Source organism: Orcinus orca, chromosome 2, assembly GCF_937001465.1.
Source record: "Orcinus orca chromosome 2, mOrcOrc1.1, whole genome shotgun sequence".
Taxonomy (NCBI): domain Eukaryota; kingdom Metazoa; phylum Chordata; class Mammalia; order Artiodactyla; family Delphinidae; genus Orcinus; species Orcinus orca.
In genome coordinates, this window is record NC_064560.1 from 137,327,836 (window position 1) to 137,399,924 (window position 72,089).

Here is a 72,089-nt window from a genome sequence, read left to right on the forward strand (position 1 = left end):
TGTACACCAGCTAGCTTTCCAGAGTCCCTGGGTATTGATCCTGATATTGCACAATTTTCCAATAAAGACCTGAGTCACACAGACACAAATTAGCAGAAGTACTGAAAATCTTCCTGAAGATTCACTGGGTAAGAGATGCAGGTGGCTTCTTGGACTCAAAAAGCCTACAGGCAATTGCGTGCCATGTTGGGAAGGGGAAGAGATTTCCACTGGGAGAGCTTATCATTCCTTAAATGTTTATGTTTGTTTTCTCAGTTATAAAATTACCACCAAATATGTCTATTGTCTGAAGGGACTGATTTTTTTCCTTTTACTACAGCCTTCAAGATAGCACACACATGACTTTTTAGAACATACTTTGATAAGTCAGGGGACTCTATTTTGTTGCAGGAGAGATGTGTGGTCTCACCAATTTCTTTAACATTTCTCTTTTTCCTACCTGCACAGAAACACCACCCTGCACGTTCTCAACACTATTCCAGGAAGCACAGCTTATGACAAGAGAGAACCTAATATAGGACACACCTTGCACCTGACATTTATAACCCTTTTCCTTCCTGCAGCAAAATCTTAAAATTTCAGAGTCAGATGAATTTATCTGAAGTGACCTTTACAATTTAATTAGCTTCACTTTTGCTATCAGCAAAATGGGGAGAAACATATCTGCTGCTACTACACAATGAAGAAAGAATGGATAGCTTGACTTTCCTGGGGAAAGTGGCATTCTATAGAGCACAGGGTAAGTGCTGGTGGAGATGGGAGACAATCTTCCCAAGTAACTTATGATCCAGGAGCCCAAGACAGGCCAAAGTCTGTAACAGAAGCCCAGAGACAACTCCATTCACTTATACTCCAGGATAAGACCTTCACCTTCCTTTCTTAATTTCCCAAGATGCTTAGCACATTTTTATGTCCAATAAATGTGGCAAAATAACGAAATGAAAGATGACTAGTCAGGCTAATTAGGGTCTTATCTTTGGTTAACAGCTATACAATATTTATTCCTTCAAAAACTGAAATGGAGGAGATTGGTTCAAGATGGCGGAGAAGAAGGATGTGCTCTCACTCCCTCTTGCAAGAGCACCAGAATCACAACTAACTGCTGAAGAGTCATCGACAGGAAGACAGTGGAACTCACCAAAAAAGATACCCCACATCAAACACAAAGGAGAAGCCACAGTGAGATGGTAGGAGGGGCACAATCACAATACAATCAAATCCCATAACCGCTGGGTGGGCGACTCACAAGCTGGAGAACACTTCTACCACAGAAGGCCACCCACTGGAGTGAAGGTTCTGAGCCCCACGTCAGGCTTCCCAACCTGGGGGTCTGGCAACGGGAGAAGGAATTCCTAGAGAATCAGACTTTGAAGTCTAGCAGGATTTGATTACAGGAATTCGACAGGACTGAGGGAAACAGAGACTCGATTCTTGGAGGGAATACACAAAGTAGTGTATACATCGGGACCCAGGGGAAGGAGCAGTGACCCCATAGGAGACTGAACCAGACCTACCTGCTAGTGTTGGAGGGTCTCCTCCAGAGGCGGGCGGTGGCTGTGGCTCACCATGAGGACAAGGACACTGGAAGCAGAAGTTCTGGGAAGTACTCCATGGCATGAGCCCTCCCAGAGTCCGCCATTAGCCCCACCAAAGAGCCTGGGTAGGTTCCAGTGTTGGGTCGCCTCAGGCCAAACAACCAACAGGGAGGGAACCCAGCGCCCCCCAACAGCAAACAAGGGGATTAAAGTTTTACTGAGCTCTGCCCACCAGAGCAACACCCAGCTCTACCCACCACCAGTCCCTCCCATCAGGAAACTTGCACAACCCTCTTAGCCTCATCCACCAGAGGACAGACAGCAGAAGCAAGAAGAACTACAATCCTGTAGCCTGTGCAACAAAAACCACATTCACAGAAAGATAGACAAGATGAAAAGGCAGAGGACTACGTACCAGATGAGGAGCAAGATAAAACCCCAGAAAAACAACTAAATGAAGTGGAGATAGGTAACCTTCCAGAAAAAGAATTCAGAATAATGATAGTGAAGATGATCCAGGACCTCGGAAAAAGAATGGAGGCAAAGATCGAGAAGAGGCAAGAAATGTTTAACGAAGACCTAGAAGAATTAAATAACAAACAAACAGAGATGAACAATACAATAACTGAAATGAAAAATACACTAGAAGGAATCAATAGCAGAATAACTGAGGCAGAAGAACAGATAAGTGACCTGGAAGGCAGAATAGTGGAATTCACTGTTGTGGAACAGAATAAAGAAAAAAGAATGAAAAGAAATGAAGACATCCAAGGAGACCTCTGGGACAACATTAAACGCACCAACATTCGCATTATAGGGGTCCCAGAAGGAGAAGAGAGAGAGAAAGGACCTGAGAAGATATTTGAAGAGATCACAGTCGAAAACTTCCCTAACATGGGAAAGGAAATAGCCACCCAAGTCCAGGAAGTGCAGAGAGTCCCATACAGGGACAAAGAAAAATTATTGAAAGCAGCAAGGGAAAAATGACAAATAACATACAAGGGAACTCCCATAAGGTTAACAGCTGATTTCTCAGCAGAAACTCTACAAGCCAGAAGGTAGTGGCATGACATATTTAAAGTGATGAAAGGGAAGAACCTACAACCAAGATTACTCTACCCAGCAAGGATCTCATTCAGATTCGATGGAGAAATCAAAAGCTTTACAGACAAGCAAAAGCTAAGAAAATTCAGCACCACCAAACCATCTCTACCACAAATGCTAAAGGAACTTCTCTAACAAGAGAAGAAAAGGACCTATAAAAAGAAACCAAAACAATTAAGGAAATAGTAAAAGGAACATACATATCAATAATTATCTTAAATGTGAATGGATTAAATGGTCCAACCAAAAGACACAGGGTCACTGAATGGATACAAAAACAAGACCTGTATATATACTGTCTACAAGAGACCCACTTCTGATCTAGGGACACAAACAGACTGAAAGTGAGGGGATGGAGAAAGATATTCCATGCAAATGGAAATGAAAAGAAAGCTAGAGTAGCAATTCTCATATCAGACAAAATAGACTTTAAAATAAAGAATGTTACAAGAGACAAGGAAGGACACTACATAATGATCAAGGGATCAATCCAAGAAGAAGATATAACAACTATAAATATATATGCACCCAACATAGGAGCACCGCAATACATAAGGCAACTGCTAACAGCTATAAAAGAGGAAATCGACAGTAACACAATAATAGTGGGGGACTTTAACACCTCACTTACACCAATGGACAGATCATCTAAACAGCAAATTAATAAGGAAACACAGCTTTAAATGACACAATAGACCAGAGAGATTTAATTGATATTTATAGGACATTCCATCCAAAAACAGCAGATTACACTTTCTTCTCAAGTGCGCACAGAACATTCTCCAGGAGAGATCACAACTTGGGTCACAAATCAAGCCTCATTAAATTTAAGAAAATTGAAATCATATCAAGCATCTTTTCTGACCACATTGCTATGAGGTTAGAAATCAATTACAGGGAAAAAAAAGTAAAAAACACATAACATGGAGGTTAAACAATATGTTACAAAATAACCAAGAGATCACTGAAGAAATCAAAGAGGAAATCAAACAATACCTAGAGACAAATGACAATGAAACAACAACGACCCAAAACCTGTGGGATGCAGCAAAAGCAGTTCTAAGAGGGAAGTTTATAGCAATACAATCCTACCTCAAGAAACAAGAAAAATCTCAAATAAACAATATAACCTTACACCTAAAGGAACTTGAGAAAGAAGAACAAACAAAATCCAAAGTTAGCAGAAGGAAAGAAATCAATAAGATCAGAGCAGAAATTAATGAAATAGAAACAAAGGAAACAATAGCAAAGATCAATAAAACTAAAAGCTGGTTCTTCAAGAAGACAAACAAAATTGATAAACCATTAGCCAGACTCATCAAGTAAAAGAGGGAGAGGACTCAAATCAATAAAATTAGAAATGAAAAAAGAGACGTTACAACAGACACTGGAGAAATACAAACCATCCTAAGATACTACTATAAGCAACTCTATGAATAATAAAATGGACAACCTGGAAGAAATGGACAAATTCTTAGAAAGGTGTAACCTTCCAAGACTGAACCAGGAAGAAACAGAAAATATGATCAGCCCAATCACAGGTAATGAAGTTGAAACTGTGATTAAAAATCTTCCAACAAACAAAAGTCCAGGACCAGATGGCTTCACAGGTGAATTCTACCAAACATTTAGAGAAGAGCTAACACCTATATTTCTCAAACTCTTCCAAAAATTTGCAGAGGAAGGAACACTCCCAAACTCATTCTATGAGGCCACCATCACCCTGATACCAAAACCAAAGATACTACAAGAAAAGAAAATTACAGACCAATATCACTGATGAATATAGATGCAAAAATCCTCAACAAAATACTAGCAAACAGAACCCAACAACACATTAAAAGGATCATACACCATGATCAAGTGAGATTTATCCCAGGGATGCAAGGATTCTTCAATATACACAAATCAATCAATGTGATACACCATATTAACAAATTGAAGAATAAAAACCATATGATCATCTCAATAGATGCAGAAAAAGCTTTTGACAAAGTTCACCACCCATTTATGATAAAAACTCTCCAGAAAGTGGGCATAGAGGGAACCTACCTCAACATAATAAAGGTCATATATGACAAAACCACAGCAAGCATCATTCTCAATGGTGAAAAACTGAAAGCATTTCCTCCAAGATCAAGAACAAGACAAAGATGTCCACTCTTGCCACTATTATTCAACATAGTTTTGGAAGTTCTAGGCTTGGTAATCAGAGAAGAAAAAGCAATAGAAGGAATCCAAATTAGAAAAGAAGTAAATCTGTCACTGTTTGCAGATGACATGATACTATACATAGAGAATCCTAAAGATGCCACCAGAAAACTACTAGAGCTAATCAAAAAAAAAAAAAAAAAAAAAACTACTAGAGCTATTTTGGTAAAGTTGCAGGACACAAAATTAATGCACAGAAATCCCTTGCATTCCTATATACTAATGATGGAAAATCTGAAAGAGAAATTAAGGAAGCACTCCCATTTACCACTGCAACAAAAAGAATAAAATACCTAGGAATAAACCTATCTAGGGAGACAAAAACCTGTATGCAGAAAACTGTTGAAAGAAGTTAAAGATGATACAAACAGATGGAGAGATATACCATGTTCTTGGATTGGAAGAATTAATATTGTGAAAATGACGATACTACCCAAAGCAAGATACAGATTCAATGCAATCCCTATCAAATTACCAATGGCATTTTTTACAGAACAAGAATAAAAAATCTTAAAATTTGTATGGAGACAAAAAAGACCCCGAATAGACAAAGCAGTCTTCAGGGGAAAAAAAAGTAGCTGGAGGAATCAGACTCCCTAAGTTCAGATGATACTACAAAGCTACAGTAATCAAGACAATATGGTACTGGCACAAAAACAGAAATACAGATCAATGGAACAGGATAGAAAGCCCAGAGATAAACCCACGCACCTATGGTCAACTAATCTATGACAAAGGAGGCAAGGTTATACAATGGAGAAAAGACAGTCTCTTCACTAAGTAGTGCTGGGAAAACTGGACAGCCTCATGTTAAAGAATGAAATTAGAACACTCCCTAACACCATACACAAAAATAAACTCATAATGGATTAGAGACCTAAATGTAAGAGCGGACATTATAAAACTCTTAGAGGAAAACATAGGAAGAACACTCTTTGACATAAATCACAGCAAGATTTTTTTGGATCCACCTCCTAGAGTAATGGAAATAAAAACAAAAATAAACAAATGGGCCCTAATAAAACTTCAAAGCATTTGCACAGCAAAGGAAACCATAAACAAGATGAAAAGACAACCCTCAGAATGGGAGAAAATATTTGCAAATGAATCAACGGACAAAGGATTAATCTCCAAGATATATAAACAGCTCATGCAGCTCAATATTAAAAAAACAAACAACCCAATCCAAAAATGGGCAGAAGACCTAAATAGACATTTCTCCAAAGAAGACATACAGACAGCCAAGAAGCACATGAAAAGCTGCTCAACATCACTAATTATTAGAGAAATGCAAATCAAAACTATAATGAGGTATCATCTCACACCAGTCATAATGGTCATCATCAGAAAATCTACAAACAACAAATGCTGGAGAGGGTGTGGAGAAACGGTAACCCTCTTGCACTGCTGGTGGGAATGTAAATCTATACAGCCACTATGAAGAACAGTATGGAGGTTCCTTAAAAAACTAAAAATAGGGCTTCCCTGGGGGTGCAGTGTTGAGAGTCCACCTGCTGATGCAGGGGACATGGGTTCGTGCCCCAGTCCGGGTAGATCCTACATGACGCGGAGCGGCTGGGCCTGTGAGACATGGCTGCTGAGCCTGCGCGTCCAGAGCCTGTGCTCCGCAATGGGAGAGGCCACAGCAGTGAGGGCCCTGCGTACCGCAAAAAAAACCCTAAAAATAGAATTACCATATGACCCAGCAATCCCACTATTGGGCATATACCCAGAGATAACCGTAATTCAAAAAGACACATGCACCCCAATGTTCACTGCAGCACTATTTACAATAGCCAGGTCATAGAAGCAACCTAAATTCCGATCAACAGACAAATGGATAAAAAAGATATGGTATATATATACAATGGAATATTACTCAGCCATAAAAAGGAATGAAATTGGGTCATCTGTAGAGATGTGGATGCATGTGGAGACTGTCATACAGAGTGAAGTAAGTCAGAAAGAGAAAAACAAATATCGTATATTAACGCGTATATGTGGAAACTAGAAAAATGGTACAGATGAACCAGTGTGCAAGGCAGAAATTGAGACACAGATGTACAGAACAAACATATGGACACTAAGGCGGAAAGTGGCGGTGGGGGGTGGGGGGTGGGGGGTGGGATGAATTGGGAGATTGGGATTGACATGTATACACTGATGTGTATAAAATGGATGACTAATAAGAACCTGCTGCATAAAAAACTAAATAAAATAAAATTCAAAAAAATAAATTAATTAAATAAATCTGAGCCCAAAAGAGACAAATAAACAAAACAAAAAAAACTGAAATGGAAAGACTGATAACTCTTTTTTTTTTAAGTTTTTTGTCAGCACCACACGGCATGTGGGATCTTAGTTCCCCAACCAGGGATCAAACCCACGCCCCCTGCAGTAGAAGTGTGGAGACTTAACCACTGGACCGCCAGGGAAGCCCCAAGACTGGTAACTCCTGCTCTGAATTATAAAACGTCCAAATATCCAAATGAAAAGTGTCTTTTTGTTACTATTAGTGTCACTTTGTTATCATATCTCAATTTTATCCTATTTCGCAAATTCCTAGGATACAAAGTAAAATGATACAGTCTTACAGACATCTCCTGAAAAAACCAAGAGACTATCTCATCCCATCTTTCACTTTTCGGAATTCCTTTGGTATTCTTCTGTTTGACACCAGTCAAAACATCATCAGGGGCTTCCCTGATGGCGCAGTGGTTGAGAATCTGCCTGCCAATGCAGGGGACACGGGTTCGAGCCCTGGTCTGGGAAGATCCCACATACCGCGGAGCAACTAGGCCTGTGAGCCACAACTACTGAGCCCGCGCGTCTGGAGCCTGTGCTCTGCAACAAGAGAGGCCGCGACAGTGAGAGGCCCGCGTACCGCGATGAAGAGTGGTCCCCGCTCACCACAACTAGAGAAAGCCCTCGCACAGAAATGAAGACCCAACACAGCCAAAAATAAATAAATAAATATATATTTTTAAAAAGTCTTAAAAAAAAAACAAAACATCATCAGTATGTTTTAATGTGACTTGTTAATTTGCAGAGAGGAAGGTATGAATTCTAGACTGAATTCAATGGTCAGAGAATGTCTCAGCTGGATAAAGAGCAATTGGAGTGATTTTTAGTGTGTGCTATAGCATATCTCTACCTGATTTCTCTGAAATGTTATCTGGGCAGTTAACTGTTGAAAGTGAGCTTCCAGTGTAAATTATATCATTCTTCTTGTAAAGTTTTCTTTTTACCAACTTAATGGACTGCCATATTCAGAGGAAAACCATCACAGCTGATTAGCTTATTTTACAAGTGAGTCCTTAATAAGTATCTCCCAGGGACAACCAAGACAGTAGTGGCAAGGATAAGCTTTTAATGGAAGCTGAAAGCCTTTGAGCATCACGGTGTCGGACCTCCTATACTGCTACTTTCCTGCTGAGAATTACTCTTTGACCACCGTAATAATGCTTAAAGTATAAAATGTCCCCAATCCTTGAACGGCGATCGTCAAAAAGAACACAAATAACAAAATGTGGTGAAGATGTGGAGAAAAGGGAACCCCTGTGCACTGTTAGTGGGAATGTAAACTGGTGCAGCCACTGTGGAAAATAGTATGGAGGTGTCTCAAAAATCTAAAAATAGAACTACCATATGACCCAGTAATTCCACTGCCAGGTATCTATCAAAAAACCCCACAGAAACACTAATTCGAAAAGATACATGCACCCCAATGTTTACAGCAGCATTATATACAATCACCAAGATATGGAAACAACCTAAGCGTCCATCAACAGATGAGTGGATAAAGAAGACGTGGTGTATGTATACAATGGAAACTACTCAGCCAGAAAAAAATCATGAAATTTTATCATTTGCAGCAACATGGCTGGACTTGGAGGGCATTATGCTAAGTGAAGTAAGTCAGACAGAGAAAGACGAATCCTGTATGGTATCACTTACATGTGGAATCTAAACAATACAAAAGCTATTGAAAAATAACAAAAAAGAAGCAGACTCACAGATATAGAGAACAGACTAGTGGTTACCAGTAGGGAGAGAGAAGTGGGGAGGAGCCGTATAGGGGTGGGGAGACAGAGGACAGTGAACATTATAAGCTACTGCATGGTGCTACCACCAAGCCACCAATGGTTGGTTTACTTTCAGCACCATTAGCTTCTTCGTTTGTACAACATTAATTTGAATAGTTTATTGCATTATAATCTTATTTTTTAAGAAGAAGAAAACAAAAAACAAAGTGCAGGTGCCAGTGATGCAAAGAACATATTTTATAAACATAGTCTAATTGAGTTCAAGATAGAAATCATTAATAGTGCCAAGTAACTCATTTAACATTGGCCTAAAGTAGACTCCCGAGCGCTTGAGAAAACACTATTTCTAATCCCCTGCATTCTAGACAGAGGAACAGCCAATCAAGTTCAGGCTAATCAAATTCTCCACCTCAACAACATTCACAGTCTTTCCGAAGCCTGTGGGCCCCTCCAGAAGGACCCCAACCCCAGAAATTGGAGGTAAGGCAAAGGGACTCTAAGAAGGACAGACTGTGTAAACAGCCAAACAACTCCAGGACTTTCTTCGAGCCAAAATTTTCTGGGTTGTCCTCTTTCAAAACCCAAATTAACTGCAGGAATTGCCACACCTTCCCTAGGCAGACATAGGCTTTTTGAACTCTTTGGAAGCAGAGCACCTGATAAATTAATCATAGCGCAATAAATTAAATTTGGATCACTGCATCTATCTCCTAGTATGAAAGAACTTCCTGGTCTTATTCTTTCAAGGTTTATATTTCAAGGCAAAACTTCATCATAATTTAGAAAGTTTCCTTTTCTATTGAGTCAGTTTTCTGTCTTTGAAATATTGTACAAATAACTCACATATACTGCGTTGCGTGGGTGAATCATCTATCTTTTGATGAAAAGCATAAGTTCTCTTTAGAAGGAATCATTTATTTCTTAACATCCCCAAGGTGAAAACCTCCCAAGATAAAGCTAGGACTCTTACCCTCTCTGGCTTGACACCATATTTATAAAATAAATTCTCTAAATCAAATGATCTTCAACATATGACTTTGGAGGTATGTGCTCTTTAACCTCCTAAAAAGAATGCTATTCAAAAATGTTCGCTTGGACTTCCCTGGTGGCGCAGTGGTTGAGAGTCCGCCTGCCGATGCAGGGGACACGGGTTCGTGCCCCAGTCCGGGAAGATCCCACATGCCGCGGAGCGGCTGGGCCTGTGAGCCATGGCCACTGAGCCTGCGCGTTTGGAGCCTGTGCTCCGCAACGGGAGAGGCCACAGCAGTGAGAGGCCCGCGTACCGCAAAAAAAAAAAAAAATGTTCGCTTATTCATTCAATCCTTCATTCACTAGACATTCATTGAGCACACAGGGTTTGCAGGGCACTGCACCAGGTGTTAGCACTAAGGATGAAGATGGATAAAATTATAGATGACTAAGAAAGGATCCCTGTGCATTTGGAGTTCAAAAGTTTACAATGCATGAGCTAGGCACAAAATACAAGGACCAATTAGGAGGAACCAATACGCTTCCTAAATCTGGTTGCACACCAAGATCACTTGAGAAACCAATTAAAAATATTCTTGGCACCCATCTACTGAACCCAGATCTACTGAATCAGAGGGGCCTGGAAGAACCTGAGAATTCGTGTTTTAAAAACAGCCCAGTTAATTCTGAGATTTCAGCCAGATTTGGGAATCACTAGCCTTAAAAAATATTCTAGTGGCTAGAAAATCCCACACAGCCCCTGCTACAACCATCAGAAGCATTTTGCTCCATGCCCATGTTCAAGATCAGGGTCACTGCGAGCCTCATTTACAAAGCCAGAAAGCTAGACTACAAAGAAATGGCCTCACTTGCCCAAAGAGAATCTCCAGGGAGAGATGCATATTTGACTAGGAAGACAAAGCTTTCTAGATGTCATGATGTTATTAGGAATTCAAATACCCATTTCAGCAGCATGCAAGATGATTCACACAGAATCACAGCTCATCAGAGCTGGGCAGAACCTCAGAGATCGGAGTTCACAAACTCAAATGGTGACAGAGCTCAGGCGGTGACATAAATGGCTGAAGTAGGCTGGAGGGGACAGAGGTTAAAGGGGGCACCTGCTACTCCACTCTAGCTGGAACTTGCCATGAAGAGTATGGGCCCAAATGTGCCAGGTCCTCCAAATTTTCAAGAGAAGCCAGAAATCTGGATTTGAAAAACTAGCCATGCAAATAAAACAGACTTTTCAGTCAGATTTGACACGTGGTCCACCAGCTTGTAATTCCTGGTCTAGTCCAAAGTCTTCATTTGACGTACGAGAAAATAGACTTGTCTTATTTCTCGTATCATTTCAGTTTGGCCTGCCACAGCGAGGGGGGAGAGTTGTTGTTGAATTTAGTTTTGCTTTTTTTTTTTTTCCTGGGTTTGAATTTTTCAATGTTATCTATTGGGTCCAGATGTTCAAAGGCAAGTTCGCTAACAGCCTCATGCAGCATTCACTATGCGGCGCCGCCCAGACCCCTATTACCACGGTGGGCCAGCCTCAGCTCCAAGCCCCCTCCTGGAGTTGCCTTCAGCTGCCTCACTCAAGGGTGTGTTCCCTCCCTATGCATCCGGCATCCAGTGACTACAGGATGGTCATGTATAAAGTCCTGGCCTCCGGGACCAACTCAGGACAACTCTGCAGGGCCATGCCAGCTTCAGAGCTCCGTACGGAATTGGCTCAAGGCTTCCTGTGGCTGCATCACCGCTCAGCCCCTCTCTGTGCCCAGTCCTACCTCCCCTACAGGTGTGGATCCCAGAGTGGTTCCCAGTATACTTCCAGCACCGTAGCTCTGCCTCTGAGTCTGCTTCCCAAGAACCTGGTCTGCAACACCAAGCACATCACGGCCTCAGTGAAAATAACCTCATCCGTCAAAGTCCAGACTTGCGAACTCAAATCAGAGAACAATTTTTTGCTTTGTGAAAATGTCTTCTGTTGTTTATCTTTTGTTATGGTTTTATTAGTGTTTGAAAATCATACCATAGCAGATGCCTCCCACTTCATGCCCCCCACCTCTGATCTTAGCTCAGCTGTGGTGGGCAGTTCTGGAAGCTCAGACCCCCTGGTGCTCACAGGGCCCCACCTCAAGTGTGGGCCACGCCTCTTTCTGCCTTCAGGCTTGGGGCCTTTTCTGATCTGCAGAGGTTCACTGGGCCCTTGAAAGTAGAGTCTGGAAAGGTGGGGAAGTTCCTGTCAACAAGGACTACGAAGCAGGAGATTACTGCTCCCATCTCCCGGCCTTCAAGGAAGTCCCCACCGCGAGAACCTCCCCGCAGCCCTTAAACACCCCAACGTGGGCTTTCCCCCTCCCCCTCTCCATCTCCTTGCTCCCTCGCCCCTCTGCCTGGGATCATGTTCCATATCAACTACACCAAGTCCTTCTTCATGAGTGGGACCCAGACTAAGACCAATGCATCCTCAGTTTCTAAAACTTAACAATACAGAAGAGTACAAGAAGAAAGTGAAAGTCCATTTTTGAAACATCCCACCAGTCTTATTTCTATGCATTAATGCCTACTTATAGTGGGTTTAGAAACTTTTAACAAACCTGATCAACCTAGATCCTCTGTTCAGTAACTCTGCGGGTCACTTCAAACACTGGTCTTATCAAGTACATTTACTTCAGTAAATTGACTTCTACAATTGTTTCATTCATTCACCTATTCATTTAACAAATGTTCATTTCAGGTCTTATCTGTGCAAGGCACAGTGCTAAATACTGCAGATGTTACAAAGACATGTCCCATGCCCTTAGGATGCTTATACATACTTTTTCTATTCAATTTTTCAGGACCATATTGATTGAACAAATTAAGGCATGCTTGTTTTCAAAAACCATATTAGGATTCCTTGAAATCTACTGCCATAAGCTTTAATTAAACAGAGTTTTCACCCAGATGGTATGTACAGGATGAATGGATTCCTGGGTTCAAATCTTGACTCTGCTACTAAGCAGAAGTGTGACTTGAAGCTCATTTTTCTTGTTTGTAAAATGGGGGATAAAAATAATAACTCATAGGCAGTTGTGAAAATAAAACGAGAGAATCAATATAAATAACTTGGCATAGTGCTTGACGCAAAGTACTCAATGCATATTCCCTATAATAACAATTATTATTTTCCTCTAACATTAACCTCAGGTCCATATGCATGTAGCATGGATCCAGGCGCCACGGGAATTGAGCAGAACCGACTGGAAATGAAAATACAGACACTGTCCAATGCTGTCCCGCTTGGCACAGTTTCACCAGTTTGGGAACCTAAGGCACCAGGAAAGTACAGTGCCCACCTGGTCAGTCCGCATAACCACAGAGAGGGCGGGCTCACCTGTCGAGGTGATGCCAGTGCACAGATGCAGGTGGGGATTTGGCCACAACTGGAGTTTGCTCCAGTCCCTCAGAGTCCTGCACATAGTGTTTACCAGTCCTGCAGGGTAAACACAAACCAGAAGAATGCAAAAGAGATGTAAACACCAGATTTGCTCAGCTGTCTGGGCAAATACCTTGCTGACATGGAGATTCACATTGTGTCTCAGGCCCCCAAGAAGTATCAGGTCAGGCAGTCGCTGCCTAAGACGTGCGGTCCCCTCAGTAGGAGGGGCACGTTCTCACGGAGCTGCTGTCTTCTATCGTGTGTAGTCCTCCCAGCACCCACCACAGTCTCTTCCTCCGAGATGCTCAGTAAATATTTGTTTGACTAATGGATCGAGTGCTTGTAGAGCTCCTTGAATATTGTCCTTCCATGGAGAATGTCTTAGGCAGTACATCACTTTTGAAAACCTGACTTTCCAAAGACTTCCAGCTTTTGCTTTGTAAATTGCTTTTAAAAAGAGAGAGAGACAGACAGTGACAGAGCAGATGAAATCTCATCATTCTCCTGATGCAATCGTGTGTGTCGGGTGGGAGTAGAACAAGGGTGGACATAAGTACAGAACATTTGCCACTCTATGCACAAAAGATTGCAAAACCAAAGGAATGAAAAACATACATTGGAAAACATATCTGAGGTGGTGACAAGAACAGGTGACAAATGAGATTGCTGAGGACAGCAAGTCGCTGCCTGAAGACAGAGTTTGTTTAAATTGTTCTTTTGTAAGACAACCCAAAAAACTGTATCCGAGTTAAATTAGAAATGCTGGAAACATCAGATCCAAATTCTACAAGGTAACGATCGGCTTCAGCAGATCCACATTCAGCAGCTCATTCACCATCCAGTTCACCACAGTCTCTACCGCCCTCCCCTTTCCACCTGCCGTAAAGCTACGTGTAAGTTGCCATTTATCACCATGCTTCTACTGCTCTTTTTCTTACAGATAAAATTAGGAGGAAAATTACATATTTTTTCATGCTTCTCTCTATCAAAATGGGAAAAATGAAAGCTAGGCCGAAAGGACCAGATATTTCATTAAAATGTTTTTGCATTTTTACATACAGCCCACTTTACTCATTTGTGGTACATTCTGGACCTTATAAGCATTGTAATTTGCACCCTGTATACATTTCTTAATGTTACTTTAACAAGTTACTACAAATTTAGCGGCTTTAAAACAACACAAATTTATTATCTTATAGTTCTGTAGGTCAGAAATCCAAATGGGTTTTACTGGGTGAAACGCAAGGGGTCAGCAGGGCTTGCATTGCTTCTGGAGGCTCTAGGGAAGAACCCGTTTCCTGGCCTTTTCCAGCTCTAGAGGCCACCCACATCCCTCGGCTCATGGCCCCAGCCAGCAATAGCATCACTCCAACCTCTGCTTCAGTCATCACATGTCCCTGACTTCCACTTACCTGCCTCCCTCCTTCCCTTCTAAGAACCTTGAGATACATCAGGCCCATCCAGATAATCCAGGACACTCTCCCATCTCAAGATACTTAAGTTGATCACATCTACAAAGTCCCTTTGGCCGTGTAAGGTAATTCCCAGATTCCAACAATTAGGATGTGGACATCTTTGAGAGGCCACTATTCTACCTACCACACACCCTGTTTATAGAGAGGCCAGGAATTAATATGTCACTGCTTTGAAAGGAATTTCTAAAGAGAACCAAGGGCCAAAGGGAGAACCAAATATTTCAGAACTTTTGAAAATAATCCAGTTAAAATTCAACTTGCTCAAAAAAATAAAAATGAAAATAAACTCAAATAAATTCAACTTGCTCAAATGTTTGCACATAAAATGAGGGCAATAAGGAAGTAGAATGGTGAGGTGCTGTTGTGTCAGCACTGAATTCCCTTTCCAAGTCTGGAGAATTGCCACTTTGTGAGCTTTGGGTGGGAATGAGGACAGCTTCCCATCACAGGGTACAGATGTGCTGGATGCTGGCTTCCCAACCTCCCCTTGCTTCTGGAGCTTGGGAACTGGATACACGATCAGAAAGAGCCACATGGGCTTCGAATAGAGAGCTGGTGGGTGCAAGGGACAGGCAGCTTTCTCTCTTTGGCCAGGGTAAAGGCATCATCTCACCAAAACCATTAGTTCAGAGGGGAACTAGAGCATCCCGCCTCTTTACTTTGAGCCTCGTGTTCCATCCTCACAATCATTCTGTGAACTACCCAATGCTTTAATAAACTTTTTCCTGCTCAATTCCATCGCAGCCAGCTTCTGTTGCTTACAGTTAAGAGCGATGCAGAGAGTATCGGCTACAAGCAGCGTACAAGTTAAGAGCTCTGGAGTCAACCAGCTCTGAGTTTGAGTCCTAGATCTGCCACTTTCTAGCAGTATAACCTTGGCAAGGTTACTTAACCTTGGCCAGGTTACTTAACCTCATGAAATTTCAATGTAATAGTAATAGCACTGACCCTAACTCATCAGCACGTGGGCGTGAAACAGGATAACACACAGGAAGGACTTAGCCCAGTGCTTAGTAATGGTGATAGCTCAGTAGATAGCAGCAATTATGATTAATTTTTAAAACTTTGAGTTAAAAATGTCAGCAGGGAATGACATTTTTCATCTCCTGAAGTTGGCTGAAGCACCAGGCAGACACCAGGCTGGAAACATTGGCCTGGAGTTGACGGTTAGGAACGCAATCTCATGCAAATAGCTAGAGTGTGGATGAGAATATCAAGGCTATGAGGGAGGTTAGGGGTGGAAGGGGGGGGCGAGGAGAAGAGGGCCAGAGGGTAGATTTGGGGGTGGAGGGTGTACATCTGCCTTTAGAAGAGTAAGAGAAAGAGCAAGCAGAACAGAAAACAGGAAATTAAGGAAGGTAAGGGGAGATTTCCTTAAAATAAGAATGTATTACTTTTTAAATTTAAAATAATGACGTGAAGATTTAAGTGAGGAAGAACAGTTTCAAGCACATGAGGCAACTCAGCAGTAGGTAGGTGATTACGGATGAGGTCACTGGTAAATTCTGAGAGGAGCTGGGCAGTGAGAGTGGACACAAGATTACACGGGATCGAGGAACAGGTGAGTGGTGAGAGAGTGAAGCAGCGAGCATGTCCCCCATATTAGTTAGGATGGACCAAACCATGCCGCCATCCCAGACTAAACCCTCGCATCCCAGGGGTCAACACAATAAAGGCTTGATGTCTCAGTTACATAAAGCCCAGTGCAAGTCACACCCCCGTCTTGTAGCTGTGCCCTCCCTCGACACAAGGCAGAGGAAATAGAGGATGATGGAAGGGAGACCTTAGCTCTTTTTTTCCTCCAGTTTTATTAAGTTATAGTTGACAGATAAAATTGTATGTGAAATGATTACCACAATCAGGTTAATTAATACATCTATCGTCTTAAGTAATTACCTTTTGTGTAACTATAGATATAGATATAGACCACATCGTTATCCATTCGTCTGTTGATGAACACTTAAGTTGTTTCCATGTCTTGGTTATTGTGAGTAATGCTGCAATGAACATGGGAGGGCAGGAATCGCTTTGAGATACTGATTTCGTTTCCTTCAGATATATACCCAGCAGTGGGATTGCTGGATCATATGGTAGTTCTATTTTTCATTTCTTAAAGAGTTTCCATAGTGCTTTCCAGAGTAACTACACCAATTTATATTCCTACCATCAGATCCTGGCTCTTTATTACCTCAGTGTGGAAGCCACCTGTGTCACTTGTGCTCACAGGGCATTGGCCTCAACCTAACGAGACAAGACATAGGACATATAGTGAGCACTGACTGTCTGCCACAGTGCCTTGTTCAAGAGGAAGAGAAGAAGAGCAGGAAAGGTAGCAGAGAGGAGCGCCTGTGCTCATACGGAATTCAGAGCCTGGAGCAAGCTTGAGGGGGAAGAGGACAAAAGCAAGAAGGATTTCAGTTATCAAGGCCCAGAGGAAGCTTGAGCCTACCCCTAATGTAGTAGTTGGTCCTCACAGCCTTACATCTTCTGCCCCTCGAAAAGCCTGCTTCCTATGCCCACCTCCAAACCTTGGATAGCACATAAATCAACACCCGAAAACTGTTAATCCAGAAAAGGCTATTTAAATGGATTCAAGACCTTCCTGCAAAGTAAGACAACCATGCCTCAGGCTTGCACTTCGCAGAAGGCTTTAAACTGCATGATTTCAGTTGATTTTTATTATAACATTGTGAGACAGGTGTGGCCTATAGAACTAGCATTCTCACCAAAATCCTTACCTTACAGATAAGGGAACTAAATGCAGAGAAAGAAAATGACCTACCCGAGGCCATCTGCTAAGGCTTAAACCTGGGTCTCCAGGCTCCTGGTCAGTCTCTCTCTTCCACGAGACTCCATCTGCTGCTTTTTGTACATGTGGCTGATCCTCCCTGCAGACAGAGCGGACAATGAGCTTGTCATGTCTTTTGAATAGTTTGTTAAATTTATTTTATTTACAACACTTGGCAGAAACACTAAAGAAATTGTTTCAGCAACTTCCACTCCAACTGTGGACTCTAACAGTCCCAGTTCTGTCTGGGAGTAGATTTAAATTGGCCTAAGAAAGGAACGGCACCACAACCCAGCTCCCTCTGCCATGCACCTTGCTGCAGGGACACTCTGCTAGGGACCCAAGGTCAAACTGGTGGGGCACAATGTGCTGCTGGTGTGTGCTGTGCCTGAGCCAGTCCTTCCTCTGCACCTCCACAGTGTTTGCTTTTCATCAGGAGTCTCAAAAACACTGTGTGATACTCAATGAAGCAAGCACCATTCACTGGGTGCTAAGAGCTTCCTGGGGTTTTTTGGTTTTTTTGTTTTTCTTTTTTTACATCTTTATTGGAGTATAATTGCTTTACAATAGTGTGTTAGTTTCTGCTTTGTAACAAAGTGCATCAGTTATACATATGTTCTTCCCTCTTACGCTTCCTCCCACCCTCCCTATCCCACCCCTCTAGGTGGTCACAAAGCACCGAGCTGATCTCCCTGTGCTATGCGGCTGCTTCCCACTAGCTATCTACCTTACGTTTGGTAGTGTATATATGTCCATGCCACTGACTCACTTTGTCACAGCTTACCCTTCTGCCTTCCCATATCCTAGTAGGATTCCCATTCTCTAGTAGGTCTGTGTCTTTATTCCTGTTTTACCCCTAGGTTCTTCAAGACATTTTTTTCTTTTTCTTAAATTCCATATATATGTGTTAGCATACGGTATTTGTCTTTCTCTTTCTGACTTACTTCACTCTGTATGACAGACTCTAGGTCCATCCACCTCATTACAAATAGCTCAATTTCGTTTCTTTTTATGGCTGAGTAATATTCCATTGTATATATGTGCCACATGTTCTTCATCCATTCATCCGATGATGGACACTTAGGTTGTTTCCATCTCCTGGCTATTGTAAATAGAGCTGCAATGAACATTTTGGTACATGACTCTTTTTGAATTATGGTTTTCTCAGGGTATATGCCCAATAGTGGGATTCCTGGGTCATATGGTAGTTCTAGTTGGAGTTTTTAAGGAACCTCCATACTGTTCTCCATAGTGGCTGTACCAATTCACATTCCCACCAGCAGTGCAAGAGTGTTCCCTTTTCTCCACACCCTCTCCAGCATTTATTGTTTCTAGATTTTTTTGATGATGGCCATTCTGACTGGTGTGAGATGATATCTCATTGTAGTTTTGATTTGCATTTCTCTAATGATTAATGATGTTCAGCATTCTTTCATGTGTTTGTTGGCAGTCTGTATATCTTCTTTGGAGAAATGTCTATTTAGGTCTTCTGCACAATTTTGAATTGGGTTGTCTGTTTTTTTGTTACTGAGCTGCATGAGCTGCTTGTAAATTTTGGAGATTAATCCTTTATCATTTGCTTCATTTGCAAATATTTTCTCCCATTCTGAGGGTTGTCTTTTGGTCTTGTTTATGGTTTCCTTTGCTGTGCAAAAGCTTTGAAGTTTCATTAGGTCCCATTTGTTTATCTTTGTTTTTATTTCCATTTCTCTAGGAGGTGGGTCAAAAAGGATCTTGCTGTGATTTATGTCATAGAGTGTTCTGCCTATGTTTTCCTCTAAGAGTTTGATAGGTTCTGGCCTTACATTTAGGTCTTTAATCCATTTTGAGTTTATTTTTGTGTATGGTGTTAGGGAGTGATCTAATCTCATACTTTTACATGTACCTGTCCAGTTTTCCCAGCAGCACTTATTGAAGAGGCTGTCCTTTCTGCACTGTACATTCCTGCCTCCTTTATCAAAGATAAGGTGACCATATGTGCATGGGTTTCTCTCTGGGCTTTCTACCCTGTTCCATTGATCTATATTTCTGTTTTTGTGCCAGTACCATACTGTCTTGATTACTGTAGCTTTGTAGTATAGTCTGAAGTCAGGGAGCCTGATTCCTCCAGCTCCATTTTTCATTCTCAAGATTGCTTTGGCTATTCGGGGTCTTTTGTGTTTCCATACAAATTGTGAAATTTTTTGTTCTAGTTCTATGAAAAATGCCAGTGGTAGTTTGATAGGGATTGCATTGAATCTGTAGAGTCATTTTCACAATGTTGATTCTTCCAATCCAAGAACATGGTATATCTCTCCATCTATTTGTATCATCACTGGGGTTTTGAATAGTCTGTCCTACTGAACCCCCATAGAAAACCTGCAAAGTAGGTATTATTCTCAGTTTCTAGAGACCAGAAAATTATTGAAGGCAAATTATCTATGGTTCTACAGTTGCAAATAGCATGGCTGGGATTCAAAGAATGCTAAGCCCATCTCTCTCCAAGGTCTGAGCACTTTCTACTGGTCCACTAAGCCTCCTGGCTGAGAGACATGATGGGGACAAATGAAAGGAGATCAACAATAATCTTCTTAGAGCATTGCACAGTGACCTTTCTAGTAGAGGATATTTTCTCAAGGAAAGAAAATAGGAAGGGAGAAAGAGAGAGAGGAGAAAGAGGCTATAGATACTGTTTGGAACGCTCTATACATAGTTTAGATATCTGAAGATATGTCGTCCTCTGTTTTAACAGCCACTGGTTAATGCCCAGGCTGAGCAGAGAACGGGGCCCTGGGAAACAGCAGCCAAGAAGTGAGAGGAAAACTGGGAGTGAGGGGCCATGGGCAGAGAGTAGAGCCCACACCTTTCCATGTCAACATCACCAGCCTAGTTAACAGAATGCTTTCAGGTTTTTCTTTTCCTGTAATGATTGAAACAGTTGAAAGATTAGCATTTGGAGCTAAAGGGAGGACACTAAGGGTTTTGCTGAAAACAAAAATAATACACGCTTTTTCTTCTTCCTCCTAAAGCTAGTCCCAGGCTGCAAGCACAGAGACGCTTGATCACTGAGGCTCAGGTGGCTCCTTTCACCCGCTGTTTGCAGGAAGGAAGTGACAGCCCCACATCAGAGCTCACTTCCAGGTCTACCTCACAGTCACTTGCAGACTCAGCCCTGATGCCCGGAACTGCCTCTGAGCCCACATTTGCACATCAGGGTGTGTGTACGTGAGTCCCTTCTCGTGCTGCGATTAAAACTCGAAGCAGCTACTATTTTCAGCCTGAGCAGCTGCCCAGTCTTCACAGACAGGTTGGGGGAAGCAGCTCTATATGCCTAAGCTGCCCAGTGTGAAACATGAAGAAAGCATCTGAGGAGGTCAAAACCTTCAAGCTTTCTGGAAATATGAGTTTCAGACACTCATTTCAGCGATATCCCTACACAAATAGACATTTTCCTTATTGTCAAAGCCCCCTGGAAGGAGCCACAATGGCAGGTCATGTCTTGCACGGGTTTCCTGAAGTACCAGCATGATGGAGGGGCAGGGGTTAGGGTGTTCCCATCGCAGGCTCCCAAAGTATACAGGATGCTAAGGGATACGTCAGCACGCAGGATACGGTGGGCTCGAGCCCAGGGCCTCCCCTAGGCAACAACCACAGCTCCCAGAGCAGGACTGGAGAGAGGGGACAGCTCTGATTTTAAGACATGGCTCAAATATTAAAGGACCAGGCCTTATTTTCCCTTTGCCCTAAAATGGCCACAAAGGAAAGAGTGAAGGTCATCAAGTTCAAAGAGGCTCCTCAGAAACAAGCATGAGCTCAACTACAAGGCACAGGCCAGTGGGTCCCCTGGTTGGCCTGTGAATAGGGTCAATTGCCTCAAATGCTTCGCCTGGCCTGATCCAGTCCACACCTGGGGTGGATGGAAGGTTGTGTGCGTCCCATCAAAGGGTGTGAAGTACAGCACTTTAGGGAAGGGATGGTCTAAGCCAAGCCATGATGTACCTGCAGAAGCAACTCAAGTTCCACCCCAAAACCAAAGATGAGTTCATGCCACTCCCAGGGGTGTCCTCCTCCCAGCAGACACCTGGGAGTCAGTTTGACAAAACAGAAACACAGTCTGGCTGTGCATAAAAGGGAAGGCAAGCCATGGGTATGGATAGGAGGCAGGAGAGGGGAAGGAGGGTTCACTTGGGACTCCCACGGAAGAGAAAGCTGGCCTCTTTGTGTCTTGGTCACACCCTCCATGCTGCCCCCAGCACATTCCGTTGTCTCAGCCTGGCCCCTGCAGTTGGCCAGTGTCCTTTCTTGGGCTACAGGCCTTGGTCTGGCTCAACTGAGGGAAATCACGAGAGGTTCAGAAACTCACAAAAGCAACCTGACAGCGCTGGCTCAGAGCCCGGGTTTGCCTGACTTCTAACCCAGTGGTCTCTCCCACCAGAACAGGGATGACTCACCTTGTCTCTTCAGCCACAAAGAGCAGTCTTAACAAAACTATCACCAGGGGCTTCCCCGGTGGCGCAGTGGTTGGGAGTCCGCCTGCCGATGCAGGGGACGTGGGGTCGTGCCCCAGTCCGGGAGGATCCCGTGTGCCACGGAGCGGCTGGGCCCGTGAGCCGTGGCCACTGGGCCTGCGCGTCCGGAGCCTGTGCTCCGCAGCGGGAGAGGCCGTAGCAGTGAGGGGCCTGCGTACCGCCAAAAAAAAAAAGAACTATCACCAGGACCTCTGTAATTGCATTCAGTCATGTGATCATTCTTTGAGTAGCTTGAGATCCAACTCCCAGGACACCTGGGGAGGAGCAGCCATCTGACTCCTTTCCCCTTTCTAAGTGAAATCCAGGGGAAAGAGCAGCTTCCCACTTTGGTAAAGAAGGCTGAAGCAAGAGGTGTGAAGTGACTGGGCCAAGGTCACACAAGTAGTTGATGCTGGTGGTGAAAGCAGACAGACGACGACTGCACCACCCAGATCACAGCAAGGCTCACCTCTCACCCAGAACCCTGCAGACAGTGGACCTGCACCTGCAGGCTGCTCTTCCCTGACACTCTGAGCCCCCGGCCAAATGGCCTGTCCACTCCCACTCACCCAATGTACAAAAATACCATCCTACCCCGGCAAGGAGACTAGATGGCTGATGCATTAAGTTGATTCTAAGGGTGGGAATCAGATTTTTATCTTCTTGTCTCAGATAATGTTATGTAACCCCGATTTTTTTGATTGATTGATTGATTTTTGGCTGCGTTGAGCCTTCGTTGCTGTGCACGGGCTTTCTCTAGTTGCAGCGAGTGGGGTGTACTCTTCATTGCGGCGCACGGGCTTCTCATTGTGGTGGCTTCTATTGTCGCAGAGCATGGGGTCTAGGTGTGAGGGCTTCTGTAGTTGAGGCGCACAGACTCAGTAGTTGTGGTGCACGGACTTGGTTGCTCCACGGCATGTGGGACCTTCCCAAACCAGGGATCGAACACCTGTCGCCTCCATTGGCAGGCGGATTCTCAACCACGGCACCACCAGGGAAGTCCCTAACCTCAAAGTTTTAACCCAAATAAATGTCTCCAGGGCTGAGGAATTTCAGGGTAGGTAGGATAGGAGGGCTTAGCCCCAGGGACTCACAGCTGCCCAGGGGACTTTGTCCACAGCCCCAGGTCTCACCTGGGTGTTTCTGAGCAGCACTGGAAGGTCACCAGAAGCCTCTTGAAATGCAGAGTGAAATCTGCCGCCCCATACGTTCCCCCTGGCTGTGTGGCTGCTTTGCATATGCCTATGGGGCAAGCAGGCTATTTTGGGCGGATTTCATAACTCTCTTTGTAGCTGCTGCGGCTGCTGATTGCACATGTGTTTCCAGCTCCGTTCTTGGGGTGAGAATGTTTACAGAGATGGCACGTCGTCAAGAGAATGTAAAGAAAGCAAGATTAGGAGATTAGGAGGACAATTTCCATGTCTAGACAGGGTTCGCACAGCCGGCGGTGCTCCACTCGGGATCCCTGGAGTTCGGCGCCTGGTGCTATCACCCTCTGAACCCCTCATCCCATCCCCATTCCCCTGTGGAATCTCCCAGGGGGCGGCAAGGAACAGAAGAGAGCTCTCTGGCGTCCTTTCTGAGAATAAATCCAGGGTGGATTTCTGAATGTTGTGGGAGGGAAACAAAGTGTCAGAAAAATCCGTGGACGTCTGCATGCATTTTCTTTTGGTAATCTCAAAGCTCCAGCCTGATTCCAGCCTCAGCGCGGGCTGCCTCTCGGTTTTCGGCCGGTGGGGTCGTCTTCATCACTGTGTTGCTTGCTTATTTATGTATCCCAGTCTGTTTACCTCCTGTCAGCCTGATAACCAGTCTGCTCACCTATTTTGTTTTTAATGTATCCCTTTCCTCCTATTTCCCACCTTTGCCGACTGCGTTCAGGCTCTGTAGGAGAGCATGGCTGCTCAGTTGTATTCAGCTTTCATTTCTGAGCCCCACCGTGTTTGAACAACTGGCTCCATCGAACCCCCCTCTTGAAGCTTTGCTTCCATTTGTTACATGCCCCTTTCGCCCTGTTCCTTCCTCCTGGCTCCTGTCACGTCCTGTGTCATGACTGCCCATCATAAGCTACCTCAGGGAAGGATCTGTGTCAATTTACCCTTATTTCCACCATCACAGGCTTCTGGGATGGTATTTACAAGAAAAATAATACTAGCCCACATTGAGACCACATAGCAGACACTGGACCAGTGCTCTACATGTGTTCTTTTCTTTTCACTTAATCCTCATAACAATCTTCCAAGAAGGTTGCTGTTATTTTCCCAACTTTACACATAAAGAACCTGGGGCTCAGAGAGGTAAAGCCATTTGCCCAAGTACAGGCAGCTAACTAGTGGCAGAACAGGTTTCAAATGTAGGTCTAACTTAACTCTGGAGCCTGAGCGCTTAAGGTCTCTTGAAAGGATTTAGGGATGAACAAATAAATATTCAAGATCCCCGGACTTCTGGTCATTTTGCTCCTCATGTTTGATTCTGGTTCTTTTCTGACTTTCAAGATGGTAGAACAGTCTGCAAAGAGTTCTATGATCTAAATCCAGAATGCAACCCGCATTCTCCCAACAACTGCTGGGGACCTAATGCACCTTTCCTTATGCAGCCTGGCAGAGCAAGGACCGTGGCCTCACTCGCCGTGAGGTGCCGGGATCGACACCGCTGCCCTCTGCAGGGGTTTCCCCAGCCAAGCGTTCAGCAGGGTGTGCCAGGCTCCGCTCCATAGAGCATGCGCGCCAGCCACAGCTGAAACTGGATGAACTGCAGCAAGACCACGATTTACCTAAAAATCAGAAGGGAGGCCACGGAAACCACCAAAGAGAGAAACAAACAAGGTCCTGACAGAGCCAAAAGAATAAGCCAATTTTCTGGCAAAGTGACAGCAGAAATCTAAGTTTCTCTGAAACTCTTTCATACATCTGACTTCCCTGAGCTAAAAGGGCCAAAGGAAGCAGCTTGTCATGGTCAAGCTACTAGCCTGAGAGGACAAGAGCTTAAGTCCTAATCTTACCCTGACCCCTGCCTCCTGCCAGTTTATAATCCTGGGACCGGTTACCCGAGATGACAGAGTTTCCATGCTTTGCCAGGGGAATGTCATGCCGGTCCTTCTTTGGAGGCCATCACTGGGGAGGGGAGGGGGATAGTGTGAAAAGGTGTCAAGGACAGCTCAGGGACAATCACTGCCGCGTCCTTCTGCCCCTCCTGCCAGCCTGAGCAGGGACCTGTGTGTGAAACATGCCTTCCTGACCCTGACTCTGCCTTGTGTCTGGGTGGATTCCATTCAGCAGGCGTTCCCCCAGCTTCTCCCAGGTGCCCCGTGCCAGTCACTTCAGGGGACTGAGAGGCAAGATGCTGGAAGGGCTCTAAAGATCAAGCACTCAGGGCTCCCCTGCGATTTAAGGAGAATCCTGAATTCCTACAGGTTTTCCCTTCCTCCCTCCTCTTAAAGAGGAAGCATTCTTACTTTCTAGAAGAGGGGCTAAGTGATCCACATAATAAAAGGAAGGAGAGTGGGGAGGGAAGAGAAAGGAGATAGATGTGGGGTTGGTGTAAGAGATGGTCCAGAGCACCCTCCAGAGGCTGGAAGACTGGAAAGAGGTGATAATTAAGTTACATCCATGTGGCTTATGAACTGGATCTCGTTTATGCTCTTAGAGAGACCCTGGCAAATAATGAATTCTTTAAAGAAATGTATTTTCAGTGGCATATCTGCAGAACTGTGTTGCTTTAGATGTGGTTCCATGCAAAAACTAAGTAATGTGTCTCTACTTTCAAAAACTATGAAAGGAAGATTTTGAATTCCTTGATAGCTTTAAAGAGGCTATCAGTTTGAAGTCTTGGTGCACAAGGTTGCTGTCTTGATTCTTAGATTCCTGGCTTTTTCCCTTTCCTCCTCCCCATATAGACCAAAAGTGGAGGAGGATGTGGCTCCTTGAGGACAGGGAAGATATCTGATCCACAGCAGAGAGCCCAAAATAGGTGCACAATTAATGCTTATTAAATTAAATTAAGAATTCAAGCACCAACAATTTCATGTCATGAAAGGATGCCCATAAGATTGTGTCATGTGAGCAAAGAATTTATGCCATATAATCTCAATGTATACCATATATCATATTTATGTAATATCAATTTATATCTCATATCATATTTATATCATATAATTTCAATTTTCAAAAAATATATACACCCACACATACATATAAAAAATAAAATCACCAAAATATTAACAGTAGAGCTCTGAGTGGGGTTTTTTTTTGGTGTGTGTGTGGGTTTATGTATTATCCAAATTTTCTTCAATAAACACATAGTTTCCCTCCAGAAAATAGTTTTCTAAAAGGCAAGAAAATTAAGGTCTGGTGCATTCGGATGATAGGATAGGTCTTTTGAGGAGAGGGGCATAGTCTAAACATAGACCTAACATCCTGAGAAGGTCTCAGCCAGGGAGAAAATATTGAAGAAACCACTCCCCAGTTCACCATGGCAACCTTCCTGGCAACAATAGACCATTTTGTGCCGGTAGGTAGGTTGGCTTACAAGAGAGAAGAGATGAGCTCTTCCTTCAGTTAGGAAAACCTATTTGTTGTCAATCCCATGGACTTATAAAGTTCTCCAAACCTGTAGAAATATTCCCCTTCAGAACAACCATACCATTTTTTGGTACCTTTCTTGACATTTATCACTCTGCACTTTGCCCTGCATCAACTCATGGGAAAGACAAGAGGATGGAAATTGAAATCAAAAGATACAAATTCAGGACCTGACTGTACCACTTACTATCTCAGGGACATTAAGCAAGTCATTTATCCTTTTCAAATGTCTCTTTACTTGCCGTTCAAGGAATGTTGTACGGTAAGAATAATAAAATGGAAAGGAAGGACACAAAAGTCATAACCAAAACAAGGCAAGAAGAACAAATAAGCTCCCTATAGGGATTGACGGCGCTTCTGTTTTGGAGCAGCATTTTGGTCTGTGTTTCCTGACATCCATTTTTGTGGCTATCCAGCATGCAACCATCCTTTCTATTAGCTAACCTTCCTTTTCGAGACTTCATTCATCTTTTGTTTTAATTGAAGTATAGCTGATTTACAATATCATGTTAGTTTCAAGTGTACAGCACAATGATTCAAATATATATATATATATTCTTTTTCAGATTCTTTTCCCTTATAGGTTATTACAAAATATTACGTATAGTTCTCTGTGCTATACAATAGGTTCTTGTTGATTATCTATTTTATGTATATTGGTTTGGCCAAAAAGTTCGTTCGGGGTTTTCTGTAACATCTTACAGAAAACCCCGAACGAACTTTTTGGCCAACCCAATAGTAGTATGTATATGTTAATCCCAACCTCCTAATTTATCCCTCCCCCCAACCTTTCCCCTTTGGTAGCCATAAGTTTGATTTTCTATGTCTGTGAGTCTGTTTCTGTTTTGTAAAGAAGTTCATTTGTATCGTTTTGTTTATTTATTTATTTTTGGCTGCCTTGGGTCTTTGTTGCTGTGCACGGGCTTTCTCTAGTTGTGGCGAGCAGGGGCTACTCTTCATTGTGGCGTGCAGGTTACTCTTCGTTGTGGTGCACGGGCTTCTCATTGCAGTGGCTTCTCTTGTTGAGGAGCACAGGCTCTAGGCGCGTGGGCTTCAGTAGTTGTGGCACGCGGGCTCAGTAGTTGTGGTGCACGGGCTTAGTTGCTCCGCAGCACGTGGGATATTCCCAGACCAGGGATCGAACCCATGTCCGCTGCATTGGCAGGCAGATTCTTAACCACTGTGCCACCAGGGAAGTCCCTGTACCTTATTTTTTTTTAGATTCCACATATAAGTGATATCATATGATAGTTGTCTTTCTCAGTCTGGCTTACTTCACTTAATATGATAATGTCTAGGTCCATCCATGTTGCTGCAAATGGCATTATTTCATTCTTTTTAATGGTTGAGGAATATTCCATTGATAGATATAGGTATCTATATATCTACATATAGATATAGATATCTATATCTATATATATCACGTCTTCTTTATCCATTCATCTGTCAGTGGACATCTAGGTTGCTTCCATGTCCTGGCTATTGTAAATAGTGCTGCAATGAACATTGGGGTGCATGTATCTTTTAGAATTAGAGTTTTCTCCAGATATATGTCCAGGAGTGGGATTGTTGGATCATATGGTAGCTATATTTTTAGCTTTCTAAGGAAACTCCATACTGTTCTCCACAGTGGCTATACCAATTTACATTCCCATCAACAGTGTAGGAGGGTTCCTTTTTCTCTACACCCTCTCCAGCATTTATTATTTGTAGCCTTCTTGATGATAGCCATTCTGACCAGAGTGAGGTGATACCTCATAGTTTTGATTTGCATTTCTCTTATATTTAGCAATGTTGAACATCTTTTTATGTGCCTGTTGGCCGTCTGTACGTCTTCTCTGGGAATTGCCTCATTAATTTTGAGAGTGGCTGTCCCTCCCACTGTAGACACCAAAGGGTCTAGCTCCCCAAACTAAAGCTGGGCCAGTCAGAAGGTTCTCTCAGGACTTGATCTTGAGTGAGTGACCTACCGTCACAGAGGCAGCTGGACATCTTACTCACCTTGGCCCAGCAGCATGAGAACCAGTTTCTGTGGCCTCACTTTCCAGAGCACCTTTGGTTCTTATCTGTTTTCCAAACTTGGTCTTTGAGCATCCCATCTATTTTGGGAGTTCCACTGTGATTGTACAATATTCCTTGAATGGCAAATCAACTGATATTTGAAAAGAATAAATGACTTGTCTGGTGCCCCTGAGCAAGTCAGTGGGATAGCAAGGTCCTGAATGTATATGTTTTGATTTAAATATACTTTCAACAAATTCCTCTTTTCTGCCTAAGACAGCTAGAAATAATTTCTGTGGTTTGCAACCTAGAACCCCAGCTTATTCACAGAACAGAAATAGAAACATGGTAAGTTATGAAATTCTCATATCTAAAAGGAAGATGTAGACCATTTCCTCATTTAGTTCTAGGGACTAAATTCAAAAAGTGATTTCTCAAGGGGGAATACATATTGGGGGGTGGCATTAAGTAACATTTAAAAAAAATTATGTCCCTTTGAGACCAGATGCTCTTTGAGCGCCAAGAACTTGATGTTTTATATCCTGTTCACCTACAGCACCTTGTTCATAATAATACCCAGTATATTTCTGCTGAATGAAAGAATAAATGAATGAGGTCACTTTCTAGAAACTTTTCTTAGCTGCTCTCTTCAATTATCATTTTCCACCTTTGTCTAGGAGAGACACAGGCCATTCACAAAAATGCCTCAGACCCTCTTGTTCTTCAAACTCCACATGTACCCACAAGCATTAGCAGGCCCGACATGATTGTCTACACGATGGGTACTTTCCATATCTCCTGACTCCTCACTCTCCCTCTCTACCAGCAAGAATACAACCTGTCAAAATTTAATCTTTGTGCTTCTGTCCTTTCTATTCACCTATTCCAAAGCTAAAGGCCAAAGGTGACCTAGGATAGCAGAAGATCATGGACCTGATGACTGCACACAGCAAAAGAGCCAGAGCGCTGGGTCCTCTGCCCCCTCAGCCCAGGAGCCCTTCCCCTACATCCTGGGCTGGTTTAATAACAAGAGAGAACAAACAGGATTTTGAATGCCACCCATACAACTTTACACGGTTAGAATGACGAGCCAGACTTCAGGTACAGAAGACTGGAGACTACTGCTCAGCGGAGCCTGTCAGCTCCATCTGCAGGAGACACATGCCCAGGTTACCATTCCGCTAAGACCTTGCCTTTTCCAACCCCATTGGTTAAGGACATTTTCTGCTTGAGTCATGTTGATAATAAGATACCCATTTCCTTACATTTCTCGTTTAAACTGTAGACACTGTGAATCTTAAAATGTGGACCAATAATCCAATAATATTTTCCAGAAGAGTATTTTCCTCAGGAAGGTTGGGAATGACCATGAATAGCAGCTTCCGTTCACCCTACACAAGCCATTGCCTGGAGTCCCCCTGACATAAGCTGCATTTCCTCCGATAACAGGAAACACCAGAATGTGGAAATAGCACTCTGGAAGGCAGAAGTATTTCCACCCTCTCTCCCTCTTGCCCTGAGCTTCCTGGGCAAGATGTGTGCAAACTGGAAGAATAACTTCCTCAAATACGAAACCAGAGCAAGGAACGTGGTGTCCTAACAGGGCTGCAACCTGCCACAATACAGCACCTGCTTTGCACTGAAAAAAGCAACTCTTACTTTGGCCTGAGGCCGATCCCCATGATAGAGTCAAACTGTTTCCATCACCCCTGATGTAAAGCATCATGGTCCCTGCAGAGTGTCCAGAGAAGCAGTTCAGCTTCGTAGGATCTGCATTTCACCATCTCCCCAGTAGCGAGTAATGTAAAATTCTGTTCCAACAGCATCAGGAAAGCAAAGTACTACAGAAGATCTGAATTAAAAGCCCAGGGCCATCTCAACTCATTAGCATTTCCATGGATGGCTGGACAGCTTCCTTCCCCCTTCCCACAGCAAGAGTCTCACTGCCAGTGCTTGAGCCTTGCTCACCAAGTCAAGGAAAATAGGTCAGATGATGCAAAAAGGGAGGCGGCAACCCAGAGCTGAGGCCAGCAGTGGCATTCAGTGGAGCCTCTAGGGCTTACCCCTTTGCTTTTCCTATTAAGCACTTATTTAAACTGAAATTTACATGTTTGGCTTCAGTCCAGGGACTAGCATTTTGTGAAAGAACTAGAGCCCAGCCCATCTTAAGCATATAATAATGAAAACCAGAGCTGTTTTTTGCCTAGCATCTCTCAATTCCCCAGGAAGGGAGAAAACACACTCTTGCTCTGTGGCCTGAGGATGCAAACTTACCTACTAGGCCCCCTAGGCTATTACTTTCACAGATTTCCAGGCATCCCTCTCGGTAACATCTTTCAGAAAGCAAAGCTTTGAATAAGTAAGGAAAAAAACTTGAGTGAACATGTGGCAATTTTAGAAATGTTGAGTTCTCTGAGCTCTCCGGTGTCTGGGAAGTTGGGTAAACATGGATCAGTGGTCAACAGTCATGTCGCTGTGGTTTTTCTGTTTGAGCCAGAAGATGACAGATGTCTCTGGGCAGCATTTGTGGTCACTCGGTTGCTTCTCACAAAGCCATCAATGAAACGGCAAAATGGCATTTTAAGTGCGATGTTGGGCAGGGTGGAGGGAGATAGAGTGTGAGTGAGAGGGTGGGAAAGAGGAAGGAACAGAATTATAACCTAAACACAGAGTCAGGAAGCACTTGTCACTGAGGTCACCTTTCCTCGTGCCCACATGTATCACTATAATAACCACTCAGTGAATCAAGACAAAAGACAAAGCCAAAAAGTGGTGTCCAAAGGGACTTTTGGCCTGAAATACTTCACATATGAATCTACTTCTTTAGAAGCTTTATCAGACTGCTGCCGCCTTCAAAGAACGTTGGCATTATTGTCACAATGATAAAATCAATTCACATCAGGCACTTGAAGCTCTCCCAGGGATGAGAAGTGTGTGGTTTGCTTGTCCGTCCCTATTGACCAAGTCTTGACTTTCTAAAATACTCCCCTACCTTGAAGGTAGATTTCAAACAGTGCTCCAGCTACAATTCTTTTCAGTTCTGATCCTCTCCCTGATATATATATTTATAACTTCCTGTTCAAATGGTAAAATGAGAGTGTGACTGGGATGGCCAACAGGATTATGGCCTGGAAGTTATGGGACAGGGAGCGGGGAGCCTCTCTTTGGGGACCTCTTTGCTATCCCCTACCCTGTGTCCATGATATCCTGAAAGTCACATGAGACTCACTGCAGCTTTTTTTCCCAAACTGACACTTTTAAGACAAAGATTCAAAAATCATTTTGAGGAATATCCTATAGAACCAATGATCTGTATCTTTGCATCTCAGATTGAGTACTTCCAAAAATAATCGTTAATGATACAGGTGGTAAATGTCCACTGACAGATGAATGGATTAAGATGTGGTGCATATACAATGGAATAGTCCTCAGCCATAAAAAAGAACAAAATGATGCCATGCGCAGCAACCAGATGGACCTAGAGAGTATCATACTAAGTGAAGTAAGTCAGAGAGAGACAAATATCATATGCTATGACTTATATGTGGAATCTAAAAAAAATGATACAAATGAACTTATTTATAAAGCAGAAATAGACCCACAGACATATAAAACAAACTTATGGTTACCAAAGGGGAAAGGGGTGGGGGAGAGATAAATTAGGAGGTTGGGATCAACATATACACAGTACTATATACAAAATTCATAACCAAGAAAGACCTACTATATAGCACAGGGAACTATACTCAATATATTGCAATATGCTATATGGGAAAAGAATCTGAAAAAGAAAATATATATATTCAGGTATACATATATATATGTATATATACACACACACACACACACACACACACCTGAATCACTTTGCTGTACACCTGAAACTAACATAACATTATAAATCACCTATACTTCAATAAAGTATATATATATATATTAAAAAAACAGAGCTGTCATGAAGGGAGTTATAAGTATGGAAAGGGGAGCCTAGACTAAACCCCAGAATGCCGGATTAGAACCAGAGGTATTACTGTGAACTCATGGCATATATATGTGTACACATACATTTACATATATACACACACGAAATATGTACACACATGTGAAATATATCATATACACATACATCACACACATATATTTCTTTCATATCTCTGTCTGCTGGCAAAGCAATAATACCCCAGTAGCAACAACCACATCTGCTGCCCAGAGCTTGGTTTCTAAATACTACTCTCTATTAAAAGAACCAGGATTCCTCGAAGAAATGACAGCTTCTAGGGCTGAGGCAAGAAAATTCAAGGTGAACCTGAAATATTTTGTTGTGTCCAAGAAATCTCAAATAATGATGCAGAATGTCGAAACAACAACATTGGACCCAATTTGGAGGAGTTCCTATTGGTTAAATCTGGGACATTTTGACCAACAAAATAAATAATGATAGTAATAAATTTTAACCCACTGAATGACCCATTGAATAAATCCATGAATCCATATAGGAATAAATAAATGCATATATACATGATGGAAAGTTCTTCCTTATGGTAAAATGCCAACTAATAAATGTTGAAAGAATGACAGAATTAGAAAACCACCATTTTGTACCTATCTTAGTAATAATTGACTCAGGCAAGAACCATTAACAAGTGCTAAAACTAGTGGGTAAACATTTGATGAAAAGAGGATAGATACATAGCTTCAAAATATCTCTCTACAAATAACTTATTAGTTTCAAAGGGAAAAATAGTAATTTACAACAGAGAAATCTGAAGGATACCAACTTAAACCATACGCCTTCTGCCATGAGACACTGTGAAGAATACAATATCGCTTCTGTAACATTCCTACTGAAATACATAATCTGAATCTAACCATGAGGTAACATTAACTAAACTCAAATTAAAGGACTTTCTGCAAAATAACTGGCTTTATTCTCCCAAATATGCCAAGGCCAGTGAAGATAAGGAAAGGCTAAGGAACGCTTCCATATTAAAAGACGTTTGAGAGATATGATAGTTCTTCCTGCCAAAGAAGGAGACATCACACGTCCTGTTTCCTATTTTCTGAGTCGGTCTTTGCCCTCCCTGGCTTCTCTAGGGCTTCATGGGATAATGATCACTGGATGACAGGATTTACCGGAGGAGAGGAATGAAAAAGACAACAGTTTATCCTTGCAAAATTACGTCTATGTTTAAAATCTGCACACCGTGTGGCTGACAGGGTCCTGTGCTCCGCGCAGGTGTCAGGCCGGTGCTTCTGAGGTGGGAGAGCCGAGTTCAGGACATTGGGCCACCAGAGACCTCCCGGCTCCATGTAATATCAAATGGTGAAAGCTCTCCCAGAGATCTCCATCTCAACACTAAGACCCAGCTCCACACAACAACCAGCAAACTACAGTGCTGGACACCCTATGCCAAACAACTAGCAAGACAGGAACACACTGCACCCATTAGCAGAGGCTGCCTAAAATCATAATAAGGTCACAGATACCCCAAAACACACCACCTGACGAGGTCCTGCTCACCAGAAAGATAAGATCCAGCCTCATCCACCAGAACACAGGCACCAGTCCCCTCCACCAGGAAACTTACACAACCCACTGAACCAAACTTAGCCACTGGGGGCACACACCAAAAACAACGGGAATGACGAACCTGCAGCCTGCAAAAAGGAGACCTCAAACACAGTAAGTTAAGCAAAATGAGAAGACAGAGAAACACACAGCAGATGAACGAGCAAGGCAAAAACCCACCAGACCAAACAAATGAAGAGGAAATAGGCAGTCTATCTGAAAAAGAATTCAGAGTAATGATAGTAAAGATGATACAAAATCCTGGAAATAGAATGGAGAAAATACAAGAAATGTTTAACAAGGAACTAGAAGAACTAAAGAGCAAACAAACAATGATGAACAACAAATAAAAGAAATTAAAAATTCTCTAGAAGGAATCAATAGCACAATAACTGAGGCAGAAGAACGGATAAGTGACCAGAAAGATAAAATAGTGTAAATAACTACTGCAGAGCAGAATAAAGAAAAAATAATGAGAAGAAATGAGGACAGTCTTAGAGACCTCTGAGACAACATTAATCACACAAACATTAGAATTACAGGGGTCCCAGAAGAAGAAGAGAAAAAGAAAGGGACTGAGAAAATATTTGAAAACATTATAGTTGAAAACTTCCCTAATATGGGCAAGGAAATAGTCAATCAAGTGCAGGAAGCACAGGGAGTCCCACACAGGATAGATCCAGGGAGAAACACACAGAGACACATGTTAATCAAACGACCAAAAATTAAACACAAGGACAAAAATTAAGAGGAACAAGGGAAAAACAACAAATAACATCCAAGGGAATCCCCATAAGGTTAACAGCTGATCTTTCAGCAGAAACTCTGCAAGCCAGAAGGAAGTGGCAAGACATATTTGAAGTGATGAAAGAGAGAAACCTACAACCAATATTACTCTACCCAGCAAGGATCTCATTCAGATCTGATGGAGAAATTAAAACCTTTACAGACAAGCAAAAGCTAAGAGAATTCAGCACCACCAAACCAGCTCTACAACAAATGCTGAAGGAACTTCTCTAGGCAGCAAACACAAGAGAAGGAAAAGACCTACAATAACAAACCTAAAACAATTAAGAAAATGGTAATAGGTACATACATATCAATAATTACCTTAAAAGTTAATGGATTAAATGCTCCCACCAAAAGACACAGGCTCCCTGAATGGATACAAAAACAAGACCCATATATCTGCTGCCTACAACAAACCCACTTCAGACCTAGGGACACATACAGACTGAAAGTGAGGGGATGGAAAAAGATATTCCATGCAAATGGAAATCAAAAGAAAGCTGGAGGAGCAATTCTCATATCAGACAAAATAGACTTTAAAATAAAGACTGTTACAAGAGACAAAGAAAGACATTACATAATGATCGAGGGATCAATCCAAGAAGAAGATATAAAAATTGTAAATATTTATGCACCCAACATAGGAGCACCTCAATACATAAGACAAATGCTAACAGCCATAAAAAGGGAAATCAACAGTAACACAATCATAGTAGGACACCCCACTTTCACCAATGAACAGTTCATCCAAAATGAAAATAAACAAGGAAACACAAGCTTTAAATGATACATTAAACAAGATGGACTTAATTGATATTACAGGACATTCCAAAAAAACAACAGAATACACTTTCTTCTCAAGTGCTCATGAACACTCTTCAGGATAGATTATATCTTGGGTCACAAATCATGCTTCAGTAAAGTTAAGAAAATTGAAATCATATCAAGCATCTTTTCTGATCACAATGCTATGAGATTAGATATCAATTACAGGGAAAAAACATAAACACATGGTGGCTAAACAACAGATTACTAAAAAAACCAAGAGATAACTGAAGAATCCAAAGAGGAAATCAAACAATACCTAGAGACAAATTACAATGAAAACACTATCATCTAAAACCTATGGAATGCAGCAAAGGCAGTTTTAAAAGGGAAGTTTATAGCAATACAAGCCTACCTCAAGGAACAAGCAAAATCTCAAATAAACAATCTAACCTTACACCTAAAGGAATTAGAGAAAGAAGAACAAACAAAACTCAAAGTTAGTAGAAGGAAAGAAATCATAAATATCAGAGCAGAAATAAATGAAATAGAAACAAAGAAAACAACAGCAAAGATCAATAAAACTAAAAGCTGGTTCTTTGAGAAGATAAACAAAATTGATAAACCACTAGCCAGACTCCTCAAGAAAAAGAGGGAGAGGACTCAAGTCAATAAAATTAAAAATGAAAAAGGGGAAGTTACAACAGACACCGCAGAAATACAAAACATCCTGAGACTACCAGAAGAAACTCTATGCCAATAAAATGGACAACCTGGAAGAAACCTACAAATTCTTAGAAAGGTATAACCTTCCAAGACTGAACCAGGAAGAAACAGAAAATATGAACAGACCAATCACAAGTAATGAAATTGAAACTGTGATTAAAAATCTTCCAACAAACAAAAGTCCAGGACCAAATGGCTGCACAGGCAAATTCTATCAAACATTTAGAGAAGAGCTAACACCCTTGCTTCTCAAACCCTTCCAAAATATAGCAGAGGGAGGAACACTCCCAAACTCATTCTACGAGGCCACCGTCACCCTGATACCAAAACCAGACAAAGATGTCACAAAGAAAGAAAACTGCAGGCCAATATCACTGATGAACATAGATGCAAAAATCCTCAACAAAATACTAGCAAACAGAATCCAACAGCACATTAAAAGGATCATACACCATGATCAAGTGGGATTTATCCCAGGGATGCAAGGATTCTTCAATATACGCAAATCAATCAATGTGATACATCATATTAACAAACTGAAGGAGAAAAACCATATGACCATCTCAATAGATGCAGAAAAAGCTTCTGACAAAATTCAACACCTATTTATGATAAAAACCCTCCAGGAAGTAGGCAAAGAGGGAACTTACCTCAACATAATAAAGGCCATATATGGCAAACCCACAGCCAACATCATTCTCAATGGTGAAAAACTGAAACCATTTCCTCTAAGATCAGGAACAAGACGAGGTTGCCCACTCTCACCACTATTATTCAACATAGCTTTGGAAGTTTTAGCCACAGCTTTAAGAGAAGAAAAGGCAATAAAAGGAATCCAAATTGGAAAAGAAGTAACGCTGTCACTGTTTGCAGATGACATGATACTATACGTAGAGAATCCTAAGGATGCTACCAGAAAACTACTAGAGCTAATCAATGAATTGGTAAAGCAGCAGGATACAAAATTAATGCACAGAAATCTCTTGCGTTCCTATACACTAATGATGAAAATTATGAAAGAGAAATTAAGGAAACACTCCCATTTACCACTGCAACAAAAAGAATAAAATACCTAGGAATAAACCTACATAGGGAGACAAAAGACCTGTATGCAGAAAACTATAAGACACTGATGAAAGAAGTTAAAGATGATACCAACAGATGGAGAGATATACCATGTTCTTTGATTGGAAGAATCAACATTGTGAAAATGACTATACTACCCAAAGCAGTCTACAGATTCAATGCAATCGTTATCAAACTACCAATGGCATTTTTCACAGAAGTAGAACAAAAAATGTCACAATTTGTATGGGAACACAAAAGACCCCGAATAGCCAAAGCAATCTTGAGAAAGAAAAACGGAGCTGGAGGATTCAGGCTTGAGACTGGACTTGAGACTATACTACACAGCTACAGTAATCAAGACAGTATGGTACTGGCACAAAAACAGAAATATAGACCCATGGAACAGGATAGAAAGCCCAGAGAGAAACCCATGCACATATGGTCACCTTAGTTTTGATAAAGGAAGCAAGAATATACAATGGAGAAAAGAGAGCCTCTTCAATAAGTGTTGCTGGGAAAACTGGACAGCCTCATGTAAAAGAATGAAATTAGAACACTCCCTAACACCATACACAAAAATAAACTCAAAATGGATTAAAGACCTAAATGTAAGGCCAGACACTATCAAACTCTTAGAGGAAAACACAGGCAGAACACTCTATGACATAAATCATAGCAAGATCCTTTTTGACCCACCTCCTAGAGAAATGGAAATAAAAACAAAAATAAACAAATGGGACCTAATGAAACTTAAAAGCTTTTGCACAGCAAAGGAAACCATAAACGAGGAAAAGTCAACCCTCAGCATTGGAGAAAATATTTGCAGATGAAGTAACTGACAAAGGATTAATCTCCAAAACATACAAGCAGCTCATGCAGCTCAATATCAAAAAGACAAACAACCCAATCCAAAAATCGACAGAAGACTTAAATAGACATTTCTACAAAGAAGATATACAGATTGCCAATAAACACATGAAAGGACACTCAACATCACTAATCATTAGAGAAATGCAAATCAAAACTACAATGAGGTATCACCTCATACCAGTCAGAATGGCCATCATCAAAAAATCTACAAACAATAAATGCTGGAGAGGGTGTGGAGAAAAGGGAACCCTCTTGCACTGTTGGTGGGAATGTAAATTGATATAACCACTATGGAGAACAGCATGGAGGTTCCTTAAAAAACTAAAAATAGAACTGTCATACGACCCAGAAATCCCACTACTGGGCATATACCCTGAGAAAACCATAATTCAAAAAGAGTCATGTACCAACGTGTTCATTGCAGCTCTATTTACAATAGCCAGGACATGGAAGCAACCTAAGTGTCCATCGACAGATGAATGGGTAAAGAAGATGTGGCACATATATACAATGGAATATTACTCAGCCATAAAAAGAAACAAAATTGAGTTATTTATAGTGAGGTGGATGGACCCAGAGTCTTTCATACAGAGTGAAGTCAGAAAGAGAAAAATAAATACCATATGCTAGCACATATACATAGAATCTAAAAAAAAAAAAAAAATTTTCTGAAGAACCTAGGGGCAGGACAGGAATAAAGACACAGGTGTAGGGCTTCCCTGGTGGCGCAGTGGTTGAGAGTCCGCCTGCCGATGCAGGGGACACGGGTTCGTGCCCCGGTCTGGGAAGGTCCCACATGCCGCGGAGTGGCTGGGCCTGTGAGCTATGGCCGCTGGGCCTGCGCGTCTGGAGCCTGTGCTCCACAACGGGAGAGGCCACAACAGTGAGAGGCCCGCGTACCGCAAAAAAAAAAAAAAAAAAAAAGACACAAACGTAGAGAATGTACTTGAGGACACAGGGAGGGGAAAGGGTAAGCTGGGACGAAGTGAGAGAGTGGCGTGGACTTATATGTACTAACAAATGTCAAATAGGTAGCTAGTGGGAAGCAGCTGCGTAGCACAGGGAGATCAGCTCAGTGCTTTGTGACCCCTACAACAGTAGGATAGGCAAGGTGGGTTGGAAACGTAAGAAGGAGGAGATATGGGTATATATGTATGTGTATAGCTGATTCACTTTGTTTTAAAGCAGAAACTAACACACCACTGTAAAGCAATTATACTCCAATAAAGATGTTAAGAAAGAAAAAATAAATAAATAAATAAATAAAAGGCATTCACGTAAATAAATAAATATTATTGGCATCCCTAAAAAAAAAAAGAGAGAGAGACATGATAGCTAAAGGCAATGTGTGATCCTGGTTTGGATCCTGGGAAGGTGGGGGCAGGAGAAGGGCTATAAAGTACATTATGGGGACAATTGACAAATTTTAACCTGGGCTGTGAATTAGATAATAATAATATATGAACATTAAATGTTCTGATTATTGTGTTGAGATTATGTAAAAGAATGACTTTGTTTCTAGGAAGTCACACTGAAGTATTCAAGAATAAAAGTCTATGATATCTCACTAGCTACATCAGGGACATTTATAGCATCAAAATAGATAATGATAGTAATGAATTATAACGAAGTAAATAGAAAGGGGAACTCATGAGTCTGTAGAGATATAAATACATACATAAAAGGAAATGGAAGGCTCTTTCTTAGAGAATTAATCCAATTGTTCAGAAAGAGAGTATGTGTGAGTGAGAGCACACACACAAATGACAAAACAAGTAGGGAAATTGTAACAATTGGTGAATCTCAGTAAGGGAGAGTTTGAAAGCAGTGTGCCAACAGCTGGCACTCAGATGGGAAGGAAGGTAGGCTGATTGTGGGAAGGTGCTGGATGGATTGAATCTTCACTTCATTTCACTTTACTCTTATGGGAGAAAAACAGTAGAGGATTCCTTTCTGTATTCCATACTCGAGCTACGCTCTAATACATTTCTTTCCAGATTGTTTCATGTCCCTCCTCAGCAAGGTCAAAGGAGCAGAAGTCAAACTCTTAGAGAGTTCACTGCCTTCTTCATGAGAGTTATGCTGGCCAGACTGGGGACTATTTCAACAGTTTAAAAAAACATCAACATATATGGACAATTAATCTCCAATAAAGGAGGCAAGAATATACAATGGAGAAAAGACAGTCTCTTCAGCAAGTGGTGCTGGGAAATTTGGAAAGCTGCATGTAAATCAATGAAGTTAGAATATAACCTCACACCATACACAAAAATAAATTCAAAATGGCTTGAAGACTTAAATATAAGACAAGAGACCATAAAACTCCTAAAAGAACACATAGGCAAAACATTCTCTGAAATAAATCGTACAAATGTTTTCTTAGGTCAGTCTCCCAAGGCAATAGAAACAAAAGCAAAAATAAACAAATGGGACCTAATGGAGCTTATCAGCTTTTGCACAGCAAAGGAAACCATAAACAAAACGAAAAGACAACCTACAGACTGGGAGAAAATATTTGCAAATGATGTGACTTAATTTCCAAAGTATACAAACAGCTCATACAATTCAATAACAAAATAACCAACAGCCCAATCAAAAAATGGGCAGAAGATGTAAATAGACATTTCTCCACAGAAGACATACAGATGGCCAGTAGGCACATGAAAAGATGCTCATTATTGCTAATTATTAGAGAAATGCAAATCAAAACTACAATGAGGGCTTCCCTGGTGGCACAGTGGTTGAGAATCTGCCTGCTAATTCAGGGGACATGGGTTCGAGCCCTGGTCTGGGAGGATCCCACATGCCATGGAGCAACTGGGCCCGTGAGCCACAATTACTGAGCCTGCGCATCTGGAGCCTGTGCTCCGCAACAAGAGAGGCCGCGATAGTGAGAGTCCCGTGCACCGCGATGAAGAGTGGCCCCCGCTTGCCACAACTAGAGAAAGCCATGGCACAGAAATGAAGACCCAACACAGCAAAAATAAATAAAATAAATTAATAAACTCCTACCCCCCGCATCTTAAAAAAAAAAAAAAACTACAATGAGTTGGTGTCTGATAGCACCCTCTCACACCAGTCAGAATGGCCACCATTAAAAAGTCCACAAATTATAAATGCAGGAGAGGGTGTGGAGAAAAGGGAACCCTCTTACACTTTGATGGGAATGTAAGTTGGTGCAGCCACCATGGAAAACAGTATGGCCGTTCCTCAAAAAACTAAAAATAGCATTGCCATATGATGCGATTCCACTCCTGGGCATATGCCCAAACAAAACTATAATTCAAAAAGATACATGCACCCCTATGTTCAAAGCAGCACTATTTACAATAGCCAAGACATGGAAACAACATAAATGTCCATCAACAGATGAATGGATAAAGAATATGTGGTATACACACACACACACACACACACACACACACACGTATACAATGGAATATTAGTCATTAAAAAGAATGAAATAATGCCTCTTGCATCAACATGGGTGGACCTAGAGATTATCATACTAAGCGAAGTAAGTCAGACAGAGAAGGACAAATACCATATGATATCACTTATATGTGGAATCTAAAAAATTGATACAAATGAACATATCTATGAAACAGAAACAAACTCACAGACTAGAGAACAGAGTTGTGGTTGCCAAGGGGAGGGGGTTGGGGGGAGGGAACACCCTCAGGAACTTGGGATTAGCAGATGCAAACCACTATATACAGAATGGATAAACAACTAGGTCCTACTGTATAGCACAGGAAACTATATTCAGTATCCTGTGATAAACCATAATGGAAAAGAATATGAAAAAAATACATATATGTATAAATTAGTCACTTTGCTGTATGGCAAAAATTAACACAACATTGTAAGTCAACTGTACTTCAATAAAAATATTTTAAAAATCACCAACCCTGCCTTTTCTTGTCAGTTGCATTAGGCAACACAGGTCCATACAGGAAATCAGGAAAGCCTATTTCAATCCAGATCACAGGCCAATGTAATCCCTTGGAATATTTCTCAGTACACAAGACAGTGGCTGACACAGGCTGTCTTATATCCACTGTCTGGCTCCTTCAAGGAGAAGATGTTATAGAATGAATGTGTCCTGAAGGACAAGTCAGTCAAAGTTGAGAACCTTGGTTTTAGTGACAGTGTACCTTTCTGCCCCATATCTCTTGTTAGATCCTCTTGCAGAATTCCAGTGAGGGTCATTGTACCATCTTTCACACCCAATTCCAGGAAGTAATTTTCCCCTCGACTGAAGAATGAGACCCTCGGGCCACCCAAGCCCACTGCTATCAGACACCAACCACACTCTCTGGGGAAATTCTTGACTCCTTGAGTAAATGATTCAGCACTAAGCCCCACTCTGGTACCAGTGCCCTGACTCAGAAAATTCCAAGCACTCCCTAATTCCAGGAATTGGTTGGTGCTCTACCTTGGACTGGATGAGCTTGACTTGCCAGATATGGGAAAAGCCAGCTCACCTGAGAAAAGAATTTTACTGGGTGATATGCACTAAGTCTTCAGTTGTTTCTCTTTGGGCTTGGCAAGGTTCCTAGTGTTTGCTCCTTAATGAATAAGTCTTCTCCTGGAAACACAGTAGTGTGGCAAAAGTAAGGAATTCCATGTGTTGGCTCTTTAAAATGCTCGTAAGAAATCTCTTAATCTCTCCATATTAGTAATCTAAAGTTGAACAACTGTTAGAGGAGAAAAGAGGAACGAGATATATATAGCCTCAAAATATTGCTCCACACATAATACTTATTAGTTACAAAGGGGAAAGCAGTAAGTTTACAATGGAGACATCTGAATAACACCAACTCAAACACATGCTTCCTGACATGATGCACTAAGGAGGATGCAGTAACAGTTAGCGAGAATGAGTGAAAGACTCCTTCCTCTTACCTCTGGCCTGCTCCTAAGCTCCATCACTCATATGGCTGGAACCTCTTCTTTCCAGCCCTCATTAATTCCTTTGGAAGCTGGACATGATTTCTTTTAACACCTTTCCTACACCCACCCTACCAACCTCCAAAGTTCACATTGTTTGCTCTCCATACGGTCTTTTTGTGATGTTGTTTAAATCCCAAATTACTCTGTCTTCCATGGCAGAGTAGCTTATCTCTAAGATGCTGAACACCCGACCTTGCAGTAAGAGCAAGGAGACTGCCAGGAATCATTTAGGAGTGGATGGGTTAATCTCCTATGGGGTTCAGGGCATTCCTTTAAAGGCTCACTAAAATTCATTACAAATAGAATTTGGTGGTACTAAGAGGTAGCTCATGGGAGTCATTAAAGAAACGTTTTTTTATCTGTCTACCCCCAAAGTTATTATATTAGAGCTCGGTCTTGTCTAATTACTATCCTTGAAGTTAACATTTAGAACCAAGTGGAAAGAGCCAGCTTTCCCAAAGTTTTAAGTCTAAGTATATCCATCCTGGAGTCAGTCTACACTCGTATTTTTCTGGGCTCGTTAGGAAGACTGGGGATGAAGAGTAAGTTAAGGGACTTTCACCTTCTACTGGTGGTCTGTTGCCATCTTATGACCATCCAGAACTTTGCCTCAAAGCCTGAAGGAAGAAATTTCTTTGCTCCCCTCCTTCCAGTTGGTTGCTAATCACTTCAAACCTGCTTCATCCACACTGGGTCTCAACTACATGGGACTTTCCCTCCCAGTGCCTATTAGATACAAACTAAAGAGAGCTAGGGATTGCAGGACAGGAAAACCAAAACAAGATGAAACAAACAAAACTGTAAAACTTACATCATGATAATCAGAAGAATTATCTGGGAATTTTCGAAACCTAAATAGTACTATAATCTTCTTATCACATTAAAAAGTACTTTATAATCAATCTATGTTGTAATATCTGTTTGACCATTAGATGTGGAAATGAGGGCAGATTCTGAGACACTGTTATTAGAGCTATGAATTTGATGAATGAGGTTGTGGAAGTCTAGGTCTTGGTTAACTGCTGAGAAGTTTGTCTTCCCAATTCTATAAACCCAGGTGACTTAATCTTTCTTGTTGGGTCCAAGTGACGCTCCCTTGTATTGAACAACTGATTTGTGAAAATAAATCTAACCAAATATAGTACCTAGGAAATTTTCTAGCCCCAAACTATTAATGAACTGCTTGGAAGGGTATGCTCAGCTCCCTACTTGTATATATCTTTATTATTTCTACTACTATACTACCACCCAGCTAAAACCATTGTGGACTCCATCACAGTTTTTTGTTTGTTTGTTTTGCGGTATGCAGGCCTCTCACTGTTGTGGCCTCTCCCGTTGTGGAGCACAGGCTCCAGACGCGCAGGCCCAGCGGCCATGGCTCACGGGCCCAGCCGCTCTGCGGCATGTGGGATCTTCCCGGACCCGGGCACGAACCCGTGTCCCCTGCATCGGCAGGCAGACTCAACCACTGCGCCACCAGGGAAGCCCTTAAACCTATTTTTAAAAGCCTAAATAAAAGTAGAGATATACCAGGTTCACATGTTGAAAAACTCAGTAATTCAAAGATGTTGATGTTTCCCACTACCACTGACTGCTGGAAGGGTGCCACTTTGCAGCAGGACTACCCCAACCCTGACTGCCAAGAAACCAAGGAGAAGCAAGAAATGCTTCTAGACTTTCCACTGCTCTCCAGCTTCCACTCCCATCCAGTCTATGTAAGCTTCCTATTAGACAGCTGTAGCTAAATATTATGCTTCTGCAGTATCAAAAGCTAAGGTCACAGAGAACTTGCATGCTGAAAGAACCCAGCTAAAGAGAGCTGCAAGTTATGATCACAGAAGAGGATGCTACCAATAGCAGTATGCCTATTTCCTTCTTGATAAATTCCCAGCAAGCCAATATCTTATGCAGAAGCAGGTGGCCTTTGAGCGTAATTATTCCACTATTGATCATTGACAAAGTCTGTATTAACTTGTAAGGAAATATCTTTAGAGTGACACAGGATTGTATGTGTTCTTTTTAGATTTCTTTATATTTCAGTAGACAGGAATTGATTGCGGATGGAGATCACAAGATCCATACACTATTGACCCTCATTACTGATGCTTAATGAGAACCTGATCCTTAACCCACTGTCAGAGTTAGGATCTATAACTGATCAAGTGGAAATTGCATGAAAGATGCCAGTGTTGTTTTTACTTTGTATATTCATACCATCCTCCACTGGGCTGGATATGTGCCTTGTCATGGAATAAAGAAGGAATAACATTCTCACATACAGACCCTGTTCTGTCATCATCTGGAATACAGTGGTCTGCTATAAAATTCCTGCCACAAAGAAGGGCTACATACAGGTCAATTATTCTAAAATAAAGTCATCATTTTGGGTAGGCATCTCCATAACATTTGAATTCAGGAGCCAGTCCACCTGGGTTTGAATCCCAGCTCTGCCACTAGTTTCATTACTAGTTGCATGACTTATCTGTAAGGTGGGGATGGTAACAACATCTGCCTCGTGTGATTGTTCTGACGGTTAAATAAGTTAGTTATGTGAAGTGCTTCAAACAGAACATACAAAACATAATAAACTCCATGTAAGCGTTAGTTGTGAACATTGTTATTTGACTGGAATGCAGTACAGTCATTTATCCGGTACAGTAAGTTAACTCATTCAAATAACTATACCTAGGCATCTTTTAATAACCCATTTATGTCCAAGGTGATAGTTTACAATATCTGATTTAATTTTTTCCCAAACTAAAATTCGTGCAGCCATTGGGACATTGACCACCCTTTTGATTAGGCACTGATACGCACCCAAAGCTACTCAAAGAGAGATGCTTGGTCATGTCCTCAGGTACTTTTTGGCCCATGTGGAAGCAAAGTGCTCTTCTTTTTACTCTCGATTTTTAAAAATACTTAAGTATGTGGCTGTATTCCAGTTACTGCTCATAGAGCATCACCTCATATTCACTGCTCTCAAAATTTATCAAAAAATCAACTGTAAAAGCATTACTTATAAAAGTTTGCCTGGAGGATATGCATTCCTCAAAATGATAAGTCATCATCATCATTATCATCCTGTAAGAATCTTATTAGGTTTATTGGTCTTTTCATTAAGAGTATCCTCTCAAAAGGGATTCAAGGAGAAATTTCTTTCTGGTCTCAGAATCAGAAATGATAACAAATGTTAATGTTTACTGAGTATCACCAAGAACCCATTACTTTTCAAAGTACTTTATGTGTATTGACTCATTGAATCTGTGAAACATTTCTATGAGTAGATACATAATTATCTTTTCTTACACACGAGAAAACTGGAAAACAAAGAGATTAAGTAACTCATCCAAATTTACATAGCTAGTAAATTGTAGAGTTTAGAACTCAGGTATTCCATCTCCAAGAAATAGTCTCTAAACCTCCACCCTATACTGCCTCTTGGAAAATTTGTTCTGGTCCAGAACAGCTAGTTTGATCTTGTCTCATTGATTTTTCTGAATCAAAAATTGATTTGAATTCATTGTTGGGAACTTCAGAGCTAAATTTCTAGCCACATAAGAGATCTTATGGCATAAATTTTACATCACAATCTAAATTCTAACTTTTATCTTTTATTTATTTATATTCTTCCTTTGTCCCACCATCCTTATCCACTTACAAAAATCATGTGTGCCTGATATAAAAACCTGTCCAGAACAGTAAGAAAAGGAACATTGCAAGCCAGTCTTACTCACAAACATAGATGCAAAAATATTAAAAAACATTGGCAAACTGATTTAAGCAATGTAAAAAAGAACATATAATAAGCAGGTGGTTTTATCTCAGGAACACAAGAATGATTTATCATTAAAAAACATGCGAATAGGGACTTCCCTGGTGGAGCAGTGCTTAAGAATCCACGCTCCCAATGCAAGGGGCCCGGGTTCGATCCCTGCTCAGGGAACTAGATTCCACATGCATGCCGCAACTAGGAGTTTGCATGCCAAAACTAAGGAGCCGGCGAGCCACAACTAAGTAACCTGCGAGCCGCAACTAAGGAGCCCACCAGCTGCAACTAAGACCTGGCACAACCAAATAAATAAACATATATATGTGTATATATATATATATATATATATATATATATATATAATGTGAATAATGAAATTCATCATACAAATTAAATGAGAAAAATCACATAATTACCTGAATCCATGCAAGGAAAAAAATATAGCATCCATTCACAATATTTTTTAAATCTTAACAAACTTGGAATAGAAGGGAACTTCTTTCCCTTCTATTAATAAAAGGATTTTAAAGATAAACCTACAGCACACAACATATTAATGTTGAAATATTGAAAATATTCCCTTTAAGATCAAGACAAGTGTTAACCATTATCTCTCTTTCTATTCAACACTGTACTGTACCTGGCCAACAGAGAAATGCAAGATAGAGAAGTTAAACCATCATTATCTGGTGATAATATGACTATGTATATAGAAAGTAAAGCTCTACAGGTAAATTACTAGAATTAATATGAATCAATATGCAAAAATCAATTGCATTATACATATCAATAAAAAATAAGAATCAACATGTTTAAAAGATACCATTTAAAAAATATTTATGGAGAAAAATTATAAACCATACTTAAACCCATTTTTAAAAGCCTAAATAAAAGTAGAGATATAGCAGGTTCACGGGTTGAAAAACTCAATAATTCAAAGATGTTGATGTTTCCCAAATTGAGGTCATCTCAATCAAAATCTCAACCTTTTGTTTGTGATACTTCACAAGAGGATTCTAAAATTTATATGGAAATACAAAAGGCCAAGAAGAGACAAAATCCTATTGATAAAGGGCACGGTGAGGTAACCTGTTCTACCAGATATTAAGACTTTTTATAAACTATAGACTCGGGACAGTGTAGTATTTGTGCAGGAACAGACAGATCAATCAAATTAAATAATGATTCCAAAAACGGTCCCATACACATATTGATGTTTGATGTCTGACATAGCTGGCCGTGTAAAGCAGTTAAGAAAAAAAAGGACTTTTTATTACTGGTGCTGGGACACTTATCCACATGGAAAAATGTAAAAATTAGACTCCTACCACACACAAATACTCCAGAATTTAACTCCAGAATTACAGTCCCAAAAGCAAATGGTAAAATATAAAACTTTAGATGAAAATATAGGAAAATATTTTAATTACCCATGGATAGAAAAAACATTTGTAAATAAGGCCAAAAGTATAAACTATAAAGTTAAAGCTCAATAAATTTGACCGCATTAAAATTAAGGACTTCTGGGACTTCCCTGGTGGTGCAGCAGTTAAGAATTCGCCTGCCAATGCAGGAGACTCGGGTTCAAGCCCTGGTCTGGGAAGATCCCACATGCCATGGAACAACTAAGCCCGTGTGCCACAACTACTGAAGCCCGCATGCCTAGAGCCCGTGCTCCGCAGCAAAGAGAAGCCACCGCAATGAGAAGCCCACGCACCACGACGAAGAGTAGCCCCCGCTCACCGCAACTAGAGAAAGCCCGCGCACAGCAACAAAGACCCAATGCAGCCAGTAAGTAAATACATAATAAAATTAAGGACTTCTATTCATAAAACATCCTATAATAAAGAAGAAAAGATGTCATAAGATTGGAGAAAATTGGGGCAATTCATGTAAGCCACAAAAGAATCATGACCAGAACATATAAATAACTCATATGAATTAATTTTTTAAAAGGCAAACAACTCAGAAAAGAGTGTGACTAGGCACTTCCACAAAAGAGGAAATCTGAATGACCCACAAACGTATGAAAGGATGCTCAGTTTCATTAGCAATCAAGGAAACACAAATTAAACTACAATTAATTATAATTTTATACCCGTAAGACTGGCAAAAAAAAGTAAAAGTCTTTAAATTTAAAATTTCAAATAATATGCATTGGTGAGAATATAGAGCAAAAGGACTCCTCACCCACTGCAAGTGAGAGGGAAATTGGAGCAGTCACTTTGGAAAATGGTTTAACATAATCTAGTATGGAAAGGTGGTGAAGTCAAACACACAAGATTCTTATATATAGGCACACAACTGGCTTTGTTGGGGAAACTTAAAGCAGACGGTCAGCAAAGCATGCTTGGTTCACTGTTAGCTCAGTCTCCCACAAAGAAGTGTGAAGGGCCAGGGTACCACTAGATGCACAAGGAAGCTCTACTCCAGAGGCAGGACCCCATGAGAATAGCCTTGCTAATGGGTGGAACGAGGGGTGGCCGTGGGGTTTGGTCAGTGTCAAGCAATCTAAATTTTTTTTCTTTAAATTTTAAAATTTTGTACACAATTTTAAAGGTTACTTTTCATTTACAATTATTATGAAATATTGTCTATATTCCCTGTGCTGTATAATACATCCTTAACAAATGTTACACCCAATAGTTTGTATCTCCCACTCCCCTATCCCTAAATTGCCCCTTCCCCTCTCCCCACTGGTAACCACTAGTTTGTTCTCTGTATCTGTGAGTCAAGCAATCTGAATTATTTTTTTTAATTTATTTTTTGGCTGCGTTGGGTCTTTGTTCCTGCACGCGGGTCTTCTCTGGTTGTGTCGAGCGGGTGCTACTCTTTGTTGCGGTGCGCGGGCTCCTCATTGCGGTGGCTTCTTTTGTTGCAGAGCATGGGCTCTAGGCGCGCGGGCTTCAGTAGTCACAGCACGCAGGCTCAGTGGTTGTAGCTCGCAGGCTCTAGAGCACAGGCTCAGTAGTTGTGGCACACGGGTTTAGTTGCGCTGCGGCATGTGGGATCTTCCCGGACCAGGGCTCGAACCCGTGTCCCCTGCATTGGCAGGCAGATTCTTAACCACTGCGCCACAAGCAATCTGAATTTTAGATGCCAGCTATTCAGTGACTTATCTGGCAACATCACTGCCACGTTTCCCATGACCTTATGGGAAACTGGGTGAAAGCACAGCCCCTCCTTCTGGGTTAAGGGGGAGCTTCTGATTCCAGCTCCCTCGAGGCTCGGCAACCTGATCCCCAAGCACATTTATCAGACAATCACACTTGTCTCTTCCCAGCTAGTAAAGTTGACCATGTGCTCTACAACCCATTAATTTCACTCCTAAGTATATACGCTAGGGAATCTCTTTTACACATACAATAATACTCAGCTGCATTGCTTATAATAGCAAAAAATGGAAATAACCCAAATATCAATAGTAGACTGGATAAATAAATCATGGTATATTAAAATACGGGAATACTATAGAACAGAGAAAATGAATGAAATTCAGTTATATGTATCAATATTTTAAAATCTCAATAGCATAATATTTAGAATAAGAAATCAGTTACAGAATTCAAAAAAGGCAAAACAAAAGTATATATTATTTAGGGATATACTTATAAATGGAAAAATTATAAAGAAAAGCAATGGAATAATGATCACAAAATGATAGTTTTAATATTATTACATTATAATTATAATATTATTAATAATATGAATATTATTAATGTATAAGAGATTTGGTAGAGAAGCGGGGGTGGGGATACAGTTGTAGAAGGACCCAAAGGGCGCTTCTAAAACACTGTCAGCGCTCTTTATCTTAACATGAGTGATGGATGCACTAGTGTTTGCTTCATTATTATTCTTTTAACAGTACAGATACATTTTTACACTCTTCTATTAATTAAGATACTTCACAATTTAAAAAGCAGAGCAAAGAAGTTACAAGGACATGAAAAACACAGATAAAACTTTGAGCAGACTTCAAGTATTATCCTTGGGATAAAGTTCTCAGAACATTATTCCTAAGTCAAAAGGCATGAACACTTTGGAAGGGTCAACATTTATACACACTTCAGCAGTACCCCTTACTTTAAGTTTTATTTTATTATGTATGCATTTATGTAAATTGCCTTCACTCTTCTGCATCAATATGAAGCCTGAATAAACCAATAATAAGTTGAGGTGCAAGTAGATGCAGGGAACAGAGCCCTGTTGCCTGTGTGGTGTTTTTCCCAGCAGAAACACAGATTTCCAAGGAGACATGCAAACGTGATGGGGGTGTTATCCCAGGATCACAGATCTGGAGGCTTCTTCATGACTCTATGTAAGGGACCAGAAACTCTTCACCTTCAGCCTGTGAATGCCCTTCTGGGCTTTCCTGCCTGTCCATAGCTGGAGGCATTTCAGGCCATCTACTATCAGCTTTCCTATCCACCTGGAACTCACTGCAGCCTTTTCCTATTTGTGTGTGAGATTCTTTATCAGCTCAACTTGATAGAGGTGCCAAGTGACTTCAAAACCACCGGTAGCTCTCAGCAAAAAGCCTAACATAAACATCCTAAGAAATACTTCCTTTTTTCAGAGGTTTTGCAGGGTGTGAAGATAAATATTGACTGGGCCTGGGGAGAAATCAATCTCCCCTGCTACAAACACCACAGGAAAAGCAGAAGGCTCTGCAGCTCCCATGTCCTCGGTTTATGTTGTCCCAGAGACCGCCCTGCTAATGCCCCACTGCACTCTTCCCATCTCTAGCAGAGCCCTTCCCAGGCAGAGGGAAATACTTGTCTCTATGCCTGTCTCCCTCCTTCCCCATTTGGCTGTGTCTTGCGCATCTTTTATCCCCAGCACCAGCATGGTGCTGGTACCTATAATGGACTCTACTGCTGAAAGAAATCACCCTCAAAGACCAGTAGCACCCCACTCTCTTTACCCAAGGGCAAACGCGGGCCAAAATTGGCAAAGAAACATGTCCAAAGCCACAGAAAGGGTGGTAAGAGGTAGAATCGTTAGTCTTCGGAATCCCATTCCCATTTATTGCCTAGGCATGAAGGTTTCAGTAACAGCTGTATTGTATACTAGTTCTTGGACTCCTCAAGTCTTCATCTCTGCCCTGGCAGAAACAAAATGAGCTAATTAAATGCTTGCCACCAGCTTATTTTGGAAACGTCATGGAGTGTGTGAAAGCCTGAATGAATTTCAGGCCACTCTTGAGTATTTCAAACGTGGAGGAAATCACCCAAGCGTGGGAAGAAGGTGAGGAAGCTACACCCGTGGCTGAGGGTTATTAATATCGTAATGCTTTTGCTTATTGGTGCAGAAAAGCAACCCTTAGCTATATAAGGGACTAAAGCTTTGAGGCTATCATGGAGGAGAGTAAATAGAATCCTTCAAGGTTGAAGAAGAGTCCAACCAAATAGTCTATCTAATTGCTTTGGAAGAACCAAGGGCACCCTGCTTACTGTGCCAGAAAGAAAATCAATGGATTGTATTTAAAGGAAACTAAAGGCACAATTGGGTCATTCTCTGTGGGGCTAGCCGAGAGTGGAACCTTGGTGCAGACCCCCAGAGGGGAGGCAATTAAGTGAAAAGAAGTCCATGCTGCCTAAAACAATCTAACTCATAAATATAAAATAGTTCATTGCAAAACTTAAACGCTTCCAGGGGATCTGCAGAACTCCTCATTGCTGAGAGCTTTTATGAGCTCTGTGAACCTTCCCTGACCTTTCCCTCCAGCACATACCCCAGTAAGGTGTGATTTAATCCAGTGCTAACACTGATAAGGCTTCGGGGTCACAGCATTAGTCTCAGTCACAGAGATTTCTGGAAGCCAAATTAAATCTCTCCTATTTCTCATGAAGAAAGTCCTCTTAGGCTTTCAGTCCAGAGCTTTGCATGCCCAGCTTTTGAACTTTCCTATCCAAAATTACTGACATGGTAATTTCCATCACATGGTGAAATCACTTCCGAGAACAAAAGATGCTTTGGAGAAATACGTGTCATTCTTCAATAGCTGGACTGACCCAGACCAATCAGACTTAGAAACACCTGGCCTTGAGCTATGGTTGTTCCAACCCATCACCTTTCTGTATGTACCTTTTAGTGGTAATATTTAGGAAATCACTAATATCTGTGAGAGCCTCAAGCTGGGATTCAGGTGGACATTTAAACAAGGCAAATTATATGTTACAAAATAAGTTATGGATCAAGTGATTTCCAATACAGTGTCAAACTAAATGATTCTAAAAACACTTTAAAATTAAGTAAAGTAGAACTCTTTTGCAATACGGATTTTCAGTGGCCAGTATTAATTCATTCTGTTAGCAAAAAAAAAAAAAAAAAGGGTAAAAGGGAGGGGGAAAGTATAGTTCATTCTCTGTTAGCAAAAGAAAGGGTAACTTGATTTGTGGATTATTCTAAAGTCTGGCAAAACGTGGCTCATCCTTTCCTTGGAACTTTTCATTCAGTCCACTGGCCATCAAACCCAGAAACCCCTGCTCTATAATCTGTTGGATCTTCTCCCTCCTCATGTCCTTCCAGCTGCTGGCAGGAGCCTCTGTCTGGTGCCCTTGCTCCACCTCAGGCCTCCGCACACCTCCTGATTTTACATCTTCTCAAACTCTCTGTTGCCTAGAGACAAAGTCCAAACTCTTAAGCAGCACCCGTGACCCCTCTCAAGACCCCTTGTCTACCCTCCAGCCTCACCTCTGTCTGCCCTCCAGCATCCAATGCTCTGGATGAGCTAGAGTCCCCTTTCCTCAAACAGGTCTGGCATTTTATGTCTCTTTTTTTCTACAAGACTCTGCCTAAAGTAACTTTTCCTTCCTCCTTTACCAGAAAAAAACTCTACTTATTCAACACCCTGCTCCTCATTACTTCTTGACACTTCCTCCTTCCCTCTCTTCTGCACTTCCACTGTTTTCTAGAACAGTATCAGTTACATGTTTATCATCCCAGGTATTGGGTTGGCCAAAAAGTTCATTTGGTTTTCCCGTAAGATGGCTCTAGTAGCGCTTAGTTGTCCTTAACTTCATTCGAAACAATTTTGTTAGATTGTATTAAGATAGCTGTCATGTCAGAGTGCATTTAAAAAAAACTTACCAAAATTGGTGAATTTTTGTGTAGCCATTTAATATTGAAGATGGAAGAAAAAAGCAACATTTTCGGCGTATTATGCTTCATTATTTCAAGAAAGGTAAAAACACAACCGAAACACAAAAAAAGATTTGTGCAGTGTATGGAGAAGGTGCTGTGACTGATCTAACGTGTCAAAAGCAGTTTACAAAGTTTCGTGCTGGAGATTTCTTGCTGGACGATGCTCCATGGTCAGGTAGACCAGTTGAAGTTGATAGCGATCAAATCGAGAACAATCAACATTAAACCACGTGGGAGATAGCCGACATACTCAAAATATCCAAATCAAGCGTTGAAAATCATTCTCACCAGCTTGGTTATGTTAATCGCTTTGATGTTTGGGTTCCACATAGCTGAGCAAAAAAATCTTCCTGACCGTATTTCCGCACATGATTCTCTACTTAAACAGAACGAAAAGTTCCACTTTTAAAACAAATTGTGACAGGCAATGAAAAGTGGATACTGTACAGTAATGTGGAACGGAAGAGATCGTGCGGCAAGCGAAATGAACCACCACCAACCACACCAAAAGCCGGTCTTCATCCAAAGAAGGTGATGTGTATGTGGTAGGATGGAAGGGAGTCCTCTATTATGAGCTCCTTCTGGAAAACCAAACAATTAATTCCAACAAGTACTGCTCCCAATTAGACCAACTGAAGGCAGTGCTCGATGAAAAGCATCTGGAATTAGTCAACAGAAAATGCATAATCTTCCATCATGATAATGCAAGACCGTATGTTTCTTTGACGACCAGGCAAAAACTGTTACAGCTTGGCTGGGAAGTTCTCATTCATCTGTCATATTCATAAGAAATTGCACCTTCAGATTTCCATTTATTTCAGTCTTTACAAAATTCTCTTAATGGAAAAAGATTTCAATTCCCTGGAAGGCTATAAAAGGCACCTGGAACAGTTCTTTGCTCAAAAAGATAAAAAGTTTTGGGAAGATGGAATTATGATGTTGCCTGGAAAATGGCAGAAGGTAGTGAAAAGCTCTTGGTGGAAATGAAAAATGTGTCTTTTATTTTTACTCAAAAACCAAAGGAACTTTTTGGCCAACCCAATACCTGACCTTGTGGGCAGGGCCTTGCTGGCCTTATTTGTGTATCTCGGCCGCTCTCAGTGTCCAGCGTATGGAAGTCACAGTACACCTTTGCTGAAAGAATATATTCTATCGGATTTCCAGAGAAATGGTATTGTCCCCAAGAGTTGAAATTGGGGACGTATCATATACTTTACAAGGAGGGACCGCTTGTTGAGGTGACACCCACACCCAGTTATTTCACAGAAGCACTTATTTTATCACCAGGTTTGGATACGTAATGCTGATACTGCTGTGTTGACAACATTACATCTTTCTGTTGTCACAATTTTCCCAGGGAGATGCTTCTTTTTAATCTCTATCCAAGAAAGGCACTCTTGAAAATGTCTTCTCCAAACTTGAAGATTGGAGCTGCTTCCGACTCAGGAACTGTAATGCTACCTGTACATCTCCTTTGGTTTTTTAACTTTGTCATAAAAAGTAGCACCACTCACCCTGTGGATTCATCTATCCAGTAGCGTTCTGGGAGGTGGGGACAGTATAGCATGCTGGCTCACCCCTGGCTGGCACCTACTAGGCACTCAGGAAGTGATCGCTGAATTATAACTGTTGGCCTGATTTTTTAAAAAATATTTAGGGGATACTGCTCCTCAGTCTTGGCAACTTCCCTCTTCGCTCCTGGGTCTAGTTGATCATTTAGTTACACACTCCACTTTCAACTCCAAGAAGGGACATATTCACCCTCACCAGGACACACCTTTTCATATGGTTTTGGTTTGTTGCAAATTGTGTTATTTTAAAAATTTCTGTATTACTAATTTATATATAATCACATGGTGCAACATTTGAAAGGAATTATACATATATTGAATATAATATGTAATAGATTAAATGTAATAGATCACATGATACAAAATTCTAAAGGACCCAAGATTGAAAGGGAAAATTCCTCCCCCTCCTGTCTCCCTCTTCCCTTCTTTGAAGGCAGTCAACGTTGCCTGTTTTCTGCCCTTCCAGAACAGTCTGCTACTATACAAGCAATCCATATTTTTTCCTTATTACACAATTGCCAACATTTCATATACACCATTCCACACTTGCTCTTTTCACTTAAAGTACCTTGAAAGTTGTTTCGTATCTGTTCATAAGAGCGTTCTCATTTTTTTTCTACAGAGGCACAGTCTTCCACTGTGGCTCTAAATCACCCCTGAAGTATGGCAGGTGGAGTGCCCAGACCCTGAGACAGTCAGGCCACCTCTCGGTGGCTGCTGCAGCACAAATGCTGTGGATCGACCACAAAGCAGCCTAGATCTCTTGAAAAAGAATATTGCCCCGTATGTATCTGGCACTTCTATGGACTAGAGCTATGCTTTGAGCTCTGCTGTACCATATCTAGCTAAGCCAACGGGCACAAAAGACGATGAAAATAGAAAAGTATACTTGTGACCTCTAGTGCGTCCACAGGGCTATAAATTCTGAACACAGCCTTTGGTTGATGGCTCAGGATGCACATGTGGTTTCCTTCGGAATTGCTCAGCAAGTCTCTTTTTAATTTGTAGTAAAGATCCAATGAAATTACTTATTAGTGAGATATACTTGTTCAGCTTTATCATCTGTGTACCATTTAGACTTTATATTATATACAATTATATATATACATATATATAATTACTATAGCTACAAGTTCATCTCCATCATCACCCTTATATGATTTATGATTGGAGCAAGGATCAATCCAACTTTGGAAGATACATTTAAGGCACTTTCTCCCCTCCTCGTCCTCCTGCTTCTCCCTTTCTCTCTCTCTCTCTCTCTCTCTCTCTCTCTTTCATTCTCTGCATTGTACAATACATTAGCTATCAGCCACATGTGACGTGAGCTCTTGAAATGTGACTAGTGCTAAAAGTGTAAATCATAGGGCTTCCCTGGTGGCGCAGTGTTTGAGAGTCCGCCTGCCGATGCAGGGGACACGGGTTCGTGCCCCGGTCCGGGAAGATCCCACATGCCGCAGAGCGGCTGGGCCCGTGAGCCATGGCCGCTGAGCCTGCGCGTCCGGAGCCTGTGCTCCGCAACGGGAGAGGCCACGGCAGTGAGAGGCCCGCGTACCGCAAAAATAAAAAAGTGTAAATCATAATCAGATTTTGAAGGCTTAATATGAGTTTATATATATATATGTATATATATACACTATCTCAGTAACAATTTTATATTGGTTATATATTGAAATGGTATTTTGAATGTATTGGGTTAAATAAAATATATCATTAAAATTAATTTCACCTATTACTTTTCATTGTGGCTACTAGAAAATTTTAAATTGCAGATGTAGCTCACATCATACTGATGTTTCTATCGGACAGTCTTGGGCTATGGCATGCATTTATTTCCTACTTTACATGAAGGCCGACTAGCATGATAAAAGTACATTCTGGGGCTTCCCTGGTGGCGCAGCGGTTGAGAGTCCGCCTGCCGATGCAGGGGACGCGGGTTCGTGCCCCAGTCCGGGAAGATCCCACATGCCGCGGAGTGGCTGGGCCCGTGAGCCATGGCCGCTGAGCCTGCGCATCCAGAGCCTGTGCTCCGCAACAGGAGAGGCCACAACAGTGAGAGGCCCGCGTACCACAAAAAAAAAAAAAAAAAAAAAAAGTACATTCTGTTTTAGCTCCTAGAATCCAAGTTTTGTCTTTCCTCTTGTTTAATAAATGTAAAGAATTTTAAAATTCAGAACCCAAAACACGATTTATCAAAAGGTAACAAATAGAGGAACCAAAAAACGAGTTATTGAAAGTACAATTGGTATTGAGGGCTAGGAATTTCAGGAGCATTAAGGAAGACGTCACATTCACCTGCACGTAACATTTGGAAAGGCTTGGAGGGACTCCTAACTCACTGGGAACGGCTTAATGAAGCGTGGCTAGGAGGAATAGCAACTGAAAAGTCAATTCCTGACTTCACCAGGTCTAAGCCTTACAACAATGACGCTGCTCTCCAGACATCCTCTGATGCTCTCTTCATCCAGTTTCTTTTTTCCTCTGGCTGATTTCAACTTGAAAACTCAAAAGCAGAGTGTTAATCAGACTCAGGTGAAAAATCTCCAGGATCTCAGACTGCCGAAATAAAAATGTCATATTTTCATGATTTCTTTTATAAAGAATATGAATGATCAGACCTGTATTTTCATTATCAAAAACAAATCTTTTCCAAGTTTTGATCAGAGGAAGAACATTTTTCCAGGCACCAGGAATACAACGTACACAGCCTCTGTCCTTCAGAGGCATAGAGTCTACTGGGGACAGACAGAGTAATCGCTCTCTCCGTTCTCTTTCCTCAATATCCTCTTCTCCCTCTGCTCTTTTCATCCTCATTCCTTCCCCATCAGGAAAGGAATATTTTTGTTCTAAGCGTCTGGTCTCCTTGGACTGACTCAGGGGGGTTCATTTGCTACCACCAAGTAGCTAAATCCCTGCGGGTGCCGACGCTGAAGCACGTCTGTGGGAGTCGCTCGTGGGAGAAGCAGCTCAGTCCCAAACTGCCTGCAGTCCAGAGTGTGGGCCCTTGTGACCCTGGGTTTGTGGCTCACATGTGAATCACCCGGGGTGTCTTCTGTCCCCTGCCTCTGATTGAGTATGGCTGGCTGCTCCTGAAGAGAAGTGATGCGAGCCTCTCTCTGGACAGTTTAGCTGCCTGGCCTGAGAAATTCCCCCTGATGAAGTGCATTTTATTCACACAATAGGGCCTATATTTTGAGTCAGACTAGTCTACCCACAGCCTCCAAATTTCAGGAAAACCCAGTGAGCCAGTCCTGAACGGTGCAGAAACAATGGAGGAAAACCTCATTATGTTTGTATAGGCTGCTGAGGGATCTTTTTGGCCCCAGAGGGGGCGGACAGTCAAGGGGAGGAAGATTGTTGTTGGATGGTGTCTGTCCCTTTTCAAAGTCACATCCCGGCATTTGGCCTTTTATGCTATTTCTTCTCCTTGGCGAGATCCAGTCTGTTAGTTCCTCGGCTCACACCCCTCCTTGACTTCCAGTTACTCCACGTTCTTTTCCCTGTGTTAATGGGTATCAGAGCATGTACTGTAAATTAGCATTTATAAAAATCAATTACACTGCTTCATAAGACAGCAGAAACTCAGATTGTCTTCAGCAGATCATTTGTATTTATCTGTTAATTATAAACCCTAATTGTCTTTCTATCATATTAATTTGCACAAATTGTACAACTTCAGAGTTTAGCAGTTTTCAAGCCCTTGAAATACAATTATTCTCTCAACATTCTTTTCAGAAACATGGTATTCATTAATGATTAGGCTGGTAAAAATTAGTAGTTCTGATAATTGGCCTTGGCTTCTCCTTGGCTTTTTTTTTTTTTTTTTTTTTCCTTCCCCACTAAAATCCTCATTCTCACAATTATGCATGGTCGTTAGCCTCTGACTGTGCCCAGCTCTGATTTAACTGGACTTTGTAGCCCATGAGACTTCAAAGGGTTTGGGCTCTAGTCAAAGCAGAATACAGTGCTAAGCCAGTGAACTTCCTCCAAGTAGATCTGTCTTTTGCCCCCTCCCCAGCAGAACCTGGACTTCTGTCCCGTGGGGTCAGTCTACTTGCCTTAACCCTTGCTAAAAAAAGGCTTATACTGAAGGGAGGAAGAAGGCTTTCCAAACTCCAGTCCCAGTTGTGAAACCGTTGCAGACTCTTACCCTTTGCAAGGTGGTGAGCAAACATGATGAAGAAGGAACCCTCCAGGCTCTCCCAGCCACCTCTCGACTGAGGTTCTCTTTCTACTCAGCATGGCAGCCACTTAGGAGGAGTCATATGTCACATAGCATGTATTGAAAGGCCAAAACAAGTTTTCTGCTCTCAAGAGGCTGCACAAATCTGGGTCATGTGAAGGAAGTGATTCAGACTGAAGGACCAGGCATCCTGACTGCCTAAGAACCAGGTGGCTTCCTGCCTAGGGCACTGCGGGCATGTTCTAGAGGACTTGGCATACAACTCCGATGACACTGGCAGACAAGCTGCAGGCTCTGTCCCAAAGGAGCAATGAGGAAGGGAGACTCCCTGTCCCCTGCTGCTCCACATAAGGGAACAAATCCTCCACATGAGGACTCTGTCCTGTCTCACTTGGGAAACCCAGTCGTGTTCCCCTGAGTAGTTCCATCCAAGCATGGGATGGTCATCCAAGATCATAGGAGCAAGCATCTGATACAGCTAGAATTCTTTGAGTTCTCTTACTGGGTATCTAGAAATGGTTAACTTGCCATGATTCTTGCCCCTTCATAAGCAACAGTTCAGGAGTTAGGCCATGTTTCCTATCTCAGATAATATATCCTCATATATATTATCTGAGATAGGAGCCCAGCCAGGTACAAATTTGCAAGTCAAGACCTAAATCTGTGAGCTGTGGTTCTCCAGGGATTTTGTTCAGTTTATTGGTTGAGGGGGAGGTGCTGTGGGAAAGCTGGCTGGCCGGAAGGGATACAGGAGAACAGATCTCCCATGTACTGGATGGAGTATGGGGTCATTTGCTCCATCAAAAGAGAAAGGTCTCTCTGTGTGTTCCAAAATCAGTAACTGTCTATGATACTCTTCAGATCAGGTTACTTTTAAGAAAAGGCATGTTTCCCCACATACAAACCACTCACCAGCAAGATCTGTCAACAGTCAGATCTGGTTTCCTCCCATGCTGGCTTGAAACCAGCTTATGCCACAGAAATGTGCCCCGAATGCCTCTTAACAATCTCTCCCCATCCCACAGTTTCCATCAAATGGGGCATTTCATGCTCTCAAACCAGAGCCTTGCCTCAGGGATGAGACCGGCTGACAAGACGGGAAGTTATTCCTGGAAATTGACAAATTTTGTCTGAAAAGAAGGCATTTACTCAAGATATGTGGGTCTAAACTGTGCCTTCTGTGAACTAGAAGACAGGGGGACAAGCAGTGGCCAGAGGGGTGAGAACACCTCTGCCTGGTTAGCACCTTGAGAAAAGGGTGGGAGGTGGGAGCAGGGCTTTCCACAGCAAAGAGCCCCTTCCCAGCATCCAGGTATTTCTGGTCGTCTTGTGCTAACTGTGACAGTCAGTGTCTTTGCCTGCTATTTTTCCACCTCGAGGCCCAGTGTGAATCAACAACAGTGTGCTAGACGTGCAGACCTACCCTTGCCCCCTGCTCGCCTTTGCTTCCCTCTCACCCACCCTCCTGGAGAGGCACCTCCACGCTCCCTTCTGGAGCTCAGGCATCACCGTCCTTAGACCTCGTACGGCACAGATCCTCAGATGACTCAGCTAACAGGTCATCTGCCGATGCCAGACTAAGTAGAAGCCATGGGCTTGATGAAAATTCAGCCACTGGCTGTCACTGAGTTCCAGAACAGGTGAAAAGAGAAAGGCTACGCCAGCTTGCTGGGACCACAGTTCCAAACCAATGGAGGCAACAAAAGAAGCCATCTGAACTCTGCCTCAGGCAGGTCTGCTGCTAACACACACCGCACCTTTGTAAGAATTAGGAAATCAAGAAACATATAAACCAATGAGTTAGGGGGTGGCCATTTGCACCTACAAGATAAACCAATTAGCAGAGAAGGCCAGTCTGCAAACAAGAAAGGATGAAGCCAAAATGTGGTGAGAAATGGCCAGGTTCTGACACCTTTTCAGTTTCTGGTTCCAATCTCTCCCTGAGGTGCAGCTGCATCTCCACCCTTGGATTCCGTGATATCCCTGTAGCCTGGCTCCTCATAATAAAGGCTTGTTTTCAGTTTAAGAAGCTCAAGTTGAATTGGGGAACTTGCCAGCAAAGACTCCTCAACAATACACCCACCCCTACTCGTCCCTGTGTGTCCATTTCAGTCATCTCTGGTACCCTTCCTTTCCTTTCCCATCTCCTCTCTTCCCTTTTACTCTTCTTCCTCCTCCTTTTCCTTTCTCTCTTCCCCTTTTCTCTTGTCCCCCCTCCCCCTGCCCCACCACCTTCTTCTTCCTCCTCTTCTCCTCCTCCTCCTGCTTTTCTCTCTCTTCCTTCCTCTCTCCATCCTCACTGCCCCTCCCCCTCCTTTGCTTTACTGATCTGCTGTCAAAATCCAAACGCAGCGGCAGCAGCCTCCTTCATGTCCTCCCAGAAACAAAGCTACAAACTACAAAGCTACAAACAAAGCTATTCCGCGGCTCTCACTTCTAGATTCCCCCCAAAATTTGATGACCTAGCCATTGTGCCATCTCCCCTAAGACTCGGTCTGACCTAGGAAATCCAGAATCACATGCAAACACAGGTGCAGAGCCCATAGCCACTATGGGGAGGCATGGACTGAACCATCCTGAAACCAGTGTGCCCTGGTAAGGGCTTCCATGTCTCCCGGTCAGGTTTTCTGCTGCTCCCTCTATTTCCTACCACGTGTTGCTTGCACCTCTAATGACCCTACCGTTTTCCATTCTATTAAATCTTATTTATATATATGACCCTACAGCCAAACCTTCTTGAGTGTGTTGTGGCCACATCATAGGCACTAAAACCATTAACCTTAATCTGATTGGTGTATATGAATGGGGGAGGTAATACTTGCAGTTGGATTTCTGATGGCTGGTTCAAGAGATGATATGCATTTAGGAATGGAGAGCCCTCCCAAAATATTTTTTCTTCTATTTTTCTAATTATTCTGTCTTCTCTGATCCATAGTACTTTATATATATTTATTAAACACGCATCACACTGAGTTGACCTTATTTATCTAAATATCTAACGCCTCAACTGGACTTTGAGCTCTCCGAGGGCAGGGGCCACGTCTTTTTTATCTTTCTATCCCTAACCTAGTACACGCCTGACACACAAAAAATGTCTGCTAAGACTGTCTGTTGGATTGAACTGAATCCAAGTCCATGTGAGATTTGGGCTGAGGACATCTCACCTGCTGATAGTCATTTACCTGATTTTCTGAGTCCTCTTCAAGGCCAAGTGTGGTGAAACTTTTCTTGGAAACCACAATTTTGGCAAGACTACAACCTTCCTTCTCTGAAAGGGCTCACTTTGTTTATTACAATAGAAGAGCATGATAAATAATTTTTCGTACAAGAAACATGCTTCCGCCTTTTGACAGCTTTGACAGCCTATTGTTTCAGTTTGAAAAAGGAGCCCAGAAATAATTTCCAGAGGAAACATGGCTCAGGTGTCTTCCCCTGATGCAACTGGTATCTTGAGACTATCCAGAAAGGTAATTTGCACACACAACAGTTGTGCTCCCACAGGGCATCCAAATGCTAACATTTGCCATCCGGCCTGCTCAGATGGCTGATTCTGACATCTTCCCCAAAGTCTGGATTTGCCTTTGTTTACTAGTCAGACATTTATGGAATCTGAGCACCGTGCTCTTTGCGCTAGGTACAAAGGTACCAAAGATGGAAAGCTGCATTCTGCTCTCAAAAAGTAAGTTTAGATCATGAAAAATAATTGCACAATAACGCTGTTAAAAAAAAAAAAAACTATCATGTGCTAAAGTAAATCTGACAATGGGATGTAATGTGAGTGTAGGAGAAGGATCCATTAAGTCTGCATAGGCAAGACAAGGAAAGATCATATAGAAGTCAACTCTTGAGATCAACCATGGAGAGCAAAATGATCAGAAGGCAAAGGATGGAACCTGAGGAGACACCCACGTTAAAGGAAAAGATCAGGAGGACTCTATGGGGGAGACTGAGGAGGCACACTTAGAAATGTAGGAGGAGAATTCAGAGAGAGTAAATCCATGAAAAGCAAAGGAAAGAGAAAGAGCATGGACGTTCAACCTACGATGAGCGCGCAAAGTAACCTTAGGATTTGGCTTTTTAGAAGTCATACTGATCTTTATGTACATGGTCTCTGGAGTACCTGCATAGAAACCTGCCAAAAACGTCTAAAAGTTTGCTTTGAAGTTTGGCCAGCAGCATCTACATCACTTGGACACTTGTCCGAGGTCCACCCAGGAGGTTCATGGGCACATTAAAATTTGTGAAGCAACCACACCTTCTCCCAGACAAGTGGCAGTTTGGGATGAATGATGAGATGGGTGACTTGCAAGGAACTGGTTTCACAAGGTTTCAAATTAAAGAATCAACTTGACAGCTCAACATAACAAAAAGTAATACATACAGAGCATTCCTTTCCGTAACCTTGATTTAAACATTGTGAATCATATAGAAGATATTACTCCCATTTACTGACCATAAAACAGGAGCGTGGAGAGGTTAAATACCTTGTCGAAGACCACAGTGATAATAAATAACAGAGCCTGGACTGGAACCCAGATCTTCAGATTTACTGGCAGGGAGGACAGCTCTGTTCACCAAAAAGAGGGGGAAGTCAGAAATGGGTCTGAATGAAATATCATTTAAGACAATTCAATTTCTTTTGCTCTAATGCTGGGCTTGTCAAGCAGCCTTCTGATAACTGCTCTTCCTTTGGGTTCTAATTCTGAGATGGGCGTCCTGGAACAAAGAGAAATGGCAAGGAAACAGACAAAACTGTATATGAATAAGCTGACATTTTTTTCTGAGATGGTTAGAATTGACCAGTTTTTCCAAAAATGACTTGCCTCACGTGAGCTGATAAACTGAGTTTCTGAATCATCAAAGCTCAGACTCTGCCATAACCCATGTGAGCTTTACAGTGAGAAATGCTACAGCAAAGGGTCGGGGAGAGAGTGCATTGGGAATGGACAGCGCTGGGAATCAACCCGGCATGGTGTTGGCTTCCTCAAGATGACCAGCTCTTCAAAAGACAATGTCTAAAGAAGCTGGGTCTGATCTGGGCCAGCAATGTTACCCAAGAGGTTTAATCTGGTGGGTGAGATGTGGCATCAGATGCTTCTGGGTTGATGTAATCATTTTTCTAATTAATCGGTGGACAAATTATGGTTCTATGGAGGTCAGTCTAGTATGAAAGAGTATTTGGCCAATAATGGAATCCTCTTCTTGGGAAAGGAGTTGGTAGGAGTTCAGTAGGGCTCTGACCAAATGGTCTTGGGTTCAGGGCAAATGGTCAGCCTCGAATGGGAAGTGGAGTCAAGTTCAGAAAGCAAAACACCCAACAATATATCATGGTGTTTACAAGCATGGATTTGGGGATCAGGTAGGCCTGGTTTCAGGTCCCAGCACTTCTACTTATGGTGTAACCTGGGGGAAATCATTTAACCTCTCTAAGCCTCATCTGTAAGACTGGATTAATAATAATAACTGCCTCACAAAGTTGCTACAAGGATTAAATGACCACAAATTATATAACACACTTAACATAGTGTTATAACTCAGAGGAGACATTCAAAAACTAGAAGGTATTAACATCATCATTATGATCTGGTCTGGGCATTCCCAATGGAGTTGAGGGTAAAGGCTTCAGTGGGTAGACCCCTGGGTGGGATAGGCCCCAGGAACATCAGAAATGAAGTGGAAGACTTCACCTGCTAGTGGAGATGTGGCTTTGGAAATATTACCAGACTTGGACTGGGCTGAGTTCATGCCTGGTCTGGGCTGAACCCCTTAGTGGAAGGCCTTAAGTACTACGTCCACAGGGCCCTAAAGGGCTGGACAAAAATAAACAAGTTTCTAGACAGAAATTTATTCCTAAGGCCCAGCTCTAGCTGCTAGTCAGTTAGCTCTTTCCTCTTTCTAACAATGATAAAGAAATACCTTTAAAAAAAATACCTTAAAACTGTTGACTAAAATAATCTATCTCATTCCAGTCAGCCTTGTCTTTCACAATTCTCATCCCACCCTACCTCTCTGCTAATCTGAAAAAATACTGAAAAGTGTATTGGAAATATCTTGTAATTTGTTCTGTGATGGAATGATTTCCCTAGAATATAAACAAAGGGAAAGGCCTTTAGGTGACATTCACTCAAGCTGGTAGGAGAAGATATAAATACTCCCTCTAGCCCTTGGGCAAATTGGAGAAGATCACTCCTAGGATTTCCTGATAAGATTAATACCCAAGATTTCCTTGTGGGCGTTGTTATACTTTCAGAGGTGTAGAAAACTGTTTCCAGGGCTCCCAAGAGAGACCCACTGTGACCCAAGATGGCTAGTTAACCTCTGGTGCCAGGCAAATAAAACTTCCATATTACACTACTTCATCTGGGCTGCCAGGGCTGAATTCCCACAGGTCTGCTGTCTGTCCTCCAGGCCCAGGGCCAGGCTCTCTTTCTGCAGACCACAGAACTGCAAATCATTCTTAGTCAGTAGGGAAATAAAGAATTCTCCTGTTTTCTACCTTCACTCTGTAGTGTACAGACGATCCTACCTCTGCAGAATTACTCTCCCCTTTCTCTTTTTCTGTTCTGGGGTCAAAGTTTAGCCTAAGGCACCAGCCTTTGAGTCCCTTCCTTCTTAGTTTAGAGAATTCTCAGCGAAATGCTAGAACTCAGAGGTCAAAACCATGAACATGGTCAAGGATGCCTTTTCCAGCCTGAGAGCTAGGGCCAGAGCTGCTCAAGGCGTTCAGCAAAGGCTGGCAAGAGAGTCTGCTGTTACTTCGACCTCTGTTTCTCCAGCTCACAACATGAACAGGTTTTATTTAATTAAGCATAAATCATACAGAAATGTTTGCTGAAGTTGAAGACAAAGTTAATAGAATACAACTGGCAGAGGGGTGGGTAAAGATGGGAGCCAGGCAGATCAAAGACAACCTCTTCAATAAGTGGTGCTGGGAAAACTGGACAGCTACATGTAAAAGAATGAAATTAGAACACTACCTAACACCAAACACCAAAACAAACTCCAAATGGATTAAAGACTTAAATGTAAGACCAGACACTATAAAACTTTTAGAGGAAAACATAGGAAAAACACTCTTTGACATAAACCACAACAAGATCTTTTTTGACCCACCTCCTAGAGTAACAGAAATGAAAACAAAAATAAACAAATAGGACTTAATTAAACTTAAAAGCTTTTGCACAGCAAAGGAAACTATAAACAAGAAAAAAAGACAACCCTCAGAATGGGAGAAAATATTTGCAAATGAAACAACAGACAAAGGGTTAATTTCCAAAATATACAAACAGCTCATGGAGCTCAATATCAAAAAAATGGATGGAAGACCTAAATAGACATTTCACCAAGGAAGACATACAGATGGCCAAGAGGCACATGAAAAGATGCTCAACATCACTAATTATTAGAGAAATGCAAATCAAAACTACAACGAGGTATCACCTCACACCGGTCAGGATGGCCATCATCAAAAAAGCTAGAAACAATAAATGCTGGAAAGGGTGTGGTGAAAAAAACCCTCCTACACTGTTGATGGGAATGTAAATTGGTACAACCACAATGGAAGACAGTATGGAGGTTCCTTAAAAAACTAAAAATAGGGCTTCCCTGGTGGCGCAGTGGTTGAGAATCTGCCTGCCAGTGCAGGGGACATGGGTTCGAGCCCTGGTCTGGGAGGATCCCACATGCCACGGAGCAACTGGGCCCGTGAGCCACAACTACTGAGCCTGTGCGTCTGGAGCCTGTGCTCCGCAACAAGAGAGGCCACGATAGTGAGAGTCCCGCGCACCGCGATGAAGAGTGGTCCCTGCTTGCTACAACTAGAGAAGGCCCTCGCACAGAAATGAAGACCCAACACAGCAAAAATAAATCAATTAATTAATAAACTCCTACCCCCAACATCTTAAAAAAAAAAAAAACTAAAAATAGGGCTTCCCTGGTGGTACAGTAGTTGAGAGTCCGCCTGCCGATGCAGAGGACACAGGTTCGTGTCCCAGTCCAGGAAGATCCCACATGCCGTGGAGCAGCTAGGCCCGTGAGCCATGGCCGCTGAGCCTGTGCGTTCAGAGCCTGTGCTCCACAACGGGAGAGGCCACAGCAGTGAGAGGCCCGCGTACTGCAAAAAACAAAAAGCAAACCAAAAAAAACTAAAAATAGAACTACCATATGACCCAGCACTCCCACTACTGGGCATATACCCTGAGAAAACCATAATTCAAAAAGAGACATGCACCACAATGTTCATTGCAGCACTATCTACAATAGCCAGGACATGGAACCAACCTAAATGTCCACTGACAGATGAATGGATAAAAAAGATGTGGCACACATATACAATGGAATATTACTCAGCCATAAAAAGAAATGAAATTGAGTTATTTGTAGTGAGGTGGATGGACCTAGAGTCTGTCATACAGAATGAAGTAAGTCAGAAAGAGAAAAACAAATACCGCATGCTAACACATATATATGAAATCTAAAAAACAAAAATGGTACTGATGAACCTAGTTGCAGGGCAGGAATAAAGAGGGAGACATAGAGAATGGACTTGATGACATGGGGTGGGAGGGGGAAGCTGGGGCAAAATGAGAGTAGCATCAACATACATACACTACCAAATGTAAAATAGTTGGCTGGTGGGAAGCAGCAGCATAGCACAGGGAGATTGGCTCAGGGCTTTGGGATGACCTAGAGGGGTGGGATAAGGAGGGTGGGAGGGAGGCTCAAGAGGGAGGGGATATGGGGACATGTGTATGCATATGGCTGATTCACTTTGTTGTGCAACAGAAACTAACACGGTATTGTGAAGCAGTTATACTCCAATAAGGATCTCTTAAAAAATAATAAGTTATACAATGAGAAGAATACAAGCACTGTTTAAACTCATGATAAGTATTTTACAAAGAAATAAAACTTTAAAACTCTAAAAAAAAAAAAGAGAGAGAGAGAAAATGTCTTTCAGCTACAACCCTCAGGTTAGGTCATGACCATAATCTATCCCATCCCACCCCCCTCAAAAATCCACCCTGCCTTCTTTTTAAAGGAATTGCTGGAAATGTTAGCCTATTTTAATTATGCCAACTGAGAATGTCTCCTTTTACTCTTTTCTTGTTTGTCATTAGAAAAACAAAAACAAAAACCTTCAATTTAGGCCATTTCATACTGCTTCCTTCTATAAGTCTCAAGTCTTTTTTGGAGTTGAGCTATATTTTCCTTTAGGGAGATGTTTTCCTGCTGAAAAAAGGAAGCAACAGGCTGGTTTGAGTCTTGGAAGCCTCCCAGACCATCAGGAAATCCCGGGGCCCTGGAGATCAGTCTCTTTGAAACTTAATTCCCCTAAAATAAAAAGAAGGCCGCAAGGGACCTCTATGAGCCCCAAATCTCCAGGGCCGGTTCCCCGGAGCCAGTGATTTGTAGCCATTAACAGGATAAAGCCTCTTCCTTATGGAGCCCTTTGTCTGTCCTCTCAAATGTCAAATGGTTATGAGGGCAGGAAACCCAAGGTCAGCTTCCACTTGGAGCACGCCTAGGAACTGAGGTACTCTGGCTGGAGGGTGTTCCGTGTATATTTTCATTTACACTTGACCTGGTCTTCTACTCCCACGGATTTTCCTTATTCTCTTTTCCCTCTACTATCCCAAAGGGAGAGCGCTCAAGGTTTCAACAGCTTAGCACCTTAAAAAAATAATAAAAAATTTTTTTTAAAAAAGAGCAAACTCAGATGACCACAGACCCTTGGCATTGCTCCAGTTGCTACAGCTTGAGGTAATCATGGTCAGTAACAGGGCATGAGGGTTATTTGCAAAATATCAATCTGTCAACAGGCACAAAGTTTTAACTGCCTGTTAAATGGCAAAGGGACCCATGCAGAGACTGTGTGAAACAAGTTCCAAGTTCTAAAAGCAAAGCCTTACATATGCAAGGTTATGCTCTTTCAAATGAAAACAGTAATAAATAATCTGGCAATGTTTACCACCAAGATCTTGAAAACAATGGTATTATCTAGGTTTCTAGGTCCCTCCAATTTTTTTTTTGAAGGCCTAATCTGTGCAAAGACTGATGGGCAATGACAGTCCCTCTGTCTATCAGCCCTGAAACGTTGGCTTGATCAGTTCAGGGGGTTGAAATAGAGCATTTGACCCAATGGAGATACACGTTCAAGATGGCTACTTAGAATGGTAGAATTTCAGAGCTTATAGGGGATTTCAGAAAAGACCAAAGACCAGAGAGATGCAGTGACTTGTTCAAGTCAGTCACACTACTCCAAAGCCAGGACTAAAGCACAGATCTCTGTAGGTCCATTCCAGGGCTCTTGGCCTTGTAGTCACCTCTTTAGCTTAGCAGAGTCGTGCCAACCTAAGAGTCACAAGGAGGAAGACAGACACTTTGGCAGCAGGGGTGGGTGGTACAGATAACACTGGGAATATCATGTCTGGGGTTTGCTAGTAGGGGAAATTGCCTGTAGCTACTGCTCAAGTCACCAGGAAAGGTTGGAGAAAAACCAATATCAGAAGGGCCTGTCTGACCCTGAAACATGGAACAATGAGAAGAACAGAACAACTCTTCACTCTTATGGCAGCCAGTCTCCCCCAGTGAAGCACAACTCTCAGTATTTGCTCACTTGTGAAGCCCACTCACGTCACTCAAGTGCAATGGAAGTCATGCTAGCCTTTCACCTTCGAATGCTTACTCTTAGGATGCATCTTCTCAGAACCTGGCCACCCAAGCTTTGAAAAGCCCAAGTTGTCACATGGAGAGACCAGGTGTGGTTGCTTCAATGGGAGAACTCCAGCGGAGCCTTCAGCCAGCAGTCGGCATCAACTCCCAGTCACACGAGTGAGCTTGATGGTTGACCAGCCCCTTCAAGTCTCCAGATGACCACAGCCCTACCCGACATCTGACCATAACTGCAGGAGAAACCTCTGGTGAAAACTGTCCAATGCCCAGCCAACCCAAAAACCCATGAGAGATAATGACTGTGTTCTAAACCACTCAGATTTGAGTGGTTGGTCTCACAGCAATAGATACTTGAAGATACACAAAATGGAACAGACAAGGAAATCCTAAAGATCACTGGAAAGGCATCATTTTTAACTAAGGACTTCCATGAGGTTAAAAAAAAAAAAAATCACACAACCTGAAAGAGAGGTATGAATTTTTGTGGAGCAAATGCTGGCAAACTGTGAGGTCTACATAAGCGAGTAACCAAAAGTATCAGACATCAAGGACACAGATGGGAAACAGAAACTGTTCAAATCTAACCTTAATGAACACCTAAGGGCATTCATTATGCACGTCACCCCAGCAATAAATACTCCAGAAATAAATCAAATGGAGGCCAATGCAGAAGAGCGAAGGAATGCAAAGTGTAATCAAGGGAAGAAAGAGGCCTATGCTCTGCATGGTACAAAACCATCTGGAACGCTCCAGAGGAGGGTGAAGCCACGTGGGATGAACAGAATGTCATGCTTTGGTGACTGCAAGCGATTGCCCAAGTCGTGCAGTGGAATAACAAGCAAAGTTAAGAGGGAGAACAAGAAATGTTCCAAATGCGCATTGAGAGAAAGGTCAGGGCAGGAGACAAGAGGTCTGGGCGTGACAAGGAAGAGCCTTTATGAACAACAGCAGCAACATGGAGCTACAACAGCGAGCTAATGGAGCAATTATCACACAGTAATCAGGCTTCAGTGCTAAATGTTACCAGTCACGGCCCAGGGTGGGCCTTGGAGTAATTCAGCCAGTTACAAGGTCTTAACAGAGACCATCAAGATCTCTCCCTGGGTCCCAAAGTTCACAAAGGTCGCTGCTAGAGACCTGCTTAAAAAGAAGCTTTGCATTTTATTCCTTCCTTCAATGATCACAAAGACTAAGGAGCAAGTACCTGAATCAGACTCACTTGTTCCAGGAGGAGACATCTGATGGAAATCAGGACTGGCTGAAAATGGGGTTCTAATGACCTCGGGGAGCACAGACCTCGCTGTAGAGCAGAGACACTGCTTTGGAGACGATTTCAGTTCTGTGCGCCCCATCACTGTCATAATGCAGCCTGGTATTACCTCTTCATTT